The 70,731-nt window shown below is 40.1% G+C and overlaps 6 protein-coding genes and 1 pseudogene across 8 annotated transcripts; 5 read left to right on the top strand and 2 right to left on the bottom strand.

Moving 5' to 3' along the window:
* The first annotated feature begins 26,166 nt into the window (after positions 1–26,166).
* Positions 26,167–29,068, top strand: LOC115683534 (uncharacterized). Its single transcript, XM_030608070.2, has 2 exons — positions 26,167–27,819; positions 28,600–29,068. The coding sequence occupies exons 1-2, from the start codon at positions 26,167–26,169 to the stop codon at positions 28,762–28,764; spliced, it is 1,818 nt and encodes a 605-aa protein (XP_030463930.1). The 3' UTR covers positions 28,765–29,068.
* Positions 29,069–31,062: 1,994 nt separating this feature from the next.
* Positions 31,063–33,384, top strand: LOC115683535 (60S ribosomal protein L23). The gene is made up of 4 exons (XM_030608074.2): positions 31,063–31,189; positions 31,620–31,904; positions 32,794–32,835; positions 33,098–33,384. The coding sequence occupies exons 1-4, from the start codon at positions 31,177–31,179 to the stop codon at positions 33,178–33,180; spliced, it is 423 nt and encodes a 140-aa protein (XP_030463934.1). The 5' UTR covers positions 31,063–31,176; the 3' UTR covers positions 33,181–33,384.
* A 2,287-nt stretch (positions 33,385–35,671) lies between these two features.
* Positions 35,672–37,137, top strand: LOC115683519 (acid phosphatase 1-like). 2 transcript variants are annotated; one of them, XM_030608052.2, is made up of 3 exons: positions 35,672–36,124; positions 36,245–36,454; positions 36,633–37,137. In XM_030608052.2, exons 1-3 carry the CDS (start codon positions 35,745–35,747, stop codon positions 36,808–36,810), a joined length of 768 nt encoding a protein of 255 aa, XP_030463912.1. In that variant the 5' UTR covers positions 35,672–35,744; the 3' UTR covers positions 36,811–37,137. The 2 variants fall into 2 exon arrangements, with proteins under 2 accessions (XP_030463912.1, XP_030463911.1); XM_030608051.2 differs by having other exon boundaries at positions 35,678–36,130.
* LOC115683518 (peroxygenase) lies at positions 37,022–41,194 on the bottom strand. Of its 2 annotated transcripts, XM_056310859.1 has the most exons (8): positions 41,063–41,194; positions 39,662–39,739; positions 39,498–39,564; positions 39,192–39,341; positions 38,645–38,730; positions 38,064–38,158; positions 37,851–37,976; positions 37,022–37,347 (listed from the first exon to the last, which is right to left on the bottom strand). In XM_056310859.1, the coding sequence occupies exons 2-8, from the start codon at positions 39,716–39,718 to the stop codon at positions 37,197–37,199; spliced, it is 732 nt and encodes a 243-aa protein (XP_056166834.1). In that variant the 5' UTR covers positions 39,719–39,739; positions 41,063–41,194; the 3' UTR covers positions 37,022–37,196. The 2 variants fall into 2 exon arrangements, with proteins under 2 accessions (XP_056166834.1, XP_030463910.1); XM_030608050.2 differs by lacking the exons at positions 39,498–39,564; positions 39,662–39,739 and having other exon boundaries at positions 41,063–41,188.
* A 4,676-nt stretch (positions 41,195–45,870) lies between these two features.
* Positions 45,871–46,733, bottom strand: LOC115683520 (uncharacterized; annotated as a pseudogene).
* A 14,493-nt stretch (positions 46,734–61,226) lies between these two features.
* On the top strand, positions 61,227–64,722 carry LOC115683531 (uncharacterized). The gene is made up of 5 exons (XM_030608065.2): positions 61,227–61,908; positions 62,158–62,420; positions 63,031–63,168; positions 64,018–64,257; positions 64,356–64,722. The coding sequence occupies exons 1-5, from the start codon at positions 61,293–61,295 to the stop codon at positions 64,467–64,469; spliced, it is 1,371 nt and encodes a 456-aa protein (XP_030463925.1). The 5' UTR covers positions 61,227–61,292; the 3' UTR covers positions 64,470–64,722.
* Positions 64,723–66,223: 1,501 nt separating this feature from the next.
* On the top strand, positions 66,224–69,679 carry LOC115683532 (eukaryotic translation initiation factor). Its single transcript, XM_030608067.2, has 5 exons — positions 66,224–66,480; positions 67,516–67,684; positions 67,857–67,982; positions 69,165–69,230; positions 69,307–69,679. The coding sequence occupies exons 1-5, from the start codon at positions 66,302–66,304 to the stop codon at positions 69,352–69,354; spliced, it is 588 nt and encodes a 195-aa protein (XP_030463927.1). The 5' UTR covers positions 66,224–66,301; the 3' UTR covers positions 69,355–69,679.
* Positions 69,680–70,731: the final 1,052 nt, after the last annotated feature.

Genomic DNA, 70,731 nt, shown 5'->3' with positions numbered 1-70,731 from the left:
AAAGTTCTCCCCGCAATTCACTTATGAGTAGGTATAAGTGAAGCGGCCAAATCTTTGCAAACACCTATGGAGATGTATAGGTAATTGGTAAAGATCGGAACTGTTCTCACGAATCCAGATGATGATTGGATACGTCGAGCTTTCTTCGTGTGTTTTGACTTAACTGTAGATCACCGAAGTTCATCAACGTATATCAGGCAATACCTATGGAAATGAGCCCAGACATTTGCCAAACAACATACAAAGTCCGAGTCGTGCCTCGAATTGCGCTATCTCACTCCTGTCAGGTAAGTAATTCCAGGTATGTTTTCCACTCATGTTAGCATGCATCATTTCTTAATGCATTTTAAAATGGGACTCATAATCCCTACAAAAACAACATTCATTGCATTTGCATGGTTGAAATTTAGGTATCATTTAGTCTTTGAATGCAACCTCTACGAGCTCACCTTCAAAGAGGGGCAGCTGTTGACACCTAAATTTTAGCGACCATTTAGTCGTAATTTGTATAGAAAATTAGGGATTAAATTTTTAACCCCTAAACAAAAATATTTAGGTTGCATAACATATAGTTTAAATTCATTTTAGATTAATTGCATTTTGCATCGGACCGGCGGTGACGAACGAGCTTAAATTTCATCGAATGGGACTCGGCTCGCTTGGAATGCAAGGGCCGGGAATTACAAGTCAAACGGGCTCGGTTGTTTTAATTTGAGCTTAATTCAGCCCATTATCCTTAATTAATTGAGCCCATTTAAATTAAATTAAAATCTAAGCCTAAGTCTAAGCCCATTAGGACTAGGAAGCCCGGTTAATTAACCTAGGGTTGCGATATAAATATATCGTTATGCATCATAATCAAAGGGGGACTCTCATAATTTCCAGAACACAATTCCTGAGAGCACGAGAGAGATTGATGGCTGAAAAAGAAGAGAAGTTCTGTCCTCCCGCGGTGGTTCCTTCGGTGCTTGGCAACCATCCATCATCGCCGCACCAACGCTTCCGTCGTTCGAGAGATGCGGCCATTGAAGACCCACTGCCAAAGCAATAAAATCTAGTCAACACTAGACATGATCAAGCGGTGGTTTTTGTCTTGATTGGTCCAAGCTGAGAGTGACAAAGGAGGGGAGATATTCACGAAGAAAAGAAACGAAGTAGAGGCTGTGAATAAAAAAATCAAGTGAAGACAAAGGGGTGTTGCTGCTTTGCTGTTCGCTGGTCCAATTTCTCGTTGCAGCTCTCGCCGTGCCGGTCTCTGTTTCCTACAGCGTTCTCAACATTCCACGAGCGTCCTTGAAGCTTTTCGCTGGTCTGGTTCGTTGGTGATCGTCCCGGTGTGTCAAGTGATCTCACTCAAACGGCAAGCTGAGTTATCTAAAGCTCTCGCTGGCCGCGTTGTGAGCACCTCACCGATACCGCGACACCGAGAAGTCTCCATCGACGGTCCTTGTCGTGGCACCGTACCTCTAGCCAAGGCGCCATTGTCCTTGTCACCGCAGCCGGTTGAGCCCCTCATCGACGGTCCTAGCCGAACCGCCACCGCGAACCCGCCAAGTTGCTGTTCAGCCGGTCATCGCCCCCGTCGTCTTCGACGCCCGTGAGCCACCGTGTCGTCGCCACCACCGCCGTCTCGATCCGCAAAGCCCGATCCCGATCCACAATTCGAATTTGGAAGTTATTTGCAAATTAGGTAATTCAACATTATCCGATATTTTCAGAATATTTAATTTCCTAATATGGGTGTTTGAATATTTCGTGAATATCATGTGGATATTTAGATATCTTAGGATAATGTTCGATATATCCGCAATATTTTTAAATATTCAAAATTAGGAAAACTTCCTAATTTAGCAACGTATCTGGACGACTATCCGACCTTATCCCTAAGGTTCGATACGCGGTGATACGGAAAATTATTATCCTATCCATAACCACTTGGGTACGATAACGATTTTTATCCGCTTTCCAAATTTGAATAATCGGTTTTCCGTCGATATCTATAACCCTATAGATATGACCGATAGTTTGATTTTTGTGCCTAATCCGAGTTTGAAACAAATATGGCGGATCGCGTGGACGTTTTGAATGTGGTTGCTATCATTGTTTATTTAATTGCTTTCCTTTTTCAAATAAACAGAAAATTCAAAAAATATTAATTAGATTTGAATTAGAGTTTTCACATGTCTAGGAATCCTAAATATATCTAGAAGATAGAGTAGTTATTTAATTTAAATTAGGACTTGAGATGATTTATTTCCTAGTTTAAATTAAGTAATATTCTAATCTTAATAGATTATTCAGGTTATTTTATTATTTCGAATTTCCATGAAAATCCCAAGAAAAGAAGAATGAATTGTTTTAGGATAGATTAGGATAGATTGTATTCTTAATTTAAGTAATTCATTATTTCGAATTTTAACAAAAATCCTAAAATGAAATCATGCTAGGGTAGATTAAGTCATCATAGTTTGCATGTTAATTTAGGCATTTTTATTATTCCGAATTTAAATTGAGAAAATACCAAAAATAATCATTCGTCTTGTCATTAGAAATAGGTCACGTCGTCGCACGACATATAGTTTGCATGCTAGGTTGCATTAATCGCATGTCATTTTCGCATGTCATTGCATATAGGCTAAATTTCATTTAAATAAGTGAAAATCCAAAAAAAAAGAAATTGAGTGAATTGCTTGTTAATTAGAAATCATATTAGGGTGTCAATGTGATTTTCTAGCTAACAATGCAGATGCTTACGTTGCTTCCAGGTAAGTAATTCTTCCAAACTTGCAATTTATTTAATGTTTTGATTCTTGGGTGTTAAATTGGTGGTTTGCGCACCCGCATGATCACCTCACATGCTAGTGACTAAGTTAAAATGGATCTAAACTGCCTGCCAAAACATTTTGAAAAGAAAAGGTACCGAAAGGGCGTTAGATCAGATCTAGCGTAATCAAGTCCCCGGGCTTAGAATCTCTGGTTCGTAGGAATAAAACATATCTCCCTATGTTTTATTTAGGTTTCTAATCAACCTACCATAAATTGATTAGTGGCGACTCCGAGCATAAAAACTTTTGCATGTTAAAAACTTAAACCCTAAGTTGCGAATTGGTAGGACTTGGGAGGGCCCGAGTTAGGCTTAGTCTTAACAATCCATTAGCCTGAGAGAAATTTTAGGTCGCGACACTCACCCGGACCGGACCGGTAATATATGTATAATTTTTAAGAAAAATTTCCAATAAAAAAAATAAATAATTTTAAGAAAAATAAAAGCCTTAAAATCCCAAATCTGAAGCTCAATGCTCATCAACCGAGTGCTCGTCTTGTCTCACTTTCACCCTGTCTGAGCCGTCTCTCTATCTCTCACTCATGGTGTCGGCTCTCAAGCTCAACGCCTATCAACTCAAGGCCTCGACTCTCAACTCACAGCCGCGCCTTCGGCCGTTCATCACCTCCCTCTCTCGCTCTCGGTCACCTCCATTTGCGTGAAACTTGGTGGAACCAGTTCCATGGATGCACCTAGGAACCGCACCTTATTGGGCGGTTACCGGTTCTATTGTGAGAACCGCTCTTCCGGACCATGCTCACCTCTGATGATAATGACTGCATCATAATGGAAAAATAGGTATTTATGTCAGCAGTAGTTAACATAAAGTTTATGTTCTAGACAAATGACTAGAAGAGAGAAATAAAAGATAGAATATACAAGGATTTACGTGGTTCGTTCTATGTGACCTACATCCATGGAGAAAATAACGCAACAATAAAATTTTGCTATAATCGAATGGAGAATTACACACTCTGACATCTCAAGAGGTGATGCCCTATCCGCGATTACGTTGAACGATCACACCGTGTTTACCTCACATTCTCTAGTAGAAATCTCATCAAGAGAAATTATAGAGAGAACTTCTAAAGTACTCCTTCGATTTGCATAGTTCTTCGGAGTAATGTGTGAAGAGCCTCTAAAAGCTAGATAAAAACTCGAAACTACGAGTTTCATGCCAAAACCGCACGTGTTTACTATCGCATGCCCGTGGCTATTGGCCACTTGCCAAAGCGCGAGGCTTCGGGCTGTGTCCATGCAAAGAAAGTTAGACCGGCGTCCGAAAATGATCCTTCGGATGCCCGAACCCTTGCAAAAGCCTATTTTTCAACTTTTCCTTTCGGTGAAGCTTTGATTTGAATAAAACTTTCCTATACACTTAACAAGGAAAACATTCTAATTTCAAAGTAATGGCGTATCAGAATAGCAATCGATGTGTTGAATGAACCGTCAATACATTGAAAATTTTATATAATAATATTTAATGGTTACAAATATTGTGAAAGGTTCTTACCTGATTTTAAAGGAAAGTTGAAAATAGTTGAGGTGTGTTCTTTTTTTGAAAAAGAAAAAAACATTTTCCTGTTTATTTTCACACTTACGGCTTGTTTTCATTACCGAAATTACCTTTTTCACTGTTCAAAGCCTTGTTGTTCTCATATTCAATCGGTCACGCTATCGATTTTGTTATAAGCAGATTATAGTAATGGTTTGTTCGGCATTGGTTGGCAATCGATCACAAGTAGTCTCCGGACAGAATTGGTCCAGGTCCAATTATGGTTTTATCCTTGCGCAAAAGATTTACCCCGAAGAAAAGGTAGTTTATCTCAAAACTCGAATTTTGTCATTAGATTCGATTTTCAATTCACCTTTAGTCGAACTTCTTACCAACTAATCAACACTTAATTGGAAATTCTTGACCAGCAAAAAAAATAAAAATAAATAAAGAGCTCATTCCTGTAGATTAAAATCAGATTGAACCTTTCTAATCGGTGGAGATTACCCTTTAATCAAATGATAATCTTAACTAACTAGTTGAAGACCCGTGGTTCGTAGCCCAATACATTTTTCACAATTTTTTAAGATAAATATTCTATAATTTTATTGTTATCCTTATTTCATCCTGTCCGTTTCAAAATTTATGCTCTTACAATGATGTTGAGAAGAGCCACTGCTCTAGTCAAGTGATATCATGTTATATAACACGCAAATGTTTTTTTTTCCTAAAATGAGTCATGACTTCATTAGCATCCTTTACTATCTTTCTTGTTCAATTAAATGTTTATTTCTTTTGGTGTATGACCTTGAAGTACTTGTTTTATGATTATTTCATATATCACACCTTCATAGTGATTAACATTTCTCGTCAGTTTTACTGAGAAGAAAGGAAAAAAACCACCAAAAACCCCAAATTTTGCCATCTGTGACACATTTACCCTGAACTTTTTTTTGTGACACCAAAAACCCCGAACTTTGCTTTTTGTGACACATTTACCCCAGTGTATTTAGTCCATGGGCATTTTTCGTTTTTTTTGCTTTTTCTTTTTTTTTCATTTTTTTTCCTTTCCGGCGAGGGGGGCCCTCGCCGACGTCGGGTGAGGGTCGCCCTCGCATGGGCGAGCGAGGGCGGCCCTCGCCCGACGCCGGCGAGGGCGGCCCTCGCCAGACGGGCGAGGCGACCCTCGCCGGCGTCGGCGAGCGGCCCTCGCCGAGATCGGCGAGGGCGACCCTCGCCGGCGTCGAGCGAGGGTCGACCTCGCCCGATCTGGCGAGGTCGACCCTCGCCGGGCGAGCGAGGGCGGCCCTTGCCCGACTCCGCCGAGGGCGGCCCTCGCCGATTGGGAGAGGGCGACCCTCGCCGGCGTCGAGTGAGGCCCCCTCGCTCGCCCGGCGAGGGTCGCCCTCGCTGGGCGAGCGAGGGGACCCTCGCCGACGCCGGCGAGGGCGGCCCTCGCCGGCGGCGCGAGGGCGGCCCTCGCCCGACGCCGGCGAGGGCGGCCTCGCCCGACGCCGGCAAGGGCCCCCTCGCCGGAAACGAAAAAAAAAAGAAAAAAAAAAAGAAAAAGCAAAAAAGACGAAAATGCCCATGGACTAAATACATTGGGGTAAATGTGTCACAAAAAGCAAAGTTCGGGGTTTTTGGTGTCACAAAAAAAAGTTCGGGGTAAATGTGTCACAGATGGTAAAGTTTGGGGTTTTTGGTGGTTTTTTCTCGAGAAGAAAAGCATGGGGGCCTCTTTTGTCAATACTTGAGCATTGAAGTTTGGCGAAGAAAATAAATTAACTAAATTCTACTCCAAAAAGAATCCTTAAATAGAAAAAGATAGTTTAATCATTGTTGAGATTCATAAAAACTTAGCGAACAATTGGATTGACACTTGAAGGTGTAAACGCCGACAACAACAATCACAACTACAACAAATTTTGTTAGAAATCGTTAAGCAAATTTATGAAATTTCCTCAAAATAACTAAATTTATTGAGAATTGTGTAGCAAAATGAGCGTTGGGATAAATAAGTAAATTCAGAATTGTTTAACATAAATGAGCCATAATTAAAAAAAATTAGCTTTCTTGTGTGAAAAATGTTAACTCTTATCAAAAGAATAAGAAAATAAGAGAATACTATTTCACTAGATCACCTTACAAAATTGACAAGAATCTAGTCAACATGCCATGTCTTTAAAATCCCCCTTCATATTCTATACTAGAATATTAACACAGTGCGTTGGATGTGCGATAAAAAAATTTAACAAATACAACCCTATGATTTTTTTTCATTACCCTAAAAGTTTGCATTGTAGCCTGCTTATTCGTCTTATTAATTTTTCAACATTTGTAGTACTCTCTATAAATCATAATTTATATAAATACATTCTCGAAGTAAAGTTGAGACAACTTTATACACATATATCAAGATACTTGAGGACCCTTCTATCAACCGATGATAACTCTGTAATTGCCTTTATATGTAAAAATATGTGTAAAATTTAGAGTTGGGGGACTTATTAAATTGATCAATTCCGGGACCATCCATGTTTTGTGACAATAAAAGCAAAGAGATACTTTTTTAATGATAATTAAGAAACTCTAAATGTTTCGATGACTCGATTAGTAAAAAAAGATAATTAAGAAATTATGTCTCTTTTATAAATAGTGAATTTATGATCACATAGACATATATTCACATGCAATTATTATTGCTCAAATTTCAAAGGTGTTTGTCAAAGTGTGAACTTATTTTATGAAGGGACTTACATATAAATTTGGGCACGTATAAATTATTAACGTCAAAGTTCGCAGCTGCACTCTAACTTGCATGACCTCATCCTTTTGATCATGCAAATATTTGATGAAAGATCCTTATGATCATGCAATTTTTTTATGAAAGAAAGGAATTACATAATATAGCTTGAAATATAAAGTAAAACAAAAGGAGAAGGAACAAAGGACCAAATTGAAAATTAATATGAATTTAGTGAAATGAAAATTAAGACGCTGGTGAATGTTGTTCTAATCTCTGAATGGTGGATGCTTGCTTTTACCTTTTTATGTGAGCAATCTGAAACGTTTTTTCTTTGGGTACTTGTCGCTGTGCTAATATTTTATCCAAATGAATGTTTTTGAAGCTTACAGCAGTTAGCTTTGGTCATGGTGATTTTCAATGATGATGATCAAATGTTCGAGGGTTCTCTTTATGTGGTTCTTTCATTTGGAAGATGTTGTTGACTATCCACGCTGCTTTGTTTGTAAATTGGCTACAGTGAAGGGGAAGCAAAGAAGAAGATCTACAATGGCTGCTTTAAGAGATGCTCTGGTTTTGGGTGTGAGATTGAAGAGGAGACCACGCCCTACAAGCTCCAAGGTTGCTTCATTTGTTCCTTTTTATTTCTCTTTGTTAAAAAGTCTGACCCCAAAAACTTAAGCTTATAGATATGTATATAGAGAGCCTATAAGACCGATCATTAAGCAGTGGAGGAAATTTCAATTCCCTCTCTCATGTGCAAATCGGATTTGGAGTGATGTGTAGAATTTAATTAACGGGGGTGGACACACGCGCAAAAGGGATAGCACCTGACTTTGAAACCACGTTAGAAAGTCCAACCTAAAAACTCACTCTTAATGTCTATTCTAATTTGTGTAATATATTTTTTATCTCCTAAAAGCTATAAATAATTTCTGCCAACAGGGTTGCCTGGTGTTTTGTTAGTGATTTCAGACTCGTACGTTGATCCCGAATACAAGGATTATAGAGTTAAAGCTTCTAGCTTTTGGTGTTTGTTCTGCTTTCATGGATGAGGTGAAGAAGGTCCACTCATGGACGCAAATCTTCTTTCGCAATGCAAAACACCTAGATTCACTCCACGTACGCAGAATTAATTCTTGAGCGCACGAGTTAAGAATGCTTTGTTTACTTGGACTAAATCATTTTTTTAAGAAATAAAAAAAAATCCTAATCCCAAGAAAGTTTGTCGTACGACTAGATAAGTGCACCCACAAACACATCAACAACGTACACTACGGTAGTCACGAAGATGATATACATTCCGATAGTCATAAGGCTAAAAGGTTTCGTGAATTGCCCTTATTTTTTTTTCATGAACAGAGAACATATGGTTTGGCACTAGAAATAGAAAGGGCGATTCGGATATGAATTAAACGGAACGTATGTTCCACTTGCTTTATGTGGTGTGTGAAAAAAAAAATCATGTGAATGAGAAAATACATAAAATTTCCCTTTCCTTCCCTTCCACTTGGAATGAGGAAACGACAATTCCTTCATAGATAGGTATAAAAAAATTATATGTTAATTAGATATCTAATTATATGTAATAATGGCCCAGCCCCAGCCCAAATACTAAGCCCATTTTCAATTTCCTTCACCAGATGTGCATATGAGCGCAAAAAGAGAAGAAGCACGATCCGTGACACAGGAAAAGAAGAAGCTCGTCCGTGGAGAAAGGAAAGGGAGAAAAGAGAGGAGAGAGAAATTTTTAGCGTATAGTTTTGGACATCTCGACAAGCCGAATCAACTCTGAATTGCAAGGCCCGGTAAGTATTCAAGCCATTCGTTCGTATAATCGGAGTACTTTTCAGAGTTAAAGTCATATATTCGGTGTTATGTGAGTTTTGAACTGTAAAGTCCGATTTGGGAATTGATAAGCTATGGAATTATATGGAAATGATAGTTTAGGACGTTTTTGACCTATGGGGTTGACGAAAATCCCCAATGAAGTATGTTTTGACTGGAACAAATTTTTGAACTTTTACGCTCAAGCTCAGCGGTACAGATAGATTCAAATATTCACTTCGGACAGGAGTTTTGTTAACGCGTAACAGTCGTTTTATCAGCGAATAAGCTTGGCTTAGTTGATTCGTAGTTGAGGCAGTGCTTTGCTTAATTTTGATATCATTTCTCGCTCATTTTATAAGATTGTGAGTTCGTGGGATCAAGATAACTTTTGAGGTTTGGATTAGGCTATATCAGGTGAGTGGTGCTAATTCTTCTTTGAAATTTATAAACTCATATTTCAGAAGCGATATGGATGAGATATACTATGAGTTTTAAAATGTCTTATTGCATAAAATCAAGATCGAGCAGTTATTACCATTATATCTATTTGAAATGGAAAAATATCCGTTGAATACAATTTGAGTTGATTGCCTATAAATAGTTTGCCAAACCTTTTATGAAAGAATTACGAAAAGTTCGTGATTTATGAATATGGTTTATGAAAGGTACTTTAATATATATTAGGGAAAATTCCACTTGGGGTCTTTTTCTCAAAAGAGGACCCAAAGTGAACATGGTGTCAAATAAAGGCCTGAAGTGTCCAATCAGTCTCAAATAGGGGCCCTAAGTGCTCAATTCGTCTCAGGTAAGGGCCTGGGTTCGTCGGCCGGTCAAATCTAGCCGGCTGGCGAGCACAGTTACTGTTCCGGCAACCGGAACAGTACATTTCATCTTTGTTTCTTTTTTTTTTCCTTTTTCTATTTTTTTTTTCTTCTCTTCCCTCCGCCGGCCATAGCCAGGGCTGGCGGAGGTCGCCGGCCTCAGGCGGAGGCTGCCCTCACCCGACGTCGGCGAGGGTCACCCTCGCCCGCCCAGTCGAGGGCCGCCCACGCCGACGTTGGGTGGCCCTCGACTGGGCTGGGCGGGCGAGGGCGAGGGTTGCCCTCGCCGGATATGGCGAGGGTCGCCCTCACCCGCCCGACACCGGCGAGGGCGACCCTCGCCAGATCCAGCGAGGGCAACCCTCGCCCTCGCCCCACGCCGGTGAGGGCGGCCCTCGACTGGGCTGGGCGGGCGAGGCGAGGGTTGCCCTTACCAGACCGGAGAGGGCAACCCTCGCCTCGCCCGCCCAGCCTAGGCGAGGGTGGCCCTCGTTTGACGCCGGCGAGGGCGGCCTCCGCCGGCCTCGGCTATGGCCGGCGGAGGGAAGAGAAGAAAAAAAAACAGAAAAAGGAAAAAAAAAAAAAAAAGAAACAGAGATGAAATGTATTGTTCCGGTTGCCGAAACAGTAACTGTGCTCGCCGGCCCGCGAGATTTGACCGGTCGGCGAACCAAGGTCCTTACCTGAGACGAATTGAGCACTTCGGGCTCCTATTTGAGACTGATTGGGCACTTCAGGCCCTTATTTGACACCATATTCACTTTGGGTCCTCTTTTTAGAAAAGGACCTCACTTGGGGTCCTTAATTGAAATTTTCCCTATATTTTAAATCGTGAAAAGTTATATAATTTGGTCAGTAAACCTGAGTTTTGAAATTGGTCTGTGAATTTGGATTTGTGGGTTATTGGAGAATAATATTAATGAATTATGCTCATGTCCCTATGATTAGAATTCATTAAGGTGGTAGGTATGCATATTATTATCAGGATGTCCTTTTGGGCCAAACCACCGGCTGATATAGGTGGAGACTAGCCAAAGTTAAACTTGATCACCTTTGTCACGGGGGTTAATTATGACTATAGTTAGATGTTGAGTATTAGATTAGTTGATGGAATGGATCATTAACGTTTGACTTGATTATAAATTTATCAATGGAATAGACCGTTATGGTTGATTTGTTATTGTGAGTTGATATGGTTGATTAATCTTATACATAAAAACTTTTGTTGGGAAGATATCTTCCGTTTTTTATATTTTACGTATATCTTTTATTGGATTTGGGATGATATGATACGATTTATAGACATGCATAATGAATGTCCGATCAGCTTAGAAGAGATGTATTACTCACTATATTGTGGTTGCTCATTTCATTCATCTTAATTGCTTTTCAAGTTATTCCGTTAACCGCAACTAAGACGAGAGCGTTTACGTTATCAGGAGGACATTTTGAATGGTGAGATTTTTGGGTATGAGTTGATTAGATTTGAGATGAACTTTTGAATTTAATTGTTAAATGGAGATGTATATATTTGAATTATGGAAACTTTGATCCTCTAACCAAATGACTTTTTTATCAAACATATATAGATGTATATATTTCAATATCAGGTTGAATTATGGTTATGATGGAGGCGGCGTCATTTGGGTAAAAGAACGGTCGTGTCAGTGTCTAGTTCTTGTAGAGTTGGGGCTGTGACTAATACATGAGAAAAATACTAAAAGAGTGACACTTTAGGCATATCGATTCTGTTTTGTGCGTTTATTTCCCGTTCACGTTTTGTGCTACTAATAGGTTACTTGATTTGCTGCAACAAAGAATAGGACGTTACCTTTCACAGAATAGGATGGGGAGATTGTTCAAAGACCACCGCAGCGACAGAAGAGACCGGAGCCACAACCTCCGGGAGTCAAAGACAAAGACCAGCCAAAATCCAACGACAGAGCACGCGACGTTCTTTCACCGATTGGAGAAAATGGTCGGAGGTACTAATTGATGAACAAGTCCGTGTACTTATTTCTCGGGATAGAAAGAGGAGGTTCTTATGGGTTCCTGGAGAATGCAATTCCTTATCCAAGTTAACTGCAGCGCTCAAGTTTTTTTGAGTTAATCAGTAGATACAAATTTTTCAAATGTGCATCTAGTGTATATGTTAGTTCATTCATGCCATTGTTAATGTCAGTAAATGGGTATGCGGGCGGAGACCATTAACCTTTCGCTCGAGCTTCTCCGCCACCTAAAACCATCCGAATTCGATGACTCCAAGGAATATCATGGCCGACAGAAAGAGACAGTTCGAGATCCTAGAAGTAGGGTTGCTTCTTCACCTGCCAATCCCGTTAAAGAAATCGAACATGTTCAAGGTCTGTCTCAGAGAAATTATCCAAGCCGGTGAGAAAATGACCATGGACATTGGGGAAAACTCAGATACCATGCGAAGCCTCGGAAATTCCATGGTGTCATTATCATGGCAAAGTGCCAACGGGACTCCGACTGATGTTTGTCACAGGGCCGACGGATTCCCTCTGTGCATTCACCTGTATATGACTCTGCTAAAGTCGATATTTGACAACAGGGACGAGACTTTGGTCCTCGACGAGGTTGACGAACTCATGAAGAACACATAGTCGATACTTGGTATCAATCAGCCGATACACAATCTGTGCCTAACATGGGTGTTTTTCCAACAATACCTCAGCACGATGCAGTTGGAACTGGACCTTTTCGCTTCACATGCCATGTTGACAGAAGTAGCGAACGAGGCCAAGAAGCAGAACCAAGATGCTCTGTTCATTAAGGTTCTATCGCTAGTTTTAACCTGGATACGAGGTTGGTTGGAAAAGAGATTGGGTAATTAACATGACTACTTCAAGAACGGGAGAATGAACCGGATGAAAAATCTCCTGCCATTGGCAGTGAAGGCGGCAAACATCTTAGGAGATGATGTCATGCTTTCCATGGTAATAGAACAAGCGAAAGGTGATGCAGCGATGGACCCGACTGGATATTATAACGTGGATGGCTACATACGATCATCTGTGAAGAATGCATTCTTGAAGATGTGTAAGTTTTTTATTTCTCTGTTCATTTTGCGGTAACATTATGGAGTAACTAATTTATTTCCCTTGTTATTGCTTGCATCAGATAGCCGAAAGTTGATGTCAAGAACGTAGAATGGACACAAGACTAGATCGAGAGTGAACTACTCATTTGGTTGGCGAAAGAGACCAAAGATTTGGCCTAAAAGAGCGCGGAACCTTCAGTGCCATTCTTAAGAAGTGCCATCCCATCGCAACTGCAGTCGCGTCTATCACATTGCACAGCTGTTATGGACTAATTCTGAAACAACATTCAACTTCTGCTTCAATACTTGACGATGAAATCATGAAACTACCAGCGAGTGTAGGGAAGCCAGAAATTAGTTGTGGCACAAATGGTGGTCGAGGACATAGTAGAATGCGAAGATGGAGGCAAAATGATTCTGAGGGAAATGATTCCATATGAGGTTGAGTCAATCATCTCAAGGCTTCAAAACCAATGGATCGATGAGAGCTCAAGAAAGGCAAAGATCTGCAGAGAGCAATAGAATCAGAATTGAGTTCATGTGATAACGTATTCTACTTATTAAAGTTTACAACTAGTTATAACAATTACTCAAAACAAAAGATAATCACAAGGGTGGTTCGTAACAGGCATGGTATCCAAAATCGAAGGCAGAGCCAAATGTGGAATCAGCTGAAGACTTAATCGCGTTGGCTAAAGAACCATGGATGACTTCTTCGCCATTCAAATGGAAATTACTGAGGATATGGTTAATGATTTCGCTGATAGCAGGGAGTCTCTTTGAGGGCTATTCTACGTTTGTTGCATCATGTGGTGTCTGTCACTCTGTACCTATTCCATTCTTGTTGTTCATCTAAGTCAATGGTGTTGGCCGGCCCGTATGGCTCGGCCGAGCGCCCTAGGATCACCATAGTGAGATATAGACGGTACGGTAAAAGGATGGATAGAATTTGAGCACCCGATTTGGATTCCATCGTCCTAGATGCGGAAATGACGACGAACCAATGCCATAGGTCTTCTCCCCTGTCATCCCCAAAGTCCCGACGCTATGAGACCGCCTCAGCTGACTCACGGATTCCTTAGGTGAGTTTGAGAGCGTTTTGGGAGAGATTGGAGAGTTGGATGCATATGAGAGACCTCCAGCGCTATTTATAGAGTTTCCAACCAGACCCTTTCATAACAGGCCGAGCCGAACTCGGCCCACACAAGTCGGGCCCATATCCAACCAATTAAGAAACCTTATATCCAATCTCATTAGACCAAACCCGTAAACGGGTAATTACAATCTCAATTAACGTAACCCACATTAATAAAACATTACATTCTCCCACTTGGGCTATATTAATTAAAATCGTACCTTATGTGCACCTTTATTTGGTCTATGGATAATTCTTAATATAAATCCGATCCCATAAAGTTTCAAACACCGAATCATGACGGTAACTGCATGTAATCACGCAGAGCCTTTCATGGTCACAAGTGTCTTAGACTTTACTGATATGAATTCGATATGGTTGTGTGGCAAGCGGATGACACCTCATAGAGAGTAATACCTCATGTGTCATCCCCTTTGTCAGTCCTCATTCTCTTTCCTTTAAGTGTCACAGAAATCTGATGTGTCACTAGAGAATATCTTTATGGTTCTAATAAACCTCCTTATGGTTCCAATGAACCTATATATATCTTATCCTTATTATTAACATTACTTTATGTGTAATAAGACATATCCTTAAGGCTAACAACTATATGCCCATAGCCTTTACTTAAGGTTTACACAGTACCTTAAGATTTTTACCTTTTATGTGTACTCAACATCACAATCATGCATTCAGTCCCCATTCTCTTTCCTTTAAGTGTCACAGAAAACCTTATGTGTCACTAGAGAATATCTTTATGATTCTAATGAACTTCTTTATTGAATGCAAATGAGTTGATACACATGCAAAATATTACAGAAAGTAACAAAACACAGATGTCAACTTTTTTAGAGCATAGATAAAAGCAGCTCCCATTAAAGAACAGTATCCCATGATACTCCAAAGCCCATGCTAACGATATGTCATTCAAAAACACAAGGGCGAAGGCCTTTAGTTAGTGGATTTGCTACCATATCATCTGTGGAAATGTGCTCTACTGTAATGTCACAATCCCTGACTTTTTCCTTTATGGTCAAGTACTTAACCTCCATATGCTTAGACCCCTTGAGAACTCTGTTATTGTTAATAAACAACACTGCAGAGTTATTGTCACAATACAACTGTATGGGCCGATCCACAAAATCAAATACGGTCAACTCCCTTATGAGGTTCCGGAGCCAAATTGCCTGAGTAGCGGTCGAAAAGCATACTACAAACTCTGCTTGCATGGTAGAGGATGTCATTGATTTTTATTTCTCACTTTTCCATGATACTGCACCTCCTGCTAACTTGAAGATGTAACCCGTTGTCGACTTCCTTTTATTCTGACAGCCAGCAAAGTCTGAATCCGAATACCCTACCAGCTGTAGGTCCTGAACATGTCTGTAGATCAGCATATAGTCTTTTATCCTTTTTAGGTCCCGCATCACCTTCTTGGCAGCAACCCAGTGATCGTATCCTGGATTTGACTGATATCTACCTAGAAGTCCCGTTGCAAAAGCAATGTCTGGCCTAGTGCAAACTTGAGCATACATGATACTTCCAAGTATACTAGCATAAGGTACATCCTTCATTTGGGTTTTCTTAACATCCGTATGAGAACACTGTGGCAGACTCAGTTTATCACCCTTTATGATAGGAGCAATTCTTGGCTTGCAGTGCTGCATACTGAATCTTTCCAGAATACGATCAACATATGTTCTCTGAGACAAACCCAATATTCGGCGAAAACGATCCCTATGAATCTCAACGCCTAGGACAAAAGACGTCTTATCAAGGTCCTCCATGTCAAAATCCTTCGACAACATTCGCTTTATCTCATATAGTAATCCAATATCACTACTCACAAGCAAGATGTCATCTACATAGAGTATGAGAAAAATAAATTTCCTCCCACTGATCTTGCTGTATATACACTGATCCAACTTGTTCTCAGCAAAACCGAATGAAGTGACAACACTATGAAACTTGTCTGGAAGCTTGCTTGAGGCCATAAATAGACTTCTTCAATCTACACACAAGGTTACCTGAATCATCAGCTGCGAAACCTTCGGGTTGCATCATATAGACTTCCTCATCAAGGTCTCCATTTAGAAAGGCAGTCTTAACATCCATCTGGTGTAATTTCATATCAAAATGAGCTATCAATTCCATGATCACTCTGAAAGAATCCTTAGAAGATACCGGTGAAAAAATCGCCTCATAATCTACTCCTTCTCTATGAGTGAAACCCTTGGCTACCAGTCTGGCTTTGAACTTCTTAATCTTTCCTTTGGAGTCTCTTTTAGCCTTGTATACCCATTTGCACCCGATAGGCTTGTAACCTTTAGGCAATTCAACAAGCTCCCAAACACCATTATATTTCATAGACTGTATCTCGTCTTTCATTGCATCCACCTACATATCTAATTGAGGACAAGAAACAGCATATGAATGAGTTATTGGATCAACCACGCAACATATATCGTAGTCATGCTTTCCCAGATAAATCATATAATCTGGTGATATAGCCGATCGTCTCTGCCTGATAGATCTCTTGAGTGAAGCTATTACAACCTCATCTTGCACCTGAGGGGCTTGAAGTACTTCATCAGGAGCTGCCTAAACGACAAGATCCTGAACTTCAACAGGCTCAGTCTGTGGTGTAGGATGTTCCATAATTGTCTGTACATGTAGAGAAATCGACATTATAGTATCTACCATATTATTATCCTCAATGGTCTATGAGCAACTACCCTTCTCGGCCACATCAAATTCTAGAAACTTCGCTGTCTGTGATTCTACAATTTTTGTGCCACCATGGGGACTGTAAAACCGATACTCCTTTGAATGATCTGGGTATGATACAAAGTAACATCGAGTGGTCCTAGATTCCAACTTGCTCAATGTTGGATGATATAACCTTACTTCTGCGGGACACCCCCAAACTTTAAAATGATTTAGGCTAGGTTTACGTCCAGTCCATAATTCAAAAGGAGTCTTTGGAACAACCTTGGTAGGAACACGATTTAGAATGTAGAGAGTTGTTCTCAAAGCTTCATCCCACAAAAAAATCAGGTAAGTTCGTCCTGCTAATAATACTTCTCATCATGTCTATAAGGGTGCGATTCCGCCTTTCGGCCACACCGTTTTGTTCAGGACTCCCGGCCATAGTTAATTGAGCCACTATCCCAAAATCCTCCAAGTATTTGGCAAATGGTCTTTTCAGCTGTCCAGCATCGCCAAGCCTGCCACAATACTCACCACCTCGGTCAGATCTGACAACCTTTATGACTTTTCCCAGCTATTTCTCGACTTCAGTCCGAAAAATCTTGAACTTGTCAAGAGACTCAGACTTCTCCTTAATCAAGAACAGATAACCATATCGGGAATAGTCGTATGTAAATGTAATGAAATAGAAATTTCTACACAATGTTGCCGCATAGAATCCACTGATGTCACTGTGAATGACTTCCAACAAGTCAGAACTACGGACTGCGGTTTTCTTCTTTATCTTGGTCATCTTACCCCTACAACAGTCTACGCAAGTATCTAGATCACTTTCAAGAGTAGGCAGGATATTTGTCTTTATCAGCCTTTCCACTCTTTCCTTAAAAATGTGACCAAGTCGTTTATGCCACAATGCATAAGACTATTCCTTAGGTAGAGGCCTTTTGGAAACAACCCGTTCAGCTGTATAAGCGACGTATATATCATTGGGAGATAAACACAATATGTACAATCCATTCGATATATTGCAGCACCCAACCTTATTTGAATTAAAGAACATAGACACCACATTGTTCTTTATTTCAAAAGAGTAGCTACAAACATCCAAACTTGATACGAAAATTAAGTTCCGCCTGAAGGAAAGTACATAAAAGGTGTTTCTTAACATCATATTAAAACCAGAATCCAAAATTAATATGACATCTCCCACGAACTCAACGTCGACTCTCTTGTTATTTCCTACAGTGAGCTTTGATTCATCCTAATTTGGCTTCCTTCTATTTGTGAATCCGTATATGATATACGCAACATGATTGGTTGCACCACTATCTAGCCACCACGAATCGGATGGGGCTTTTGATAGGTTGGATTCACAAACAAGTGCCAAAGAATCAATACCTGAACGCTCACGCTTAGACAACCAAGCTTTGTATTTGTTGCAATCCTTCTTCATGTGACCCTTCCTCCTAAAAAAATAGCAGTGAACACCATCCTTCTTCAAGGATGCTTTCTCAGGACCCAAATGGTCCAAATGACCGGTGGTTTCAGGAATTCCTTTCTGAGTACGATTCTTAAACTTATTACTTTTCCTGCTACTGGAACTAGAGGCATAGAAAGCAAGATTCCCTTTATCTTTCTTTAGTTTTTCTTCCTCTGCCACCACCCTAACTATCAGGTCATTGACCGACCACTTTTCATCTTGAGAATTATAGTTGGTCTTTATAATTCCATACTCAGTAGGAAGGGTGTTCAGGGCTTGATGCACAATGTAAGTATCAGAAAGGATAATCTCATGAACCTTTAGTTTCGTCTACAGGTCTACCATCCTAAGGACATAATCCATAACCCCACTTGAACCATCATACCTCATATTACTGAGTATCTACATGTATGTCCCAGCCTCGGCATTAGACGAGTCACGATTCCTCGCTTGCAAGGTTTCCATCATTTCTTTAGCAGTGCAGTCAGCTGGCAAACTACTCTTCAAGTGGTCCTTAATGGATTGCTTCATCAGTAACAAGCAAATCCTATTGCTCTTTTCCCAGGCAGCACTCAGTGCCTTTTCTATGTCCGTGCTATCAGCAGTAACATCTGCTGGCTTATCCTCAGTAAGAGCAATATGAATATCTGCCAGCTCCATACCAAACAGAAAATCCTCTTTCCATTTCTTAAAGTTTGAACCAGTAAGAACCTCAATACTTATGGAGTTGCCGTTCAGGGAGAAGGTGACTGTTAAAAACAAGCAATGTCTATAATCAGCATCATGTGAGTACTTTCTTGAGAGTTACACACATCATCATATAATCACCTTCGGGCAGAATACACGACATGCAATTGTATACCCTCTACATGACAACGGCCATGAGAATATATTCCAATCTTTTATGAATTCACCACCTTTTGGTGTATGAACCACTAGGATCAGTTATTCCTCACGCATGCTGTACATGCATCCTTCTATGAACCAATATATAATCACCTCCTTTGGGAGTATGACAACACACTAGAACAGGAGACATCTTAACAATATGAGACTGATATTTCTCAAACTCAATCAAGTGTGCCACTTTGGCGATCACTACCAAATTGAATCATGGAAACTCTCTCATACTAAGGATATGAACTTTATGTCTCACATATACTATATAGATGTAATTCTAGAATTGAAGACATGGCCAATGTCTCTAAAATTACATATCATGCTAATTACATTGCTCTACACATTGATATATATAGAACCTTATACATACTATCAATGAAACATGCTCTACACATCCTTATGTGGTCATATACATGTAAGCTTTAATTTGTATCTTTGAAACCATAGAGAAATACAGGAAAATACGCAAAATATACCCTAAAAATACGCGTATATAAGGTTCCGTATGTATTTTCACATCCTTAAAAGTATCAAACATGTAAAATAAATACACCACAATGTAGAGAATCTTCATACGAGCACGCCGGTACCTTGCACGCTCCAATTGGAGGCCGGATGCGCCCTCACGCGCCTCCTGAAGGCGCGGCGCGTGGGCTTCATGCGCCAGCGCTTAAGCTAGCCAAAATGGCCGGTCCGACCTGTTGACCGGTTTGGTCAATGGGTCGGGTCAATTCTCGGGTCGGGTCCTTAGTCGGGTCGGGTCAATGGGTCCGATCCGCAAGTCAGGTCGAGTAACCGGATTGACTCGGCTCACGGCAAACCCTAGCACGTGCATTGCACGTGCTGGGGAACACCCGCGCATGGCCGCACGTGTGCCGCCGAGCCTCCGCGACGCCTTGGCGCGTGGCCGCGCGTGTGGTGGTTCCTGGCGGCCCACAACCACTCATTTTTCTCGTCTCACGACGATCTATCCATCTATGTGATTTATTCTAACATTCAATAGATGAAAATATCAAAATCACATACGCACAGTACCCGGCCCGTTTCTCGACTATGGCGACTCTGATACCACATGTTGGCCGGCCCGTATGGCTCGGCCGAACACCCTAGGATCGCCATAGTGAGATATAGATAGTACGGTAAAAGGATGGATAGAATTTGAGCACATGATTTGGATTCCATCATCCTGGATGTGGAAATGACGACGAACCGGTGCCGTAGGTCTTCTCCCCTATCACCCCCGAAGTCCCGGCGCTATGAGACCGCCTCAGCTGACTCACGGATTCCTTAGATGAGTTTGAGAGCGTTTTGAGAGAGATTGGAGAGTTGGGTGCAGAGGAGGGACCTCTAGCAATATTTATAGAGTTTCCAGCCAAGCCCTCTCATAACGGGCCGGGCTAAACTCGGCCCACATAAGCCGGGCCCATATCCGACCAATTAAGAAACCTTATATCCAACCTTATTAGACCAAACCCGTAAATGGGTAATTACAATCTCAATTAATGTAACCCACATTAAGAAAACGTTACAAATGGTTGATGTATGTTCGCGCATCAGTTTATGATTAAATAAGAAAAAATGACTATAGATTCTTCTTTTACAGCAAAAACATTGGATGTCTCTTGACCTATAATACATTAGATAATGAAGAGATAGTGTGGCAAATCTATCTAAAAAGTCATGAAACATTTGTTAGTTCCATAGAAATAGTCATCTTTAGGATATAATGTTCTGTTCATATTAACACGACTTGAGTTCATTATTTTCTTGAGAATTTTCAATGCAGGATCAAAGCAAAATTACGCACCTGCTCTTCCCCCTTTAACGGGATGTCGTCAAGATTCAAAGTTTGCCAAACACTGTAGAAGGGCGACCCCTTGCAAAGGTCGGCGTAGAAGACTCGCAAGAATGCGGGACAAGCGAAGCAGACCACCCTCACCCATCGACGAGCGGTAGGACGCAACACCTTTACATCCACCTCAACACTTTGCACGGTCTCCTTGAACCCTTCACTACGTTATCTCGTCCAAGTCTCTGCATTCACATTGCCCTGAGAATGAAAAGCACGCGGATAGACTGAGGAAGCAAATGCAAAGCGTGGAGAAGAAAACGAAAGTCAATCTCGTGCTGAGAATCTGTTTCTATTTGGCCAAATGTCTATACATATATAAATTCCTTTCTTTGAATAACCAGTTTGTTGTTGTGTAAAACAATTCTTTTATGAAATGATTAGGTTGCCGACATATTGACTCCGACCGTGAGCAAGAAATGATAATGACCGCATCATCATCGGAAAATAGGCTATCATATCAGTAGTGATTAGCATAAAGTACAAACTGAGGCAACAAAGGGTAGATATGAAAGAAGGCACCAGGATTTACATGGTTCGTTTCACGTTACCTACATTCCCGGAGAAAAGAATACAACAACAAAGACTTTACTATAGCCAAATGAAGAACTACATGCTATGATATCTCAAGTGGCGATGCCCTATCCGCAACTACACTTGACAATCACACAATGTTTATCTCACATTCTCTTGCGGAAATCTCATCAAGAAAATTTTTAGAAAGACTCCTAAAAACACTCTTTTCATTTGGATAGTTGTTGAGAGTAATGTGAAGAGCCTCTAAAAGGTAGAAAAAATTTGAAACGAGTTTTCGTGCCACGGGTTCACTGTCGCATGCCAGTGGCTACTGGCAACTTACCAGACACTCTGGTGTTTGAGCACTCGGCTTCAAGCTGAGTCCATGCAGAGGAAGTTAGACGACGTCCAAAAATGATTTTTGGGATACCCAAACCCTTGCAAAAGCCTACTTTTTCAACTTTTCCTTTTACTGGAGCTTTGATTTGAATAGGATTTTCCTTAAGGGGGAATATACACTTAACAAGGAAAATATTCCATTTTCAAAGTAATGACATATGAGGACAACAATCAAAGTGATAGGAAAACCGTCAATGCACTGGAAATTTTATGTAGTTGATTAGCACTTTAGGCGCATTCAACTCACTACAAAAGTACATCAATTGCGGAGAAATTGTGAAAAGTTTTTACATGTGAGTTGAAAAAAGTATAGGCTGTGTTTGTCTTTCTTTTTTAAAGGAGTCAAATTCAAAATGTCTTGTGATTTGTCAGCCAAACTTTTTGCGAGGTAATCTCTGTGTTAATTTATAGCTCTTGCTTTAGCTTGTACCCTTCAACTACGTTATCCCCCTCCAAGTCTCTGCATCCACATTGCCCTGAAAACGAAAACCACTCGGATTGTGCCGAAGCAAGCAAAAGTCAATATCGTGCTCGAAAAATATCATTATGTTTCTCCACTTGCATTGTGGAGTCGTGTATCTATCATGCGCACCAGCTCACCCTCTCTCTTTCTCTCTCTCTGAACATTTGAATTTGCTTTAACAATTTATTTGAAAGCCAAAGGAAAATGGGTCTGGGGAAATATTAGTTATTTGGAATCGTGGGGCCTTTCGCATGCATTAGGTTCAAACTGACGCGATGTTGAACAGGGAAGATCTTATACAAAAATAATATGTAAAGCAATGAAGTCTGTGGTGAAAGTATTTAATGTATATTGGCATAGCTTTCAATGAAGTTGTTCGATGTCAATTTGATTTGACATATATATGAATCGCTTTAATTAGGATATAAGATATGTACTATTTATTTACTTCTCTAATGACTCGAGCTTCTATTGAAACCGGCTATATACTTCAAGTTTTAGATATTTTATTTGAAGAAATGACCAAAAAAAAAATTATTATGTAACTAAAGGTTTTTTACCCTAAAAGTTTAGATCATTATAGAAAGATATGATTTGTGTTTAGAGTTTAGTGATTACGTAGGGAAAAAGAAAATGTCATTTCCTGCTCCATTTGTTTCGAAAAAATTAAATAATTTAGAAAATATTTTTCAAAAAATAAATTTGTATCGTTTGAAATAATTAGTCAATAAAAAATATTTTATTATCAATAATAAAAAAATTTCTAACATTTTCGTGGATAATTAAAAAAAGTTTCGTTTGTTCATTTTTTTTAGTAATCTAAGCTATCATTTTTGGGAAAAAAATTTTCAGATTATTCATTTTTTGCGAAACAAATTAAGCTTTCGAGTCACTTGAGGCTGTACTAATTGGACCACAATCTTCCATACCCGTTTCACAAGTTAGTTCATATGTAACCAAATCAACCGATGATGTCTTGATTTTCTGTGCATAATCCAAGACTAAGATTTTGTTGAGGGAAAAAAGAATGGAGATTTACCAATCAAACCCAATCACCGACAATTCAATCATTCATGCCTTTTCTTTTCTTCTTTTTTATCTGTCCTACTTTAACTCTCAACTCACTTTCAAACTTTTGTCCTGCCTCTTGCAGGGCGTAGGAGTCGAAACGCACATTGAAACTAAACGTCCCCACCCCTAGCCCCCCTAAGAACGTGGGGATTCGAACTCCCAACTTCCCCCTTCCCAAGTAGGAAGGGTGGCCACTAGGGCAAACCCCAGTGATTAATCATTCATGCCTTTTCATCTTGAGGTTTCTTACAACATTTATTCAAGGATTGCACATTTAAAATTCCTAAAAATGGTCTTAGGAATTTTAAATATATTTCTAAGGAGGAAAACACAATTTTTTTTCCCAAAAACGGTCCACCAACAATTTGGTTTCATTTAAATTTCAAAATTTGAAATTCATCCAATATCTGAGTCGTCCCACTTATATTTGGAATTATTATTCGTATCTTGAAGATCCAGCATACCATTATTTGTCTCCTTCTTGCTTTCCTTTGGACAAACTCCAGACAAAATTGTCGCTTTTGCTCAATATTTTACTCGTTAAAAAAAACGCAACCAGATAACTCAGACATCTGCTTTAAAGACACTTTACTTTTATATTAAATTTTTGGCATGAACAAATTTTTTTTCTATAAAGTAGGTTTGAACATTGCTTGCACGACAAAGTCTGAAGGAGAAATTACGCTTGTGATCTCTAGAATTCCAATTAGTAATAATAATACCTACATCTATTTTGACTTTTCATAGATAGTTTGGCACTGATCTGACAAATTTTGCATAGGAGTGATGAAAACAGAATATTTTGTAGACGAATCCTAAGATTTCACCTTAATTTCAAACTTAGGTCACATGTGTAACCTCCACATGGGTTAGTTAGGATCATTAAATTTTTCCACCAAAGCAATTACATGTGAGCACATTCTCCAAGGCCATGATTGACTGAGAGAACATTTGCTCCTAATAATAATATTGGCATGATAGACTGACCCAAAGAAGAATATAGGCTTGATAGAAATGGAATCTCTTAATCATAAGCTAGGTCATTAGTCTTACTTGCTTAATTCACAATTAATTCCACACTTTGCTACTTTGGCCATGTGCCATTGACATAGGTTCGATATTATTTCTGGAAAATTGTTTTCCGACTTTCCGATGTTTGGAATATAGAAAAATAATTCATTTACGAAAAGCGTTTTCCGTGAACTAAAAACAACAAACTTAAATTGAGGAAAAAAGAATTTCCCTTTCAGGAAGAAGCAAATCGCTTTTCCTAAATCATCTAACAAATGAAAAATAATTATTTTTCTTAAAAGTCATTTTTATGAAAGATATTTTCCTTTATCATTTAATGAACAAACAAGACATTGTCTTTTTCCAAGCATGTAGTTGTGCTACAAGCAAGAAGCCAAAGGACAAAAACAAGATGGTTGGATGGACGCCACAAATGACCCGCGATTTTGGGATTGCATTCAGCACAAGTTTCCTTCTTTCCAACTGAAAACGTGGCTTACAATTGCCAATTTTTATGCACCATTTACACCATATTACAGCTCTCTTACTTTTCAGTTAATGGTCACTTTTCTCTCCCTACCTTCCCCTGTTGAAACGCTGACGCCTTTTAAACTCTGCGGTCAATTAAAGATCGCTTCAGAGTGTGGAAAAAGGAAGAAACGATTCTTGCTTTTGCGGCCTCATGTTCAGGTTCAACAACTGTTGGAAGAACCTGGCATATTCTCGCTAGTGGTTTCTTTTCTCTTTCTCATTTCAAACTCCACCATTGACTTTTGCTTTCACTTCACAAGGGCAGTTTCTCTGTGCTTGGTGGGTGATCATAACAGTACCCTTTATTTTGCTCTCTTAGATAAGCTCAGAAAGCAATAGGATTGGATTCTCTCTCTCTCTCTCTCTCTCTCTCTCTCTCTCTGCTTTAGTAAAAAATCATATGCTTTTTTGGGGTTCAAAAAGGGTGGTTCTTGTTTTCTGGTGCAACACACACACAAGCCCAGCATTGGCGGTTCCTTTCTTGGATCCGTTTCTTCAGGTATAATTCAAAAGTCTTCATCCTTCTTCTTTTTTGAAGGATCGATTAGATTTTAACTTGGCTTTGGGAGTATCCAACTTTTTGTGGGTTTTTGTGTATGACTTGTATTTTTCTATGTCCTTTTCTGTGGATGGACGTGGGCCGGGGGGACCAAAGGCAAAGGGTGTGTATTGCTTTAAGCAATATTGAAAGTTAAATGCTTTTTTTGTGGAAGTGTGGAGCTCATGTAGTTGTTTCATTTCAAAGGAAATCTTCTTGCAGTGTTCCAAATTGTTCTTCTTTTTGTGGGATTAATCTCCTGTTGTTGTAGAGAAGCTGAGCTGGCTCTTGGGTAAAATTCAATCATTTGCTACTGAATTCTTTCGACAGATCATTCAAGGTTCTTGCTTCTGTTATTTTCCAAAATCAGGGTAAATAGTTACTTTCTGCCTGTTTAAGTGTCTTTTCCCCTTAGATATCAGTGAAGTGGAAGGTTATTATTTTTCTGCATCTAGTTTCGCAATTCAAGCTTTGTCTGAGCTTGACACTGTCATCTTTCTTTTGTTGATTTTTTTGATTGTATTTACGTATATACTTGCAACCATGATCTGCCAATCAATTCCTGTTTATCCGGGTTCTCTTTGAAGAAGCCAAGCTAACATATAAGAGACATATCTTTTTTTGTTTAAGTTTTAAAACATTTCAAATTATCTGATTTGGATATTTCTGGACCAGCGATTTCAGATGTTAGCTGAGAATATGGTTGTTCAGCGATGCGACGCCTCATTGTCCCAAGCAGTTCGATGCACACATTAGTGTTTGCTTTTGTAGCTGGAGGTTGAACATGGTGAACTCATTTGTAATTACTGAGAAAGATGTGCGAGAGGAAGATTCACGGAGCGGGGTGAGAAAGAAGGTGTGTTCGTCACACAGTGATTGTTCTGACTTCTCCAAAACCGCAGCAAAGCGGATGGATGATAACCTTGTACTAAATATCAGCCAATCACAAAGCCGTGAAAGATGTGCGAAGGACGCAACTGCCCAAAGACTTCTCGGCTTAGGTACTAAAATCCCAAAGCATCTGGTTGCTCTCGATGAGAACTATCTCCGGCACTGCCTGGAATTGGTTCACAGAAGTGCGTCAAAGGATGCGACATGCAACATACTGGTGAATTTGACCTCCTCGCCTAATTTCCAGTGTTCGTTACCAGCAATTGGAACTGGGAATGTCGTCCGGAGGCATGCTGGGCTGTGGATTATAGATTCGATACTGGGAAGCAAGACCATCATAGAAAAAGACATAGATCAGAGTCCTCAGTTTTGCCATTTTGGTGCACTCACGACTGATGCCAAATACATAAGATCAAACCCACATGATGCTAAGGACTCAGCAAGTTGCGATTTGACAGACTCTCCGAATCAGCAGAGTGTCAGCTCGCCGATAGAGATGGAAAATGAAGTGCCATTTCAGGAAATACCAAGCTCTGGTTGTGACTACAAAAACAGAAGACTTATTTCGATTGCAAGCATGAGTTCAAGGAGCTCCGATAGATCTTCTTCTTCTCCTGGTGCTGCTTTTTCTCAGGGTATGCTCCACTGCACATGGAAGGTTGGTATGCCGCATTTCGTTCTGTCCATAGATGACCAGACAGAGATACTCATAGCTGATCCCATGAAGGTCGGAGCATCGAGTCTTGTGGGTTCAGACTGGGTGTACTTGTTCTATTCAAAAAGGCAGGCTTCAACAGAACACGTGAGCCATGATAACGAGCCACATCCTATAGGAAAGATGGAGGTGGCCACGTCAACGTCTCTTTGCCAGGAGAATCTCAAAATCTTGCAGACCGAGTTTGTTCTGTTTGGTGGCTGGGAAACTTTTCCGGAAGAGGGGCAAGCTATGGGTGTCAACCGCAGGAAGAATAAGAAGTTGGCAAAGAAAGTGGCTAATGTGTTCTGGCCCGGTCATTCGTCTAAGCAGAGAAGTGTGTCTGGAAAAAGTGGGACTTTGGATGATTATTCTCTGGAATCGGGCCAAACTATGCACAGAAACCTGGATATGCCAGGCGGACTTAGCATTCCGGAGCATCTTCTTCCGCCCAATCTTGAATTAGCTGCCATTGTAGTGAAGAACCGTGTCAGGGACATTCAGAAGGAAGAAACCGGAGGCTGGGGCTTGAAGTTCCTCAAAAAGAATGGGGTAACTAGGAAAATCAACCATCCAGATGCATGCACTTCAGTGTGTGGTGATAGAGATTCTGGCGATTGTGTCATCAGTGTGGAAGTTGCAGTCCCTGCAGGACTTCACGGTGGACCAAGAACGCACCATGGTGGCCCCTCTAGGCTCATTGAAAGATGGAAATCTGGTGGACAGTGTGACTGCGGTGGATGGGACCTGGGCTGTCCGCTCACACTACTCGAAGCAAGATCAAGCGACGGACGTATTCTAAATACCGATTGCGATGAGCGGGACTGCATGTCATTCGATCTCTATATGCAGGTTCTTTTCTTTGCACTCATTGCTTCATTTCATTTGATATATGAGATTTTATCAGCATTCCTGGTTTGCATCATTAAGCCGTGTGGACATGAGTAGCTTGCTTTTGCAGAAGCAGGTTACTATTGCAAGTCGAAATGTTCTATAAGATTTACAGCAATCAAATATTCATCTTATTTTGAGACTCTTGGCGTCCAACATGATAAAGAGTAAATGCATCGAACAACATAAATTGCAAGTCTTGTTTAGTATTCGGGTAAAACACCTATATTTTTTGGGGTGTAACAGTCAGAAATTCTCAAGGAGGCAGGAGACCTTGCTTTACGCAGGACATTTATCCTGTAAAGCTAAAGAAAGGCAACAGTTTTCTTGATTTTCAAGGAAAATGAGATGAAAAGTGAAATTTCATGAAGGAATTTCCATGCTTTATCAATTTTCATTTGAATTAGAACAAAATGTATGGAGAAAGATGCAAAGTGATTTGACATCTATATAATGAAAATGATGGAAAGCTTCTCCAGCATCAAACACACTGTTTGTTTCCGAGTTCCTACACTTTGTCTAGACAAATCGATCTGAAATGGTCTTCTTAGACGAGATATTGATAGGTTTAACACTTAACTGCTTAAAGACAAGGGATTTTGATTATATAGTATTAGACAGTGTCGCTGATACTCAATATCTTTTAAGGGGTTGCCGCTTTATTTTGAGACTCTTATGTTAGATTTTCATTTCTCCGAGTCTCAGCAATTATGGTGAACTCACTTAAAAATGCTATTTCAGGGTTCAGAGCATTGTCTTCCTACATTAAGGATGACGGACGTCCGCGATGGCCTTTATCTTATTCATTTCAACTCAGCATTATCACCTCTGCAGTCTTTCTCGATTGCTATTGCGCGTATATATTCTCAGAGTCGTGTTCTCCAATCGAAACTGTACAGGAGTTGAACAATAATGCAGTAATAGGATTTTGGTGCTTTTTTCCGAAGTATCGCGCTTTTTTTTTTCAATTTACTTTGGTTAGAAGGAAATTGGTAATGATTTATACAACATGTACGATCTCTTCAACGAGTCTCTGAGGTGGTCAGTGTCTTCGTTTTAGAATGCTTTCTTGTACGACAATACATGGCATGGATTGAGTCTAGATTTCCAGGATTTTTTAAAATGTAAAAATCTTGCAATTTGCTTCCTTTTAGATTGGAATGTTGTAATTATTAAATCATCAATGTCCACCTGATGCGATTAACTGGCATCTGCTGTTCTATGAGTAGTTTCACTTCGGATAAAGTTTCAGAAGCAGTCCATGTTATTGATTTGCTGCTTTTGAGATTCTTCTGTGAGTACTTATTTTGCTTTCAGGAGTTCTCTGATGATTTCAGACTGTCAGATGCTGAGATCCTAGTCAGGATGTTTTGAGTGTCGGGTTATTCGCCATGGTTCAATCTCGGTACAAAGTCGCGTCAACAAGGGATACTTGCGGAATTGTTGTGGCAGTTCTGCACAACAAAGAACCCGATTTAAAAAGAGGGAACACAAAGATCAATTAATGCACATCTTTATGCAAACGGTTTGAGCTTACACATATTTAGATTACCAGAGGCTTGTAGATTGATTCGGCTCAACAAGGCTTTTTAAGTTACAGCAACTGTCTAACAAATTAAATTATGCCGCACAGTTTCTAACATGATTCATGCTTCTCATATGACCTGTTGCAACACCCGGCTCCACTGCAGCTTCTGATCTTTGGTCGTAGCTTCCAGAGTTTGGCTCCCAAAATACTTATCGCGGTTCTTATTTCAATCTTCACACATGAAGGGCGCTTCTTCGTTGGTGAACAGCCAATCTTTTCCCCTAAACCCATCGGCTGATCCGCGTCACCTCGTGTAACGTTGTTCGAAAAGCGAAAAATCAGGAGGACTCAACTTTGATCTTTTTAACTTGTGATATCTGCTGTTTTACTTTGTCTAAGAGGAACATGAATTTGCCTCAGGCAGAATTCATGAAGCCAAGTTTTCAGACACTCCTCCTAGAATTTGTCAACCTTTTAACAGTACTATGAATTTGTGGTTTTTCTCTTGAAATCTGATATGTTTGATTGGGAGGAATGCTTGTTCCCTATTCATCGTGTGTTTGGCTTGTGCCATTGCAATAGAATGAGGAGGAATGCTGGTTCCTTATTCGAAATGGAGGAGCCACACCACTCCTTCCCAATTTTAACTAAAAAAACTAATCAATAAAAGTATATAACTAATAAAATTAAAGACAATTAACCATTAATTAGTATGATTAAAATATAAATTATAAAACATAATTGGTTACTTCTTTTAAATATTATACTGTATGATATAAATAGGTTTTAATGAAACAATTATTTTTCATATCTCATTTTCTTATTAACTATGAATTATGGTTAACAAAGTATAAGTAATGAATAATATGGTTACTATTAAACTAATTGATAATTTTCCCTACATCTACATTGTCAGTGGCACAGACAAGGAACAAGCTAAAAAGAAAAAAATGGAAAATACATCACGGCAGTTTATTCATTAGATTGCGAATGGAATGACCTAATTTAAAGCGAAGTCAAAGTTTAAGGACCCGATTGAAAAAAAAATTGAAAATTATGAGCTCTAAATAATAAAAGTAAAGACGGAATCGGGTGACTAAGGATACAATCCCTGTCAATATTCTTTATACGTTTCTTCTCCTTAGATCATGCGGGTTTTCGAGTCGGGGCAAAAACAAATTAGCATAAGCCGAGTGACAAAAAAAAAAAAAAGGGAAGAGCGGGTTTGAAGACTCCGTGCGCCCAATTCACATGCATCTAAACTTCTAATACTTGCTCCTAGGTGAGCTTGTTTTGGAAGCATTAAGGACTTTAGTAGAGCGGTCGATCGGCAAGCTTTGATAGCCAAAAAAAAAAAAAAGAGTGGAAATGTAAAATAATTAGAAAAAAAAATTATTTGCAATAAGCAACGCATCAAAGCTTTCTGGACAGATATAATTCAAATATTTATATATATACCATATCTATAGTCAAAATAAATACTAAAGTACAAGAGCATGACACATAATAACTCCCGAAGGACCATGGGAGTTGATGGGCTTTTGGGCCGAGACAAATCGGCCCAATCTGTGGTTAGAAACGGAATATTGGGCCCGATTACAGCGAAGCCCAAAACCATCGACGATGGGCTTTGGAAAGCCCACGAAAAACCCTAGCTCAGTCTCCTCCTCTGCCTTCTTCGGTCTTCCCCGACTTCTCGCCGCTATATATTGGAAGGCCGTGCGGCCTCCCCAAAACCCTAGTCTCATCTCTGCTGGTGGTGGTGGTGGTTGGTTCTCCTGCCGACGAAAATGTCGAAGCGAGGTCATCCCACTCTCCCTCTCTCTTTCTTCTTCGTGCCGTTTCGCTTTCCTCGAAAGACGCAGCGGTTGCTGTGTGTTCGCAGTGTTTTTGGTTTCGTTTGCCTCTTTGCTAGTTAGCTGTGTGTCGCTGGAGATCTTGCTTTTGGACCCGCTATTGGAATTAACTTCAAAAAAAAAAAAAAATGATGCATTGTTCGTGGTAGCTCATGGTTTTATGGGGTGGTTTGGGGCTTTGTGTTGATCAGGCGTTGTGGTTGTTTTTTTGGCTGACTATGAGTGTAGCATGAGAGGAATTTGGATGGTTTTTTGGGGGTCTAACTTTGTTTGCCATTTGGTGTGATGCGTGGGAAATTTGGTTTGAGTAGTCGGGATGGTGGATCGGGCAATTTGGGTATTCGTGTTTTTTTGATGATGTCTCTTGGCTTTTTTAGGACGTGGAGGTTCTGCGGGTAACAAGTTCAGGATGTCGCTGGGTCTGCCGGTGGCGGCCACGGTGAATTGCGCGGACAACACCGGGGCCAAGAATCTTTACATCATCTCGGTGAAGGGAATCAAGGGTCGCTTGAACAGGTTGCCCTCCGCTTGCGTCGGGGACATGGTGATGGCCACCGTCAAGAAGGGGAAGCCCGATCTCAGGAAGAAGGTTATGCCCGCGGTCATTGTCAGGCAACGCAAGCCGTGGCGCAGAAAGGACGGCGTCTACATGTACTTCGAAGGTTGTTATTGCTTTTGTCTTTTGGTTAATTGGATTGTATGCTTTGGTTGTCCGCTTGCATCTTGCTTGGGTTGTTGTGGTTGCATTCAGTGGTAGCAACATGCATCTGAACTTTTAGCAAGTTCCCCTTCATGTTTCTGTGGTCATACTTAATTAGGTGACAATTTTTCTATGACTGTTCGAGTACTTTTAGGTTTTATCTCTCCAATGGTCATACGTGTTAACAAGAAAATTTCTGTTTTCATCATGAAATCGCTTTCTGTTTTACAATTGCTGGTGATGTGGTGCTGAGGATTCGTTTAGGTTCCTCTTCACCTCCCATAACCAGCTAGAGTAAATATTACCAGCCTTACCCCTATACCAGATGTTAAAATTGTTTTATCATCCCTGTCAAGGTTGGGATACTGTCTTAGTCTCTGAGATTGGCCTGTGTTTTGTTCAGCTCTCCCATGTCAAAGATGACACAGTCCGCATACATTGTTATACATGGAAGTCCATGATGATTATCGTTAAATGACTTTCCTTAATGGTATAAGGTGGCAGCTCTATTGTCTTAGTGAGCAAAACATTACGTATAATTTACCAGACATAAGTCAGGTATCCACCATACATCTGTGGTTGATACAGTTACGAGTCTGGAAAAGTAAGAGTGTCCTTCGTTACAGATGTCGCGTCTCTCCTATTGTAACATCTGCTCCATTTGGGCTCGACAAACTCTACCGATGACCTCTTTGCGCTTGTTTTTATTTTCGTTTGGTGGACCACTCTATTAAGTGATTGCACATCATATTTATTGTTATGTTGCATCAGTAGATGTACCATATTGATAGATTTCTTGCATATTGGCATTATATTTTGTTTTCTGACTCTGTAATTGACTATATTTGCAGATAATGCCGGTGTCATTGTGAATCCGAAAGGAGAAATGAAAGGTATAGTTCTCTTCACGACACGCAAATGTTACATAAGTTCAAACGCTTTGATTCAATAACTGAAATGAAGAGTTGTAGAGCGGTATTTACAAATCAATAGAATAGGACTAGGCTTTCGGATACAAATAGTGTGGTTTTAGGTCGGAAGGCAAGACTAGTTTGATTGATGAAAGGTTTTGGCCCAACTTTGAAATCAGAGTTGCAGTTGTGAATGGTGTTTCTCGATGATCCTTGTATCTCATCCTCTTCTAATAATTTTCAGGTTCTGCCATCACCGGTCCAATTGGGAAAGAGTGTGCAGACCTGTGGCCGAGAATTGCCAGCGCAGCCAATGCGATCGTCTGAACGTTGCAGTTTATCTTTTGTTCATGTTATTTGTTTTCATATCGTGGTTTGATGTTACCGGTGGAAGTAAACCTCAGATTGCTTAGTTCGCAGATAAATTTTTACATGTTGGAGGCTCACCTATCCCCTTTTTTTTTGTTTTGAAGTGTTGTCATGGTTTAGAAGATTTAAAGTATATGCTTTCTAGACGTGGGTTCTTTTCTCGAGTCTTTCCGCCTGTGGCCCTCTTTATTTTCCTCATGGCTTTAGATTGATTGGTTTCGGGTCAAGTACAAGAGGGCATGTTATGATCGTGATTTTCGGAAAATTAATTCACGGAAAGCTCTTTTCATTGAAACAAATACAGTTGTAACTTGAATACAATCTTCACTCTGAAACAAAACCTCCCTGGATGCTGGAAGTGGACCAGTTTTTTGATACAGGATGTATCATTTTGTCTCTCGATGATGTGGTAGTTGTTCCATCTTCCTGCATTTGTCATGCTTGAAGAGACATGTATTTGATCATGCCGTTGAATCGGCTTGTTAACAATGTTGTTTGTCAATGTTTCAATGTGAAGCTACGCTGCTCTTGACTTTCAATGCTTGCGGAGCACTTGCCTGTTGTGCTAGATAGTTAAGATGCAATGAGACATGGATGTATCCCTAACGAGAGTTTTTCGGCGTCCGCCAATGCAATTCCTGTTTGTATTGATCTATTATCTGGTTGATTGGCCAAGTTTTCAAACGTACCTTTGTAGATAATAATGAAATGGGCAAAAAAAACAACTCTGAAATTGTCTATTTGGCGACTGACATCACTTCCTAGGATCCTCGCTTCCTCGAGAACCGTTTTTCCTAACAAAATTTTCAAATAGGAATTTGAAATGGAGTCGTTTTTTTCGAAATGGTCTTTGATCATGAAACGTGTCTCAAATAAAGTCGAACAAGTACCAACTACAGAGCCTTATTCGCTATGCTTTCTGAAAACTCTTTTGTAAAAGACAAATGTACTTTAGTGGTGTGTTTATTTTACCGAATATTTCACGATAAGGAAAAATATTTTCCATGAATGGAAAATAGTTAATTTTTATTTGTTTGGTGATTTAAAGAAAGTGATTTCTTTTTTGTTAGAAAGGAAAGTTGTTTTCTCTTATTTTAAGCTTGTTGATTCAGTCCCTGAAAAATGTTTTTTTGTACATCAATAGTTTTCCATCATCTAATCACCGAAAATGGGAAAGTAATTTATTTGAAATTTTCTTTTTTTTATTTTCTAGGTTGTCAATTTATTTATTTTTTTGGTAGAATCTAGGTTGTCAATTGAATGGAGGAAATTACGCATGTAATCACGGTTGCGCGTGAAAAGCGGCTGCCATTTCGTCAAAAGCCAATTTTGTCTTTTTGACATGTTGCAATGACAAGTATGTACTACTAAAAAGCTAAAAACAATAATTGACCAGCTCATGTGCTGATACTTTCCCCCCCAAAAAAAAAAAGAAGAATCGAAATATAAAAAGATGGGAAATATTAGCAAACGCATGGCCCAGTAATGATTAATGGCTGTTTATTAAGGTGCAGACAAGCAATCTGTAGGTAACATTATGAGGAAAAAGATAAAAACCCTAATTAAAGAACCCCTCCAAACACCCTTTTTCCAAATTAACGATTTTAAGGCCATGAGCAATACCTACGATGCCGTTCAATTATTAAACAACCAAACATGGAATTGTACTAATTTTCTCATATTACAAATACTTTATTGATTGTCTTAGAAGCACTTATAAGTCGTAATGTATATATATAATTTATGTTGAGGCATTGTCATGTTCTCCTTTTTCATTACTACATCGGCGATTAAAAAAGTGAATTTCATTCGAAGCCATTGATTACGTGATTTTGTCTAAGTCCCCAGTGTATACTCTGGATACTATAGTTGCAAATAGGGAAAATGGCATTAATGGTCTCAATGTACAATGTGACTTCTAAACTTTTAATTTGTTAAATGCGTCCTTAAACTTTAGTCTAATATGGTCCTTAAACTTTTAATTTGTTCAATATGGTCCATAAACTTTTGGTATATCTTCAATTTAGTCCCTAAATTATATAAAAATATTCAATGTTGTCTCTAAACTTGAACTAATGGAAGGATAACATTAGACATTTTCATATAGTCTTGGAATTACAGTGAACATTTACCGAAAGTTTAGGGACCACATTACATGTTGGGTTAAAGTTCATGGACCGCATTAAATAAATTGAAAATTCAGTGAACGAATTGCACAGTTCATAAAATCATTTGTGTAATTTTACCGCTGGAAATACATCCTTTGCCATTCTCTACTTCCTCTTTCCTCTGTCTAACGCATCGTGAAAGCTCGAGAAATAATTAGTGGGCCAATCAATTCCCCTGTTGCGGTACTCAAGAAATGCTCAATCTAAGCACCATGTCATTCTTGGAACAAAAGCCATCCTGTCCCCATGTGACATGCGCTCCGGTCGGGGCCCAACATGTTCATCATCACTCCAATCTTAAGTATCAGCGCCTGATCTACGCACCTCCTCACTCTCTCACATCCTGAACCGAACATGGCCGCCAGAGCCCTCTTCTCTTTGTCCCTTTCACTGGGCATCCTCATCTCCCTCTGCTCGGCAGATTGGAACATCTTGAACAGTCAGAGAACAAGAAATGGGATCAAGATCAGCTTGAAGAACTACTGCGAGGGCTGGAGGATGAACGTGGAGCTCCACAACATCCGGGAGTTCGAGGTGGTGCCCGAGGAATGCGTCGACTACGTCGGCAAGTACATGAAGTCGACCCAGTACGAGGTCGACTCGGAGCGGGCGATCGAGGAGTGCATGGTGTATCTCAGCACCAGCTGCAGCTTGAAGAGGGATGGCAGAGATGCATGGATCTTTGACATTGATGACACTTTGCTGTCTACCGTGCCTTACTATAAGAAACATCAGTATGGGTATCGATTATTCTTTCCATATCTTTTGTATCAAGAAAATCACGGGTCAGGCTAAATCAATGTGATAAAGTTTGGTTCACTCATGCCATTTTGTTTCAAATTGCTGATGAACAGGGGAGAGAAGTTGAATGTGACTTCTTTAGAAGAGTGGATGAGCAAGGCAAAGGCACCAGCTTTGGAGCACTCGCTCAGTCTTTTCAATGAGATCAAGGCCAAGGGCATTCAGATCATCTTGGTCTCTTCGAGGAGGGAACACCTTAGATCTGCCACCATTGACAACCTTGTCAATGTGGGTTTCCATGGCTGGAGTAGCCTTGTCCTGAGGTCTCTTTCTCTCTCTCCCAAATTCTTCACGGGGTATCATCCCGTCATATATGTTCAAAAGTTGACAGCAGGTGTTGCACCTAGTGGCGACCGAGTTGGTCGGCATAAGGCCTAGTCACATTGTAGAGACTAAAGCCTTCGGTTTATGTGAATCTAACTATTGTTTTGTTTGGTGAAGGGGACCTGAGGATGAGCTGAAAGGAGTGCAAAGCTACAAGGCTGAGGTGAGGGAGAAATTAGTCAGTGGAGGGTATCGCATATGGGGCATTCTTGGAGACCAATACAGCAGCATCCAGGGACTTCCGAGTGCCAAGATGACGTTCAAGCTTCCAAATTCTCTCTACTACATTTCCTGAAAACATCATCTCTTGCAAACATGTAATGAACAAAAACCCATTTTCCATGTTCCACCAGGCACTCGTCTTGCTTTGTTGTTTCTTTCTCCCATTGTCAATGAAACTCCCCCTTACCAAAAACTACAACCTTTCATCTTTGGATTGGGATCTATCTTGATGATCTACATCACCAAGCAAAGCAGTGGTGGTCCTCAAGCAGAAAATTAGTTGCTCACAAACTAGGGCAGTCTTTCATTATTTAAGCAAACAAAAGTATGTTCAACTCATATTTAACAAGGGGGCACTCCAGACTATGAATGTGAAACTAACGAGGTTTTTTTGTCTGTACACTGGTCATTTTCACTACTCATTACACAAGAAGCGACAGACTACACACTGCTTCTAGTTTAGCCCTTTCCTTCAGCTCCCATTTGCATCTTGGCACAATAGTCGAATAAACTCCCATCGAAGCAGCGTCTCACGGCTTCTTTCGACAGCATGCCGTCCTCGTCCCTCGCCAGGATGTTCAGAACTCCCCATTCAAGCTTGCTCACAACCCTGCGTCCCCCACCCAGCCGGTCACCAGAGGAATTTTGAGATCTCAAATAAGAACAGTGGCATAGTAACATGAGAACAATGTAGGAAACTTATGCATCCCAGCACCGATGTTTAGAAGACATGAATATGGCATCTATCGTGTATGTAGGATTAGCTTCGAGGACTAAACATATAAATGACCAAAATCTCAGACCTGTGTTAACAATAAATGACCAAAATATCAGACTTGTGTTAACAAATAAATGTCCAAAATCTCAAGACTTTTGTTAACTCATAATCTAAGTAATGTAGTTCGGGTATAGTTATTCCTGGAATTTTGCCAGTTTTACCATCGGCAACAAAAGTCTTATCTTGATGATCGCATTAAAGCAGAGACCCAAAAAAGTAGATGCTTTTCCCTGCCTCCATAGTATGCTGCATCTCATTTACATGAGACAGAGTATCATAGCCTCAATTAAGTATAAGAGTAAAAAGAAAAAACTGAGAGAAATAAAAAAGCTAACCAGCCAAAGACATCGAATGCATGTCGATTCCCTTCAGTCATGTCCCAAAGTTCTCCAAGGGTAATCTTGTCAGGAACAGTACGAGCATATTTGCTGAACATGTTCTCGAGATGTGCTGGTATATACCTGATATTCCACTTCATGGTATCAATATGTATATGAGAGAGCAAAGACCATATATATACAGGTTTCAGCCTCATGAATGATAAGTACCTTCCTTCTGTGTCATATGTTCCAGTGTCACTTCCGTGCTTGTCTTTGTGAATGTTGTCTATGTAAATGGGGAAGAAGGGAGAAGGAAACCAACCCTTCACATGTAAAATGTAAAGTAGTTACCAATCATAATGCATAAAATGTGCCATTCATGTTAATGTGCTATGCCATGCCAATTCCAAATACTTATCGAGGAGTTGGAAAACAGTGCATGTACCAGTTCAAAACTTTTATGAGATTGATTCTATCAAATTGGAACCTCCCAAGGCAACAGTCAAACCTCTATGCTTGGTGACCTTTGCTTGCCCACGATGATCATCTTCGTTCCTAGTCTTACCCTTCTCTCTTATCACACTACCTGATGGCCTTTTAACATATTTTGTCCAAATTATCATCGTGCAGAATGCCAAATGGACCAAGCTGCCTTTAGACTCATTTTAGCCACTGAAAAATATTCATGGTGAACTACTGACTGTATCTGCCGGTCAGCAGGATTTCGTAATAAAGGATTTATGCCCGACTCAAATACCAGCTCCAGAAGTAAATTAGCATGCTGCAGGAACAGTGTCAAAATAACTTACAGGTTGGGTTGGATAACTTAGTGCCAAGTTAATTCCAATTGTCATGATCAGAGAGGCTATTGTGTTGAAACCTATTGCACGTAACCCTGTGAAGGTGTGAAAGAACTTAAGGGCTGAAGGCGAGAAAGCACACAGAGTAATAAGACAAGCCATCATGTTAAACACGTTAGCAATAGATGTCAACACAAGATTAAATAAGGATTTATGAAGAGAACAAGCAAATTTCACATATACCTCTTTCTCAATCTTGTTAAGTCTATTTTCATTCCTGATCTAACAGTTTACAGTTCAAATTTTGCCAGTGCATCATTCCTTAATGTCCATCACAAGTTCGGCAAAACAGGTCTCAAATTTTAATGTCATTGCCTTAGAGGCAGTCTAAAACTCCATTCACTTTTACAACTGTAAAAAACAACACTAGATCATACAGGGACTAGTCATGTCCTTTTAGTGACAGCTTGTTCTAGAAGTCCCAAAAGAGAACATATCACCATAAGAAGCAGCAACCAAGATAAATCGCTTGTTTCCTAGCAATGTGTGAATTTACCAATGTAAGTCTCCCAAGGGTAGATAATCCCATCACCATCCTGGTCGAAGAAGGCACAGTGCTGCTGAAGAACACTGAGATTATTACTCCTATGCCCTGGTGTTCCATAAGGATGATCAGTATCAGGAGCTTTCAATGCCCTGGGCAGATCTGTCATAGGACAAGACAACTCACCAAATAAGATTGATGGAGGAAAATGGTTCACGACAAACGTTAAAGTATTTAAATATTAAATCACGCATTCATCTTAACAACTCAATCATTTAGAATATTTGATAATGATCCCACAACATTTTCACATGATACCAGCGCATGAGGTCTTGAAAGGACATCTACTTGCCTCTCCAATTATATATATTCCATATGTCCAGCCCTACGCGTGAGAGGTGTGATCAAGTATTTATATATTTTAGAATAATTGATAGTAGTACCGCAACATTACCAGCTCTAGAAATAATCACATAGATAACCTCAATGATCCTGATCTCAGCAAATATATTTTCCCAGGAAACTCTGATTGCTTCCATGAGAAGGAAAGACAAATGTCCCTATAAGTAGCACATGACTTTTCAATATATTATGGCAATTCTGGTGCCGTTAGAGCCATGAAATTTTAAAGTCAAGACCAGGAAAAGGCTTGAAATCATATGTTTGAGTAACTTTGCTTTCCTATTAATATCACTGAAATAAAAATGTTCGCAAGATATGCCTGAGGAAACCAATTTTGACGAAACCAATTTTTGACGACATTGTTAACAGACTCTGAATCATCTTCTTATGAAAGATCTCTCCTCTGGGCACCAGAAACAATAAGCTTTTCTATGTAATGTCCAAATAGTCCATCACCCTTAAGCTCGATGAGCGAGCATGGCTTCCCCATTACCTTAAATATCATGCTTCAGCATCCACTTGCCCTGAGACGACAATTAGCACATGTCCCAGTACAACACAGATATGTCCATGCCATAGCCAGAGAAAAGTAATGCCATGCATACACCATCTCAAATGCATTACATGGCATTAGAGTCATGCAGGTAAACATCTTCGATCCATCAATTACTTAACGTGGATCTTCATTCATGATGTTCGAATCACTTTCTCTTCTAGAAACTATATCATACTCCAACACGTAGTCTCGCCTTTTGCATTTGGATCGCATGCGAAATGGTCATGACACCATTGTCTTTGACAACTAGATGGTAGCAGATTTCCATGCACACAAGACTATTTGGGTGAGTAAATCCCACCTGTAGCAGTCCCTAGAGTTTGGTGCATTTTTTGAGTCCTTAAGTTTTTTAACCAAAACAATTTAGCACCTACAGGTTGGATTTTGAAATCATTTGCTCATTGGGATTGGGTTTCGCAAAATGTTTAGATGGTGTCAGGTCAATGACCAGGCCTGAGTCAAAATCATGTAATTAGGTTACAAGTATATGTTTTTCCTCATGCATAGCTTGACAGCAAGCAAACTGACCCGTCCATATGGATTGGAGTAAGGCTTGATCCAAGAAAACGGATGATAATCATTTGAGATCATACAAAAAAGGACTTGATGTAGAGTGATCGGAGTCATAATATACAAGGTCATTATTCAAACTATTTAAGTTTATCATAATGGTGCAGAATCGAACTATTGAAGTCATCATCTATCCTACTTCTTTCCGTAACTGCATGTCAACGACACTTGCAAGTCTCATGTCTGAAGTTATCATCTCTCTCTATCGATTAGCATGCACTTCAAACCCACCAAGAATTACGACGAACGTCCCCCTCCGAGATGCATTATAACTCGTGATGGACAAGACAAACATGCAGTCGCATCCCGTCACGCAAATGAGTAATCACGAGAAAAAAGAAATGAACAAGCTCACAGGGCTTCGGAAGCGTCCTCTCCAAGTCAGCACGGACCCTCCTCTCGTAGGTCACCGGCGCGTAAGGCGCCTCCGTGGCCAGCGCCTCGTTCTCCGACGGGATCACCGCGGTCGTCGCAGCCATCTCTCTCCTGTCTCTCTCTCTATCTCTCTGGTGATGAAAACCGAGCAAGCGGAACTGCCCCACCACCCACGAAGGACTTATCAAGCGACATGGGGAGAGAGAGAGAGGGGCGCCCCGAGTTGAGCCGAATGTGGCGTGGCGGGCATGCAAGGAAGGTGACCGTGGCGGTGCTGCGTCCATGTGTTGAGACTTGCATGCATCGCGTGGAGCTTTTAATGGCGGTCCTCTTTAAAAATTGGTTGGACTCTCTCTCTCTCTCTCTCTCTTCTGTGTCGGACTCTCGGACACGATCGTTTTGTTTCGCCACGTCCGCAGCTTTCGTGTTTTCCTCCGGTCATCCGGGCGGAGAACATGAACGTACCAAATTGAACGGGATCGTCTTACGATGGAATCTAAGTAGACCTCTATCGCCGGAAATGATCGGAATTCAATTTAGTCTCCGTACTATATTCACTTAATATTCGGGTGCATTGTACCCGCGACTTTCCATCTCAAGTGATTCAGAAGTGCATGGGGGAGGTTGTGTGGAACGCTGCATCCTTGGCTCGCCCTAGATCGATTCATATGAGAGAGAACACTTTGTGATCCTCGCGTACTAGAGACGAGCATTGGTACCGGAGTAAACCGGGAACCAAACTGAACCGATCGATTTTGCACGGTTCACAGTTCCTAAATTTTGGAATCAGTGATTGTCAATCTGTTTCCCGGTCCCAGTTATGGAACCAAACTTCCTAGACCAAACTGTTTTTTTTTTTTAGGGATATATTCGCTAGACGTCCTAAAACTTATAATGAAAATGTAATTGAGTCCCAAAACTTGCAAAAAGTACAATCAAGTCTTAAAATTTATCAAATTGGTTCAATCGAGTCCTAAAGTTAACACCGTCTAATTTACCAATGAAAAACGCTGACGTGGCATTGACGTAACTTATTTTAATATTTTATCTCTTTTACTTGACAATGACGTGGCTAAATTATGAAACATGAGACTAAAACGACGTCTTCTTGGTGGGAGACGGCCGGTTGGGGTCACGGGCCCCACCCATCCCTCAGATCGAGCGAGGGTCGCCGGCCCTTGCCCAGACCTGATCGAGGGTCGCCACCGGGTCAATTGCAAGTGGCATGCATTTTTTTTTGTTGAAATCCAATCACAAATTACCACATATAAATGACATGGACATAAGTAAAGAAAAAAAGTAAAACTCTCAATATGTCTCTATATAGGTCTAAATCTAGGCGCTGCTCCAAATCTATTCGACAACTCTTTTTATGATTAGATGGCACCAACGAGGGACACGAGACTTGTCCATGACGATAGTTAGTGTCGTTCGGCCAGATCTGGAAATCTGGGTGCTCGGAAAATCTGAAAATCCGAGGTCCATGGTTGTCGAAGGACAAATATGTAAATATTGAAATCTGAGGATCCATGGTCGTGGGCGAGAATCGTCGGAGCTCCAGAAATCTGGAAATCCGAGGTCCGTGGCCACCGGTGAATTGGATTTTAACAAAAAAAATTCATGCCACGTCAGCTTATGAGGTGAAACATTGTAATCACCGAATACTTTCTCCTTAATAAGAGAGCGTTTACCGTAGGCGTTGCTTCAAGCTTTTGAGATTTCTTCTATAACTTTTACTGCCAGGAATTAGGCTTTTTTTTTAATTTTATTTTGAGCATCTTAAATCTGTAAATATTTAAATTGTTAAAGTTGTATACCGGGACATTATTTATACAAGTATATGTATTATCTTATTTTTAAGTTAATTTTTGCTGTTACGGAACTCAAAAGGGAATTCTTTTCCTACCAAAAATCCAAACTCATTGAATCCATTTTTTGGACAAAAAAAGGGAAAATACCACCGAAAACCCCAAATTATATCAATTGTGATAAATTTACTCTGAACTTTTTTTTGTGATACGAAAAATCCCAAACTATACCACTTGTGACTAATTTACCCTGAACTTTTTTTTGTAACATGAAAAACTCTAAATTATGCCACTTGTGACACATTTATCCTTACAATACTTTGGCCATGGACATTTTCGTTTTTTTCTTTTATTTTTCTTTTCTTCTCTCTTCTCTCCGCCGGCCATGCCGGAGGAGATCTGGTTAGTCCCATTCTAGCCACTGAGATACACATTGTAACAAGTTTTGACTATATGCACCAAGCAATCGCCTCAGATCAAAATGCAAAGGCGACCGTATCGTCGCCAGCGCGACCCTGAGCACGCCGAGCTCGATGGCCTCCTCCCCGATGATCCCGCCCGACTTGCACACGCCCTGCAACAGCCTCAAAATCGAGCCCGGACCTCCTCCTCCTCCTACTCTGTCGCCCCCCGGCGCTCGCCTGATCGCCAGAGCCAGAGCCGGCGCCGACGCCGATCTCCGCGTGGACGAGGTTGTGCGAGAAGAGCTTGAAGGCGCACTCGAGCGTGGACGGGCTCCACGATCTTGCCGTAGGCGGAGTTGAGGGCGAGGATCAGGGGCTGGAGGACGAAATTGGCGTCGGCAAGGGAAGGAGAGGTTGAGCCAGTGGAGAGGGAGGATCGGCCGGGGCGGCGGTCTCGAGCCTGTCGAGGGCGGATTTGTAGGCGGAGACAGATGTGGGAGTGCTTCCTCCCACGCGGCGTTCCTGATGATCTTGTCGAGGGAGGGGCCGATCACGCGGCCGGAGCGGGACTGACCGCCGAGGGATTGGGAGGCAGAGGCCGACATTGGTGCAGCGGAGGGCGGTGGTGGCGGTCGGTGAGGCGGCGGCGCATTTGCAGATCTGGGGCAACGAAATGGCATGGCGGAACCAGTCGTCCTTCTCGTGTCCTCCACTGCAAAATACGATTTGGGTAACGCTTGCAATTTTACGAAATTTCATTTGTTATTTATGGCTCAACATGTAATGTTACCATGAATAAAAACAACTTACAAAATTAAATAGACATCTTTCACAAAAATTAAAATTTATTTCACGAACTCCGTTTATCATTCACGATATATAGCAGTACAATCGGAATTAATTAGGAACGAAAAGGAGTAAATTTAAGCGCTCTAAAGGTACTCTACAGACCCAAAAGGGTAACTCAAGAAATTTAATTTAAATTCGCGGTGAAATATAGTAAATTAATATGATCTATCTAAAAGAAAAAGGGCTGTTTACGATAATTTGATGTTAAATTCACTGAGTAATTGCTAACTATAGATACTGTCGATATTGGGAGAAGAATTCCGATAAGTCACAATGCATCAAGGTAAGTTACTGCCCAATTAAGAAGTAAACAACATCCGATCGAGGTAAGTTACGACCCCTGGGCCATGAGATACCTTACGAAAATTGCACATCATTCAAGTTGCGACTAATTCAAGCTAGATTACGCTACCATCATGGTAAAATGCCCGAATGGACTAGACAAAAGTACTATTCGCAGCAACAATTGACCAAAATATGCCTGTTTTGCTAGAATGATGCTCGTCAATTCATGTATATTCTATTCAAGGCCATATTCAATCAGAGTTAATGCAAAAAAAACCAATTTTTTTTTATTACGAAAGTCCATTGTACCAAGGGATGAATACTCATAAAATCATACAAAACGAATCAAATTGTAGCGTCTACAAATAACTGCAAAATCATGAACATTTAATACCTGCAAGATCGATACTACAAATAACTATATAAATCGCTAACCAAATTAATGTAAAAACAGCTCACAACCCATAGATTCACGAAGAGAATCATAATTTATTGTAAAGCGACCAATTCAATCATAAAACCTTTAAATTGTGTTAATTTAATCATAAACCTTTAAATTGTGACAATTTAGTTCTAGACCTTTTAGCAATTTGGCAAATTAGTCATTCCAGCTAATTTTTACTAAAAATCATTGACGTGAACGTCAGTTGGCCTACGTGGTATGACCGGTCGTGGGCCGGCTAACACTAACATTAATGATTTTTGAAAATTTTTAGAAAAATATATAAATTTTTCTAAAAATCATTGCAATGAGTCTAGGCCTTGCCAGCCATTGACAAAAAGAAAAGGGAAAAAAAAAGGAAAAAATCAGAATAACTCTAAAAATCATTTACATTAATGCCAGACGATCATGTCACATAAGTCGCCCAGCGTCCACATTCAAAATTGGCCAAATGACTACATTGGCAAATCGACAAAAAGTTTAAAACTAAATTGGCATAATTTAAAGACTCAAGATTGAATTGACCATTGTGCATAAGTTTATGACTTTTTAGACAATTATCCCATGATTCATACATTAGTGACAATTAGAAGTACGATAGGATGAACAAGGATATCATCATCGATGATACCTACCACCCTAGCAACAATCCACTCATCTATCTTCTTACTAGCTCTATCTTCATCGATGATATATGGGAATTATGTATATATATATCATCATCATCATCATTTTCAGAGTAAACCGATATGTCATAAATTATAAAGGAATTTGATTAGACGATATCTAGCTCTTTAACAAATATTGTTACTTTCGTTAACATTAGCGACCTGCCTCTACTATAGTTCTCCTACAAACAAACGGAGCCTTTCCGATATTTTTCACCAAAAACTAGCCATGTACCTCGCAGAAAAGAAAAGACAACAGACAATAAACAAAAGAGCGATTTCATTCGCTTTCCTACACTCATAAAAACTCCGGATCGCCGCCGCCGCCGTCGTCAAAATATAATGTCCTTCAGAGGGACGAGACAGCTGACTGGCGCACTGTTGCCCTTGTTGCGAATAACCAAAGAGCCATTCCTATCGCTCCCATAATACATTTTTGCGTCGATGTAATTGCCGTCGTTGCCGTTGCCGCGGTTGCCGCCGCTGCCGCTGCGACGGTGGAGATGGTAGAGATTGTAAGTGGCCTGATCCAGAGTCCCTTCTCTGTAGACGAAGACGCTCTCGTCCTCCTGTCCTGCATGCGTCGCCATTTCTTGTACAGATCAAGCCCCGTGCAGCGGCATGCCCCTGCCCAAAATCCGATTATATTAAATTATATTAAATCAAATTAAATTATTTCCGCCATTTTTCACATAAATATCGGAAGATGTTAAAAAACAAAAAAATTTAACATATTCTTTTGTTAATCATGTGAAAGATTAGCTGGAAAGTCTAATTCTTTTCTCGCGTCAAACAATCCACTATTCTAAGCACAAATAATTTCCCAACAAAACTATCAAACCTTGTGAAAACTGATAACGCATCTCGAGGTAGGAGCTGACACCGTCGACGAAGGCCTGATACGTGTAGCTGTGCAGGCGGTCGATCCTCGGGTAGGGCAGCCGCGGCCTCGCCCTGCCGGCGGAGGAGACGGAGGAGTAGGCGTAGTACTCCTTCCAGGCGAGGGAGCCGCCGGGGGAGGCGGAGGGGGGGGGGGGCAGGCCGAGGAAGCCGAGGGTGGCCATGATGGGGCTCGAGCTCGTCGCTGGTCATGAAGGGCTTGAGGGTGCGGGTGTGCCAGAGGGCCAGCTTCCTCATGCACTCTCTCATCGATTCCTCCATCTTCATCTTCTTCTTCTTCTTCTTCCACCCCGCCCGCTTCCTCTCTCGGCGGTGGCGTTTGACTTGCTGTTCAAACTCTCTGCTCTCTCTCTCTCTTCTGTGTGTTGAAGAGATGGGTTTAAGGGGGTGGCTGGGAGGAGGCGTTTGTGGGTTTTAGAGTGGGTGTGTGGGGATTTGTAAACTTTTCTTTCTTCCCCTTTTCCTTTTTCTTTTATTATTAATTTCGTGAGAGATTTTCGGGAGAGGGAGATATGCGAGAATCAATGAAATATATATATATATATATTATCTTTTTTAAATATGGAAGGCCGAAGGGTGCACGGTCGACGTGACAGTCGAGGCTGCGACAGCGAGGGGCGAAATGGGCACGGCAGAGCAAAGAGAAATTAGTGCGTAAAACGGTCCAAGACGCCACATATGGTGGGATCTTGTTCTATGAAAATCGTTTGAAATCTATGTCCATCTGTACCAGATTGATATGTAAGTTATAACGTAATCCTTTTTATGCGAAAAATTTATGATCTAGGATCTTAGATCTTTATGATTTTCACAATAAAAAGGATGAAGACATACATTGTTTCCCCCGAAGATAATTGTTGCAGAAAACGAAAGAAACGAAGAAATTTGATTTTTCTCCCTTAACCCACTTTTCGCATAATGTATCTTATCGATGGAGGATAAAAATACAGCGTTCTTTTCGTACGTTATTCGTAGATGGAGAGAGGACCAGACTCTTTTAATATATATCTCTTCAAGTTGTGCCTTCTATCAAAGCATATCCCATTTTATAAGAGTTGTACCTCTTCGGAGGAACTTTAACTTCTCAATAGAATTACACATTTTCATCTATTTTTCATAGCCAATATGTTTTAGCACTTCAATATTTATTAAATCATTAATTCATAAATTCATGTGGGCCACATTATTCTTACATTCTTCCGCTTGGCCCATATGACCTTCCTTTCATGGTTTAATAAAAACCATAATGTGCACAATAACATTATGCTAAAACTTTTCTTAAATTGCCTATCACTTAATGATCACAGTTAAATAAAGAAACTAATGCGAGTCATAGCGGTTGTATGCCATTAATCGACGTAGTCCCTTCCATGTACTACAACTATAGCTCTCTACTTAATATGATCCATAAATGAGAAGTATAGTAATGGTCCAACTATAATGTCTCTGTTAGAGACTGTCATGTTACACATTCATCTATTTCATCATGTATACCAAATAGAAACATGAAATATCAAAAACACATAATTGAGCTCAAAGTGTCAAATAAATAAACTTAATGCACTCATAATACAATCATTAATGACATCCAATAATACCCATCCTTTCAACACATTCTTTAAATATTTTGGGCGGCAGTCCTTTTGTTAAGGGATCTGCAATCATAAGATTGGTGCTAATGTGCTCAATTGACACTCTTTGTTTCTGAACTTCTTCTTTAATTGACTAGTATTTAATCTCCATATGTTTAGCACCCTTGGAGTACTTGTCGTTCTTAGAGAAGAAAACTGCTGCAGAGTTATCACAATAAATTTTCAGCGGCCTGGCAATACTGTAGACAATCACAAGCCCTGAAATAAAGTTCCGCAGCCATATCCCATGAATAGTGGCCTCAAAGCATGCCACAAACTCAGCCTCCATAGTAGATGTAGCAATAAGGGTGCGAATGGTAACCATTCTGCTCTAGAAATCAAATTCTTGCCAGAAATTGATTTCTGGAGGAGAAATCTGTTTGATAAAACGGGACTAATTCTGCTCCAGAAATTAATTTCTGGAAGAGAAATATGTTTGATAAAATAAGAGGAAATTTCTACTTCTGGATAAGAAATACATTTGATAACGGCGCGTTAGTTCTATTTCCGCAACAAAGGTAGTTCGAACTCAATTGCAAAATATTATTTATCTTAACCTACAATGCATGATATTCGAGGCAAAATCTAGTACATTTGTTTAAATCCTCAAATAAAAAGAACAAAAATTCCAAAATAACATGTCATTACAAGAAGACCTGGTACCAAATCCTCAATTACACATAATACGAATCCTACAATACAACATTACATTACAGAAGGCAAAAAAAGCAAATAATCCTCGAATAATAATAATGGAAGTATAATACAATAGTGGAAAACAGTCAGATTTCGGGAAAATAGGAAATTTATTGAATTTTTCCGAAAAAAAATTCAACAAATCAAAAAATAAAATTTTTTAAAACTTCACATAATGGTTTAGAATACCTGTGATCATCCACGTTTAGTGAAATTTAATTTTTTTAGGTGCCCAAAAAAAATCAAAAAATCAAAAAATTCAAAATTTCACAGAATGGCTTAGAATAGATGTGGCCACCCATTTTTTAGTGAAATTTAATTATTTTAGGTGCCCAAAAAAAATCAAAAAATAAAAAATTTCAAAACTTCGTAGAATGGCTTAGAATACCTATGGCCACCCATTTTGAGTGAAAATTTAAATTTTTGGAGGTGCCCACAAATTTAAATTTCACTCAAAGTGGGTGGCCACAGGTATTCTAAGCCATTCTGCGAAGTTTTGAAATTTTTTATTTTTTTATTTTTTTTGGGCACCTAAAAAAATTTAAATTTCACTCAAAGTAAGCCAAAAATACATTTGATAACGGCACGTCAATTCTATTTCCGCAACAAAGATAGTCCGAACTCAATTGCAAAATATTATTTATCTTAACCTACAATGCATGATATTCGAGGCAAAATCTAGTACATTTTTTTAAATCCTCAAATAAAAAGAACATAAATTCCAAAATAACATGTCATTACAAGAAGACTTGGTACCAAATCCTCAATTACACATAATATGAATCCTACAATACAACATTACATCACAAAAGGCAAAAAAAGCAAATAATCCTCGAATAATAATAATGGAAGTACAATACAATAGTGGAAAACCGAATTTCATGGAATCTCCGGCATATGATTATCCCTAGCCATTTTATTGGCAATACGTTTCCTAATAATGTTCATCTCGATTTCCTCTTCAGTCGTTACTACATCGTCTGTACCCTGTTCAGTAGGTTCACACATATAATCCGGATCTCCATATATAGACAAACACTTATCCATCCTATCTTGCTCAATGATGTAGTTATGGATCACACAGCATGCAATTACAATCTGCGTTTGTTTTTCAAATTTAAATGGAGGCATCTGTCTCAAAACAAAAAAACGATTCTTTAAAGCCGCAAAGGATCTCTCAATGATATTCCTTAATGAAGAATGCCTGTGGTTGAACAATTCCTTTGCTGTTGTTGGTCCCCCACTTCGTCGAAATTCTGGTATATGATACCGTTCGCCTTTAAATGGTGTTAAAAATCTTGGACTTGAAGCATAACGAGAATCGACGGCGTAGTACTTGCCTACAACAAAGTATTCATGAATTGATCATGAAATGCAATCCTAGCAAAATCATAAACACAAATACTCATTATATATCAAAATAGCACTTGCGAGTGGTCAAGGAAACTGTAGGTGAGGTGTGTCAAGTGCAGCCGACAACACCCGACAATCGTTGGCTGATCCTTCCCAACCAGCATACACAAAAGTAAATCGCATATCAAAGGAACACACACAGCACGTTCTGAGTGGTTGTGCATTTTCTACCTCTAAATCGTGGTTGCATATGTTCAGGTACGGTAGCATGAATATGGGTGCCATCAATAGCACCTACACACCCCTGTCATTTAATTAAATACATACATTAGACAAGATTGTGAGCAAAACTAATCAAATGGTGCAAGGAAATGTACGAAAAACGTACCTTGAAGTAACGATTAAACTTTAGCTCAATCCGAATTTCTTCTGGGACAACATCAAACGAAGGAGGTACGATAATCTCCTTCGCCAATTCCAAAACAGCTTTCAACACCGCTGCAAAGTACTTGCTAACAGTCTATCCTGAACGTTGGAATCTCTCACATAAAGCTCTGTTGGAGTTCTTGTGACAAATCATTAATAAAAACATGGCAACCTATTCATCTACCCTAACATATCGACTGTCTGCCAACCAACCTCTTGACTTGAGCAAACCACAAAGGTTAAGAAAAACATGTCTCTCCATTCTAAATGCTTCGTATACTCTATCTGAATGTCCATGAAGAAGCTCGCTAACCCATTGGTGTCCTGTCAATACGCTGTCCCTAATACGTTCTGTCCTGTACATGGACCTATGCAACCAAGCAGTACACAACCATGCCAACAATATTTTCAACTCATCCTCATCAAAGTCTTGTTCACCTAATACAATTGTTTCACTTGATGCTACTTGATCATTAGACCAGCTACTTTGACCCCCTTCCATATTACCTAGGCCATCATGCGAAAGAAGAAGACAAACTCAACATGTCAGTTGGGAAGCCAATACATTTGAACTGATATGTTGGGAATTTAATACCGCTCAACAGATAATTATGGAATTCAATCACATTAAAGCAAAGTCTCAACATCATCACAAACACATAGTCATAAAAGACAAGTCAATGTCTGAAATAAATAAGTGAAAAGCCGAAATGAACTCAAACATAAAACGGCATACTATAGCCCAACAATTATTCAACAGCCTCCAACTACTCATCCATAGTCTCAATAAAGGCAACTCTCATTTCGGAAAGACATGTCAGGAAGCCCTCTCTCCAAGTGGCATTAATGACGGCATGTTTCATAGCTTTGATGTAAAGAACCTTGTCCAAGTCATGCATGGCATTTAGGACAGCACCCACGGTTGCTATAGAGTAAGGGTCCACAGGTATTAAGGACTGTGAGGTGACAGAGGCACTTGGTGTTTGAACTGTCTTAGCTTTGATCATCTCTTGAATGGCTTTGCAGGTCGCGTCAATGAATGTGAACTACTCTTTCTCCTCCTCTTGGCATTTGGAGTTCTATCCAACATGTGACTTTTTGGAGGTGGGCTCGCTGACACGTTAAATTGTTCCACATCAGCTTGGGTTTCGAAAAACAGTTCAGGTTCGCTTAGGTTGACATGAACACCATTGTCACCACCACCACCACTATCACCTGTACCCTCCGACGGTGCCACGCCTTGCGTATTTCGTATTGCAAACTCCCCATTGGCGTATGTATCCCCAAATACAACACAAAACTGTGAATACAAAGGAAATCCGTCCTTCCTAAACTTGGCCCATTCAGTATTAGCCTGCGCCATTTTCAAAATAATGTCAGGCAGTACTCAACATTTTATAAATCTGAAATTTGAGGTTACAATAATAAGATGACCCAAGTAAGTAACATCACCTTAATGTGATTTGCCCAAACAGTTTCATCGTTCACAACAACCCTCTTGCTGTCATCGTCCCATCCAAATCCCGTTGTTGAAAGCAGCTTCTTAAAACTACCATATTGTCTTTTCAGTTTTTGTGCCTTGTTCTTGAACTGTGGTAGACTAAAGTGACGTCATGTTTGTTCATTGAATTATTTTTCAATTTTAATCCACCCTACTCTATTGTAGGTACATGATGTACGATTTCCCTTTTTTACCTCATCTACCATCAGACTTACAAACAATTCGGTCAACGGCTCAGTCAACTTTGCCATGTACGTGCATTTGGAGGATTCCATTTATGCAAAATCGATTAAATTTCTGGGGCAAATGCTGGTAATGGCGATTCAACAAACAAACAAGAATTAAATAGAGGAGCACATCTACAAAAGAGAACATAAATTGTACCTGAGCAGAGAATTTCACACCCTAATGTCATTAGTTTCAAGCTATTGAGAAAGGAAGTACACCACCAGCCAAACTTGATAATCACTATTCAATCAAAGCAAACATAAAAGATGCATAGTCCATATATCAAATTATGTAAGGGGCTTGCCTACTGGTGGAAACATGCAAAATAAGGAGCTAAACTCAGGTTAAAAAAAATTATGCTAAAATTTGAATCAAGTCCCAAGCTGAACTGCACCATCAACCAGAGAGTAATGATGGTTGACAAGAACAACATAATGTACTATGTACTAGAATTGTAGAGGGGACAATCCCCAAGCCTTCAAAAGTTTTTCAAGTGAACACCTTTTTCACAAGATTATTGCAAGCAGCTACAAGACTCAAGCCTTTAACTGAATATCATTGAGAAAATATAGATATTGCACCTGAGAGCTAATGAAGAGAGGAAAATCGTGAAGATTAAAATACTGATATTCAAAGGGAAAATACAAATAAAAAGGATAAATGGGCCAACTTCATTCTCGAGATTATTGGAATTTGAAATGGTTCAAATAAACCATAAGATGGGAGGCAATAATTAATTGATACAGGCAATTCAAGTGAACCCTAAAATCAGACACATCGAACAGTCAAAGCAATGCATGCCTCAAGATTGAGCACACACAAGTCTTTCGATGCAGAAAACTGAAGCTCCAGTCACACTTAAAGCTCGTGATTTCACACACTCTTTATTTGATTTACAAGATTTATAACCATCTTCAAGCCCTGAAAATGGAGAAACTCTACCAAAGAGCTAACAAATAGTATAGCATAGGAAAACAGAAAGATTATAGTATGAGTCGAGAATAGCCTTCGAAAGAGATAAATTGAATGAAATGCCATGGTTTCCCCTCACTATCTCAGGTCGATAAGCTATCTTTCACTTGTAGGTTGTCCTCCCAATCCATAAAATTTAACCTTCCTGGGGTAAACCCATCATCTAGTGCCTGTGCTAAAACCAAAGTCAGTGCTCGAGATGCCGCCCAGAAATGATAACTTATATAAAAACGAGACAAAAGCGCCAACTACTTGCGGCGATTCGCCACGAACCGCAGAGCCAGACACGAATGACGAAACAAACCGACTTAGTCACACAACCCACACATCAAAGCCCTTTCGAAACTGAAATCCCGCGGCTCAACTTCAACCTCAACCTCAATCCGCAACATGCTAATCAAGTTCTCGCCATACCACTCCGCGGCGTCTCGTTCCCTCTTTCCGACTCGATCGAGCGAGATTCGCCCGGGCCGCATGCCCTAAATGGGTGGCCGCGTCGCGCACCGCAGATTGCACCGAAGGAAAAAGCTAACGAGATGAGGTGAAATAGTTGGAGGAATCGAAGGCTCACCAGCTACGCATGAAAAAACGGAAGCAGCGGAGATATAGGGAGAGCCAAATCGATCGCCGCCGTGTGAGGTGGCGGTTCCGGTGCAGTCGCGAGGAGGGATGGAGGGCACGAAACTGAAGAGGCGGAGATATAGGGAGGCCCAAATCGATCGCCGCCACGTGCAGTGGCGGTTCCGGTGCAATCGAGAGGAGGGAAGGGGAGGGCACGAAACTGAAGAGTTGAACGAGATGGAAGAGAAAGAAAGAAATTAGGGCCAGAATGAATTCCGAAAGAGAGAACGAGATGGAAGAGAACGAAAAAGAAATTAGGGCCAAAATGAGTTCCGGAAAGAGAGAAGCTACAAAAAGTAGCTTCTCTTTTTTGGTGGAAAACTCATTCTGGAATCAAAATTTGATTTTGGAACCAAAAAAAGAATGTGTTTTTACCAAACGCATTTTTATTTCAGAATGCAAAAATTGCTCCAGAATGCATTCCGAAAATTTTTTAACAAACGCCTTTCTGTTCCAGAATGCATTCTGGAGCAGAAATTCTGCTTCAGAATGGATTCCATGCGCGCCCTAACTGACTGCTTTGCACTTTTCCATGAAATTGCACCTCTTGCCAAAAGATACAAGTAGCCAAAAGTTGATTTTCTTGTATCATCTGGCTAAATCTGAATCTGAATATCCAATTACCTCAAGATGATCAGATCTTTTATAAGTGAGCATGTGATTCTTCGTTCCTTGCAAGTATCTACAAACTTTCTTTGCAGCTTTCCAATGATCTAATCTTGGGTTACTTTGATACCTGCCCAGCATTCCGACAGCAAAACTAATGTCTGGTCTGTGCAAGTTTGAGCATACATTAAGCTTCCGACAACAGATGCATAAGGAATACTTTTCATTCGTTCTTGTTCCAATTCACTTTTCGGACATTGCATAAGACTATATTTGTCACCTTTCTGAATTGGAATTGCTCCTACTGAACATTTATCCATATTAAATCTCTCTAAAATTTTATCAATATAGGATTTCTAAGACAACCCTAACAATCCTTGTGATCTATCACAGAATATTTCTATTCCTATTACATACGTTGCCTCTCCCATATCTTTCATTTCAAAATTTTTAGAGAGAAATTTCTTGGTTTCATGCAACAAACCAAGATCATTAGTAACAAGCAAAAGGTCATCAACATACAGAACTAGAAAAATAAACTTGCCCCCACTGACCTTCATGTATATACACCGATCAACACTGTTTTCCTTAAATCCAAAAGAGGTTATGGTATTATTAAACTTAAGATACCATTGTCGGGAAGCTTGTTTAAGTTCATATATTGATTTATTTAACTTACACACAATGTGTTCCTTTCCTTTAATTGAAAAGCTCTCAGGTTGGTCCATATAAACTTCTTCCTCTAAATTCCCATTAAGAAAGGCAGTTTTAACATCCATTTGGTGTAACTCTAAATCGTAATGAGCCACCAAAGCCATAATGATTCTAAGTGAGTCTTTCTTGGAGACTGGTGAAAATGTCTCCTTATAATCAATGTCTTCTTTCTGAGTAAAACCTTTAGCAACAAGTCTGGCCTTATATCGTTCGATATTACCTTTTGAGTCGCGCTTGGTCTTAAAGACCCATTTACACCCGACCTTTTTGCATCCTTCAGACAATTCAACGAGATTCCAAATTTGATTTTGATCCATAGATTTTAACTCTTCTTCCATGGCATTGAACCATTTAGTAGAATCATCACATTCCATGGCTTGTGAAAATGAACCTGGATCATCACCAATTCCTGAGTCAATTTCTGACTCTTGTAGATAAATCACGTAGTCATTAGAAATAGCCGACCTCATTTCTCTTTGAGATCTTCTTAATGCTATTTCTTGTGGCTTAACTACAGTAGGTTCAATATTGACATTTTCATTATGGAGTGTTTGATAATTAATTTGTCGTTCTTGATTATTATTGGGTTGAACTATAATATCATGAACAACAACTTTAAAAGTTTTGGGTAGAGGAACTTCCACCCTAACTTCTTGAATGCAAACATCACACATTCCTTCACTTCCACTAATGTCAATATTTTCAATGAACCTAGCATTTCCAGATTCAACAATTCTTGTACTATGATTAGGACAATAAAATCTATACCATTTGGATTTCTCTGCATAACTAATGAAGTAACCACTGGTTGTTCTTAAATCCAATTTCTTTTCATGTGGATTGTAAATTCTTACTTCTGCTGGACAACCCTAAACATGCAGGTGTCATAAACTAGGTTTCCTTCCCGTTCATAGTTCAAAGGGAGTCTTTGGAACTGCCTTACTAGGAACCCTGTTTAATAAATACATAGAAATCTTTAAAGCATACATCCACAATGATAAGGGTAGAGATGAATAACTCATCATACTCCTAACCATTTTCATTAAGGTACGATTATGCCTTCCTGCTACATCATTTTGTTGTGGTGTACCTGACATTGTGTATTGAGCACAAATACCATGTCTTTCAAGGAATTTAGCAAACGGACTCGGACATTGTCCCGATTCATCATACTTTCCATAATATTCACCACCTCTATCTGACCGTACTATTTTCACATTTTTATCTAATTGCCTTTCAACCTCTTACTATACACCTCAAGTGCATTCACTGATTGAGATTTATCATGCAATAGATAAATAAAACCGTAATGTGAAAAATTATCAATAAAGGTGATAAAATAACTTTCTTTACCAAAAGATGAAACATCAAAAGGACCACATAAAAATAACTTTCTTTACCAAAAGATGGAACATCAAAAGGATCACGTATATCAATATATATAATTTCAAGAAGCTTTGTGCTTCTTGTGGCACCTTTCTCAATGTGTTTTGTTTGTTTACCCTTAATACAATCAATACACACTCCAAGATCAGTAAAATCCAAATTTGGAAGAATTTCATTCTTCACTAATCTTTGCATTCTTTCTTTGGATATATGACCCAAACGTTTATGCCACAAGTAAGCAGAATTCTCATCCACTAAACTGCGTTTAGTGCCAACATTATGATGCAAGGTCATTAAGGTCTCAGCAAAAGCATTATCAAGTTTAAACTTGTAGAGACCATCACATAAAATTCCAGTTCCAATAAGATTATTATTCTTATATAAACTGAAAGATCCACAACCCAACTTAAAAAAGAATCCCGCTACATCAAGTTTTGGCAAAGAAATTAAATTGCGGAAAAAAGTAGGTACATAAAGGGTTCGAAACAAATCCAAATAATGCCCAGTATCTAAGATCAAACGATAAGTGCCAATGCCTTCAACTGGAGCTTTGTTTTTATTCCCCATAAGCACATAATTCTCATTTGGCTTTATGGTTTGGATAGAAAGAAATCCCTGCATCGTATTAAAAACATGAGTGGTGGCACCAGAATCAATCCACCAAGTATTATGAGGAACTTTAGTAAAATTTGATTCAAAACATACTAAAGCACAAGGCTTACATTTCTTTTCGAACCAAGCTTTATACTTCAGACAATCTTTCTTCAAGTGTCCAATTTTAGTGCAAAAGTGACACTTAATAAGATTATGTTCCTTCTTGTGGATTTGAGAAGCCTTAGAAGAGTCATTCAGGTTGTGTAAATCTTTCTTCTTACTCCTTCCACCTTTCCTCTTGGAATTCTTCTCAGCTTCTTGATGACTTAAGAGATGAACAGAATGAGCCTTTTGATTCTTTATCCTTATTTTCTCTTGAACAAGCATACTGGCCAATTCATTTACATTCCACTCATCCTTTATAGTGTTGTAATTCATTTGAAATGGCCCATATTGTTCATGAGGCAAGGAATTAAGTATGAACTGTACTAAAAAGTACTCATCCACGTTCATTCCCAAAGTCCTTAATTTTGCCGCTAAGTTTGTCGTCTCTAGTACATGTTCATGCATGGTACGTGAACTATCATATTTCATGGTGGTCAAAGTACTCATCAATATACGAACTAGTGACTTATCAGCAGTTTGAGAACGCTCTTTCACAAATTTCATAAATTCCTTAGCATTGTCAGTTTTGGGAAGAGTTGTCTTTAAGTTGTTTGCAACTGTCATTCGCATAAACATTAAGCTTAATCTATTCGATCTTTCCCAAGTTTTATGGAAAGACTTTTCATTATCGCTGCTCTCATTAGTAATAGCAGCCAGTTTCTCAATTTGAAATGCTAAATCAAGATCCAAGACACCTAGGTGAAATTGGACTTGTTCACTCCAATCAGGGAAATTCATTCCATTGAATAAAAGAACAGACGAAGCATGCAAATGAAGAGAAACAGGTACAAATACTACAAATATACAAGAATATACTCATACATTAATGCTTTGAGAATATCACATTATCATATTCAAATGAAACATTACATGTATATCATAGTTCTCCTTTGGGTGATCCTATAATATATAAACATACAATAAACCAAAATGATGCTAATAACTTTTATTTGGTTATTATAAATACACCCCATTAAAATTTATTTGATATCTTTGGATATTCAAACAAATTCAACAAGACATATTAATTACCAACTATTATGTTCATGAATTATAAGAAATTGATTAACCTTTTGGTCAATCCCTAAGTCCTTATAATAAATAAACTTCAATATACCCATGACACCAATAAGGATATGTAATATATCAATTCCAATCATAGCATCAATTAATCATGGGTAATTGAAAGAAATATTATACAATTTAAAAAATTCAAGACATTATGGTTCGGCCGCTTTGGTGACTAACAAACCACTCATAATTGAATTCTTGAAATTGTAAAACACTATAATTGTTTCATTCACAAATATTTACCAAATTGCATGCTGAGGGTAAAACCATAAATTAATGCATAAAGGCAAAACTGTAAAATCAGAATCGATAGGGAGCAGAACCGTAGATTCAGCAGCCAGTGGCAAAATGGTAAATAATTCGATCAATGGCAAAACAGTAAATAAAACGGTCAAGGGCAGAACCGTAAAATCATGCTGAGAAGGGCAGAACCGTAAATAACCAGCGGAGAGGGTAGCAGGCGCGTGTTGTGCACGTGCCTCAACTGCAGTGTAGGTGCGTGGGGCCCACGCGCCTATGATGCACGGGTGCGTGCGTCACACGCGCATGTTCCTTCACCGTGTGCGTCACGTGCTTGGCGTGTGGATCCACGCGCCTACAACCGCAGCGCGCACGTGGCTTCCACGCGCCTTCTTCATCGCGTCCATTCGGTTTTTTTTTTTGTGCCCCGTTCCATTGCGCCTTCCGTCATCGGGGTCTCTTCCAATAGCCCATCTTCGACCAAATTAACGAGTGTGTTTTGGAGATCACGTCGGCGCCATCACACAAGTCCAAGATTCAACGAAATGAATCGGAACAAGAAATCATTTCAATCACTTTGGCAAATAACAAAAAAACAACATCGTTTGGCAAATCCAAACCCAGAAACCATAATCGGAAAATCATGAGATCCTAAGTCTCGCTCTGATACCGACTGTAAGTTATAACGTAATCATTTTATGCGGAAAATTTATGATCTAGGATCTTAGATCTTTATGATTTTCACAATAAAAGGGATGAAGACATACCTTTATCCATAGCGTTTCCCTTGAAGATAATTGTTGCAGAAAACGGAAAAAATAAAGAAATATGATTTCTCTCCCTTAACCCACTTTTCGCATAATGTATCTTATCGATGGAGGATAAAAATACAACGTTCTTTTCGTACGTTATCGTGGGTGGAGAAAGGACCAGACTCTTTTAATATATATCTCTTCAAGTGGTGCCTTCCATCAAAGTATATCCCACTTCATAAGAGTTGCACCTCTTCGAAGGAACTTTAACTTTTCAATAGAATTATACATTTTCATCTATTTTTTATAGTCAATATATTTTAGCACTTAAATATTTATTAAACTATTAATTCATAACATCATGTGGGCCACGTTATTCTCACATGATACGGTCTATAGAGCTCATAATCCGTTCGTGGGACGTTGCTGGCATCATTCGAAATCTTCGGTGCACGCCACGGTCGGATCGATTGAATAGTCAGGTGCATACGCACGGATATCATTACATAAGGTAGAATGGGGCATCGCTTATGTATTCTGTCACGTAATCCTCACTTTCGTCGCAAGTTGTATTAGCGGCTTCATTCGAGGCCCTAGCTTGATCTTGGGATCGATACATAAGGCGACAAGTGTTCTGAGATGTTTTTTCTTTTTGGGGGTGTGAGTGGCGTCAATATTGAACTTGTGGCAAGGATACGATGTAACAAGATAAATGGAAAGTCCACTTTACTAGAAGAAAACTTTGAAAGTAGATTTGTTGTGTAATTCCTACGTGCCCCCGCCGCATGGGATCACATTCTAGCGTAGGTAATTACCATTATAAACCATAATTTCGAAAGAGGATCGTATTTTCCTACATCCCTTGCTAATGATGTCTGCCTCGACCTCATATCAAGGTTGATTTGAGGTCGCCGGATAGAAGTGCACGGAGAGAAATAAGGACAGAGGGGTAGGTGGCGACGAGATTGAGCATGGAAGATGGCGAGAGGAGGGCAATGGCATGATGGCGAAAGACGAGGCTTAATTTTCCCTTTTTCTTGTGATAAGCATGATTATTTTGCCAGGTGCGCGATATATCGTTCAAAAAAATTGAAACCTTTTGTCAAGTGATTATTCGGATGGAAGGACCTATTTTGTATGACAGATACATTGCACGATAACAACGTATAACCTGATAGATCAATCGAAAAGGAGATACGTACGCGCATGACCTCAAAATGATAGGATCCCAAACCACTTGAACAATCTCGATCGATCGATTACATCGCATCATCTTTACGGCCGGCAGAAATTCTAAATAAGGGTTTGAAGTGGACTTTATTTCAAATAAGGACATGAAATGTCATTATTTTCTCAAATAAGATTTCGAAATGGATCTTGTTTTAAGTAAGAGTCTGAAATGGCCATGTTAGTTTCAAAGGAGAGCCTGATTTCCAAGCGATGATTGGCCATCGGCAATGCTCGGAGAGGGTCAGGCGAGGGTCAAGCGAGGGCCGCCCACAAAAGCCACAAACGAGGGCTACTTCAGCCTTTTATTTGAGATCGACAAGGACACTTCAAATTCTTTTTTCTTTTAATGTGAAGTCCATTTCGAGCCTTTATTTGAGAAGATGAGTACATTTCATATCTTTTATCTGAAATTTTTTCTTTACGATCATGCGTGGTAGATCCGTGGCGTAAAAGACTTTCTAATCGCGGAAGCATCGGGAGGCCGAGGTAGGCTCCTCGTCTCGCTCGCACGATAACCTACGGTTCACCCTCTATGCAGCGGATCGCACCTCTCCCACTCTCTCTCCGTCACACGCTCTCTCTCTCTCTCGCGCATCGGGAATCAATGGGCCTGCAGCTCATCGCACACTCTCCACCTTCGGCGCCGCCGCCTCTTCCCGTCGTCGGCCATGGAGCTCGATCGCAGAAGCCTCCGCGTCCTCTATCTCCTCGCGCTCATAATACTCGTCTCGCCCTCTAGCTCCGGCGGCGGCGGCGGCGGCGACGGCGACGGCGGCGACGGCGACGACTCGATCGTCGCCAGATTCCAACGCTACCTCCGAATCAACACCGCCCAGCCGAACCCCGACTACTCCGAATCCACCGGTTTCCTCCTCTCCCAGGCCGAGTCCCTGTCGCTCGAGGGGCGGGCCATCGAGTTCGTCCCCGGGAAGCCCGTGGTCCTCCTCAAGTGGCCCGGCTCCGACCCCTCCCTCCCCTCCGTGCTGCTCAACTCGCACACCGACGTCATGCCGGCCGAGGACGACAAGTGGTCCCACCCCCCCTTCGCCGCCCGCGCCGACGCCGAGGGCCGGATTTACGCCCGCGGCTCGCAGGACATGAAGTGCGTGGGGATGCAGTACCTGGAGGCGATCCGGAGGCTCAAGCGCTCGGGGTTCGCGCCGCTCCGCGACGTCTATCTCTCGTTCGTGCCCGACGAGGAGATCGGCGGGCACGTCGGCGCCGCCAAGCTCGCGGAGTCCGATGAGTTCAGGGACATGAACGTCGGCATTGTTCTCGACGAAGGTAGATTGATTCTCTCTGTTCGAGCTTATCAAGGTTGTGATTTTTTCGTCGGGGCGAAAGTCGTGTCATTTGAAATCAAATAGGGGATGTCATTTGACATCCGCAAATGAAACCTTTGCGAGAGTTTTATAAATTACTCAGTGCATACATGGAGTAGATGGAAAAATAGTGTACACTTTAGTGCATATCGAGTTCTTGCCTATGTTGGGGTGTTAAAATGAGAAGCGGTTGTCGATTCTTCGAATGTAGGGTTGGCGTCGCCAACGGAATATTATCGGGCATTTTATGGACAGAGAGGCCGGTGGTGGCTGGTGATCAAGGCAACTGGAGCACCTGGACATGGTGCAAAGCTGTCCGATAATACCGCAATGGAGAACTTGCTGAAAAGCATCGAGAGTGTGAGGAGATTCAGGGCTTCGCAGTTCGATATGGTGAAAGCAGGTTTGAAGGCTGAAGGAGAGGTTATTTCAGTTAATTTGGTGTTCCTCAAGGCTGGCACTCCTTCTCCCACTGTAAGTTCTTTTCTCTATCATGAGCAGCAGAGCTTATGCTTCGATGCGTCGGTGTCATTAGTCGGTTTGGCTCTCGAATGAATTTGGAGAGATCACTTGATGCTGCATTTACACTCGCAAATGCAAGTTTAAGTCCAATGCCTGATAATTAGTTATAAGCTTCACATTTTTTGGCTGTATTTATTACCTTTAGTTTCTTTATTTATTAAAGAATTGCCATGTCCTATCCCTTCGTTTTTATGGAAAAGACCATGAAAATTACTCCTGGTCCCATAGAAAGTGCGTGGACATCTCATTGTCTGTGTGCTGCTATTTGTTCTTCTATGGTGTCATCTAAGATCCTGCAAAACTTTTTCCATGACCGTGTTCGATTGTACTTGTTGGCTTGCTGCTATTGCCCATAGATAGGATCACAGAGAAAAGATTAATGCCCGATAGGACAATAAGTTGTCTGAGTGACATTCTCGCTAGCGACTTTGGTAACAATTGGACATTCAACAATATGTACTTTTTATAGAAGGTGTTGCTTGGTTGGACATATCCTCCACTTGAGGGTTTTGCTTGAAGACAAGCTGATGCATCCTTTTGTTTGATTTCTGTTTTCTCCCAGGGTTTTGTCATGAACTTACAGCCATCGGAAGCTGAAGCGGGTTTTGATGTCAGGATCCCACCAACTGCTGATCCTAAAGCTTTAATGAGAAGGTTAGCAGAAGAATGGGCACCTATCACACGCAATATGACATTTGAGGTAGGGGTCGCTTAACAGTTTTTCTCTTAATAACATCTCTGTGCTCAAGGAAGCTCAAAAATCCTTGTTTGTCAGTATTGTATCTACTGTAATAACTTTCTGATTGGATTTTATGTGTGCAGCAAGCTTTACAGATTTTTCTTTTTCCCAATTGCAAAATCGATATGACATGAAAAGAAAAAAACAAACTCTTTTATGACTTCTAAAGGAAGAAATTGGTCCCCTTTTCCTCGTAGCGACGTTGATCAGCGTGCGCGAATGAAAATATGGTTGCAAATAGTTTACGATGTTAAGGATGGAAAGAGTGCATGCTATTACTGTGCATACCTTGTGGCTTAGATAACGAGAGGAACAGTTATTGGGTCCTAGAATCGCTTGAAATGTTAATGTCCTTTATTTTACTGCACAAAGATCTAGATATCCCTTGAAGTACATGCAAACCTCTTTGCAAGCTATGACTTTTAATTTTGGTGTTACCATACAATAATTCCACACTGGGAGGATGGTTTCATTTCTCGATATGAGGATTGCTATGGCCCTAAATGGAGATTTCTGCATAAAGTCGTTTAATTTTGGCCAGTTACTGCTCTTTCATTTTGTCAGGCACGAGCTCCTGAGAGGTAAGATACAAATGAGGCCTGCTCAACCGTTGTGTTGGTCACGACCAAAAATAAAAAACCGACATGTTGGTGGTAGAGCTGTAGAACAACAGCATGGTCCTGCTTTGAAGCACTCTTTATCGTGGATATACTAATGCGTTAATCTGTAGTCGATCTACTTATGCATATTGGCTTGATGGGACTGAATATTGCAAGTGTAGAGTCTGACCAATTTCTGAGTTTTGGGCAGTTCAAGGATAAGATTTCTCCGCACGACAAATTTGGAAATCCAATCCTCACCGCCACAGACAGCTCTAATCCCTGGTGGGCATTGCTGGAAGAGGCTGTCAAAAAGGCTAATGGAAAGCTCGGGAATCCCGAGATATTTCCTGCTTCAAATGATGCTCGCCACTTCCGGAATCTGGGTTTGCCGGCAATTGGCTTCTCGCCCATGGCTAATACTCCTGTCCTGCTTCACGTCCATAATGAGGTGAAGTGCAGCATCGGGCTTGTTCTCAAGTCCCTTTGTCTTTTTACCTTGCTCATGGTTACCTTTACAATGCTTATCAATTTCCCTTCCGTTTGCAGTTCCTCAGCAAAACCGAGTATCTGAAAGGAATTGAAATCTACGAGTCCATAATTAAGGCCTACGCATCATATGCCGGACCACCGGGAGATGGAGGCTCCAAAGACGAGTTATGACGACCCAGCTGCGAACCTCTGACATTCGGATGAATTGCCGGGGCCCTGATCTCCATCTCTCTCTCGTGCTTGTAATGTAATAGCCGAATAAAGTCGAGAGAGAATATGTCGACAACCGGCCCCATCAGTTGACTGAGAACATAGGGCCGGACCTCCGCCGTCGCGCCAAGCACATGTTGTAGAATAAACTTCCAACAGACCTTCTTGTGGCAGTGCTTTCCTATGAGTAGTTTATGACATCTCTCTGGTTATATATCCTCATTCCCTGGAATCGCTTCTCAGTATTCACGAAACCAGGACAATTGTGAAATCATTAGTCCGACTCGGACACAACACGAACCCGCTCGCCGTCCATTTCGGATCACGATCGATTGTACCTTTACTTTTATTTCATTCTTCATTCTTTATTTTCATTATATTTTTTTAGCCGCGAGGCATTTAAATGGTGGAAACTATACATATAATCTTTCATAATTCTTAAAAGAAAAAAATGTACGTTTTTTTTTTATGTGGAGGTTTTACGGATGGATGGCACGTACGCTAGCCAAAAAGAAAGAAAGGAAAAAAGAACGAACCGAATTGGGAGGGGCTTTGAAGGAGAGGAGCCAACCTAAACCACACATACTCGAATTGGCAGCCCTCACCCAGTGCCGGCGAGGGCTCGCCGGCTTCCCTCTGCCATGGCCGGCAGAGGGAAGAGAGAAGAAAACGAAAAAAAAAAGGAAAAAAACAGAAAAAGGAAAAAGACGAAAATGTCCATGGGTCAAAGTACTGTGGGGTAAATGTGTCACAAGTGGCATAGTTTGGGATAAATTTATCACAAGTGGCATAGTTTGGGATTTTTCGTGTCACATAAAAAAGTTCAGAGTAAATTTGTCACAAGTGGCATAGTTTGGGATTTTTGATGGTATTTTCCCTAAAAAAAAAATTATGTGTTGAGTTTGTGGTCAACATTTAAAAAAAAATACAATTCAAAGTCTAAAAATTCATATGCTACTTCATATTTTCAACTTAAAATGATTTCTGGTGTTACATTAAATATAAATTAGAGCCAATTCGGCTGCTAGGCGTGTAAATGTTGTTCGGTGATTACGTATGAAAAGAAAATGGCAATTATTTTAAGGAAGCGCGTGCCCAAACTATAAGAGATATGTCAATGCAATCGTAGTTTAAGCGGAAGTAGCTGCCCATTAAAAATTGTCAAGAACATAAAATTTCTGACAAAAAAAAAATACATAAAATTGCCATGCTAGATTTTGTTGTTGTAAGAATCACGTAAGCCTTGAGGATATTATAATGAATTCGGAGTTGGACAGGAAATTTGAAAGTTCTCTTTTCATAACGGTATATACAAAATTACGTGAACCGTCGAATTTACACAAAAAGTCAAAAAGTGAAGATGAGATGGATAATTATCATGTCTACATAAAGATTCTTACATATTTCTTTGGATGAGCGCCGCATACGTTTGAAGTCCAGCCGTTCGTTCGATGAAAAATGAATGATTTTTAGAAAAATTTCGTCCGTATCTCTTTAAATAATTAGTCAATAAGAGATTATTTCCATTATTAAGAACAATTTACATGTTGATACTTTTGTGACGATGAAAATATTTTTTGAAAATTATTTTTGTAAATAGTATAAGGAACAATTATAAATATTTTTTTTTCCCGATTGAAAAGTTCACTCAAGAAAAACCTAGGAGGTTTGCCGTAAAAGCTGAAAAATCTTAGGACATCTCTCTTTCTCTCTCTCTCTCTTTCTTTCTTTCCAGTTCCGTAGAAGAAAACGCAGAGCAGCCGCACAAGCTGGGCGGAGGAGTTGGTGGGATTATGGCGACCGAGATCGAAGGAGCTCCGCCGGCGGCGGCGGCGGCGGCGAAGCAGCCGCACAAGCTGGAGCGGAAGTGGACGTTCTGGTTCGACAACCAATCGAAGCCCAAGCAGGGCGCCGCCTGGGGGACCTCTCTCCGCAAGGCCTACACCTTCGACACCGTCGAGGATTTCTGGTGGTACGCCTCCGTCGGTCTCGATCCCCATGTCCCGTCCCTTCCTTCGCTCCTCTGTCATGTTGGCTTGTCGTGCCGTCGCTTCCGGCTGAATTTTTTTGCGTGTTCGTGCCGCTGTTCTTAGGGCTTGTTAGGATGTGATGTGGGGGGTATCTGGCCTGATGGGGTGGTGGATTGGAACGTCTCGGTTTTTTGGGTTCCTGTGGGATAGAAGGGGTGCTTTTGGATCTGCTGATATATGAGTTGTGCTGCTGGTATGTAGTTAGTAGTTGGGTGCCTTCGCAATTCGTGATCCGGTCGTGCTTCCTGATGATTGTGAACATGCGGTGGTTGTGAGGCTGAAAGGGCGAAAGATTATTTCAGGAGAAGTTCTGGGTTGAGATGATGATCTAAAAGGGTTACTCCTGGGCTTCCTTTGGAGTTAGGACTAATGGTTCCAAGTGTGTAAATGAAAAGGAAGGATAAGAGAAGGAGATCGGTAGGAAATCCGAATCCTGCGGGCTCAGTTTGTTTTACTTCTGTCAATGCTGTTAAGGTTTATGATATCCAAAATGACAGGAAAACTGCAGGGTGGACTTCTGACTTGAATTGTCAACTCAAGGAGATTTGTTGAAAGATAAAGAGTCGTATTTTCGACTTGCAAGAGTAGAATGATACTTACTCAACCTTGAGCTCAGCTTAAATAATGTGCCCGCTGGAGATTGGCCTTGTATTTGTTCAAATATATTTTGCGTGACTGACTATTTGTTGAAATTGCTCTCTTCAGTAACTGAATACAATTGCTTTTTTCTGTGACCGTTGCTTTGCCATTGTCCGATACTGTTGTATGATGCCTTTCAGCAGCAATGTGCCCTTCTGTTTTGTTTGCATTGTTATTCAGTTTTTTCTTTAAAAGCCCAAAGTAATTTCTTATAATCAAGGTGTCTGCCTTACAAGAGCTTGTCTTTCACACTTCTACCAATATTGACATTTCCCAAAGTTCATACAAATTTTCATCTATTGAATGGTTATTTAAGTGAGTTAACTATTTTCTTGTAGTTTGTACGATCAAATCTTTAAGCCAAGCAAGTTGCTCGCGAACGCTGATTTTCACTTATTTAAAGCCGGCATTGAACCCAAATGGGAAGATCCTGAGTGTGCTAATGGAGGAAAGTGGACTGTTACCAGCAGCAGAAAGGCTACCCTTGATACAATGTGGCTTGAAACAGTGAGAAGCTTTTGAGTGACTTTCCTATTAATTCATTCTCTTTACCTTCTACAAAACCTATTGAATAATTCAGTGAACTGGGAAAAGGAACAACATATATGGGTTTTCACATGTTCAATAATCTTGAATAGTAGACTTATAGTAAACCTGGTTAATCTGTATATCTTTGCAGTTGATGGCTTTAATTGGAGAGCAATTCGACGAGGCAGATGAAATCTGCGGGGTTGTTGCTAGTGTGCGCCAAAGAGGGGACAAACTCGCTCTGTGGACAAAGACAGCTTCAAATGAGGCTGTACAGGTACATATTCTATCTAAAATAAACTCAAGTAATCAGTTCCACCTCTCTGGGGCCTGTTCATTGATCAACATGTTTTGTTGTGATTCTCTCTTACCATATTATGAAAACTATGAAGTGAAGATCTCTCTTTGATCTTTCCTTCCTGTCAATATGTACAGATTTTTGTAAATGTTCATGTTGTCATGTATCTGATTGATTGTGTAGCTCATAAGTTATTTCCAAAGAGGTCAGCATCTCCTTGGCTCTGCCAATATTATCCTTTCTGATCCTCAGAAGAAAAAGAAAATTACAAGCTCTTTCTTTGTTAGAAATTGATGGCTTTACCGATTAGTTCATGTCACCATCTCCTTGGCTCTGCCAATATTATCCTTTCTCATCCTTAGAAGAAAAAGAAAATTACGCTCTTTTCTGTATCAGAACTTGATGTCTCTACAGATTAGTTCATGTTTTATAAGGCTAAAGATCTGTTTAGACAGTTTGAGAGTCCCACTGCTGTTCTTTCCTGTAACTTTTCCACCTACCTCATAAAAGAAACCTAGAACGGGAAAAGATACTGGGATTTGAAGCTTCATGATAGTGGTCATTCTATTTGGGGGCTTAGCAAATGAACACCTATGTTCTACCAGATGATCACTTGTGCTTCTCGCCGAGACAACTTTCTTTAACAGTGATTATGGTCGTTCAATGAGCATTAGATTCGAAATATCAAGTCTCTTTGATAAGTGCAGTCGAGCCATAGTGATGTCTTTCCTTACATGAATTGATGTGCTGGCTTTCCTCCATCTAAGTCAACATCATATGGTACAAATGTGGTCGGTGAGGTGTAGATTTTTAAAACTAGTCCTTTATAAGCAGCCAATGTGTACCTGCTGTCCTTCTATGAGTTAAATCTCGTCAAGCCCCTGCACCAATAATGTTGTCTGATTCACAGTGATTATGCTATGGCAATGCAATTTAAGTTATTTTTTCTTCCATGGACTTGTAACTTGGATCTGGTTTCAATTGCCAAACCTGGGACCTGAAGCTGGTAAATGTAGTTAGATCCACACTTCATAGCCTATTTTCTGGGGATTTGTGAAGTACCTTTGCATTATATTACCTATTACCAAATCATCATTCAAGGTTGCGGATGAATCAATCGCTCAACATAAAATACTAATTGCATTGATCTTTCTTATGTAGACGGGTATTGGCAGGAAGTGGAAGGAAATCATGGATGTCACTGATAAGATCACTTACAGCTTCCATGTAAGTCTTACCATAGCGTGTTTGGTGGTGTTGTACATCGTGTATCCACCCTTCTTGACTGTCTTGTTTATTGCAGGATGACTCTAGAAGGGAAAAATCAGTCAGGGGACGCTACACTGCCTGAATCTCTGCTGCCAATTCTGTTGGTGTTCCTTTAAGTGGCAGCTTCAGGACTTGGTGATAGTAATTGAATGTTATATTTATCGCATGGATGGTTTAGCAAGCACGGCATGTTTTGGAGTCTGGAGCACGCAAAACAAAAAGAAAAGGCTGGATATGCTTTAGAGATGTTTTTCCCCCATCTGGGTTTGCAATTTTGTTTTGCCTCATGAAGCTGTTTCTTCTTCATGTTGTGCTCAAGCTTATTGAAAAACAGTAGAAATGCATGTTGTTGTGAAGATTACCACATGACAAGCAATATGAATTGACTTTCCTCTTTTTGCACTTAATTATGTATTGTTCCAGCTTACCTTTCAGATCTATTGAAGTTCGTGGTTATACTGTGGTGTTTATGGGAACTCCTGCTTTTGCATGCTGTTTAACTCTAAAAACCTGAGTTACACAAACTTGAAGCATTGATCGTGTTTCTCTCTTGTTTTCTGGTACTCTCCTGGAAAAAATGTGATGCAGTTCGCGGTATTATAATTTCTAATGTTTATCTTTTTCCCCTTGTTGAGCTTAAAGAGATTTAAGATGAAATAACCTGAAATTTGATGTGAGCAAAAAGAGGGTGCATTTGGAATTCAGTGAGACAATTGAAAAACATACAGTGGTGTTCAAGCCTGAAGGTTTATCAATGAAGTAAGTAGCAAGGAGGAGATTGGGATGTTATGTAGCAAGGTCTGTCTTGAATTCATGATCGTCCGACCTTAAGATCTCTCACTAGATTGTTAAGCCAGAAGGAAAAAAAAAACTGCATTCAGTGGACTTTTTGTTCTCAATTTTAATTTGAACTTTGTAAATTTTTAGCACACTTTAGGATTTCAGCGTCAGTTTAAACAGTGTGTGATTAGTCCTGTCCACTGGCTTCTTGATATAGATTGTGTTTGGTCTCAGTTTACACGACATGGTAAAGAAAGATTAGCATTCTATTAGCTACGCAAGGAGATAAAATAGTGAGTCTCTGACTACCTGCTAGTTGTCTAGTTATTGGCCAGCAAAAATAGATTTTGATATATTTATCCACGACCCAATGAGTTTGTCTAATAATGTCGTGTCTACAACATAGAGTCTTAGCAAAACTCACTTCTAATTCTAAAGGTTCTACAAGAGCAAGGGAGCCTGAGATCTGTCAATATGCTCGGTAGAGATGAGCATATGGTCGATACAACTTGGAAATCGGCCTGGATTGTCCAGTTCCAGACTGGTTACCAAGAGAAGCGATTTGGTTCTTGGGTCTAATGTTCGACAACCGGCCTGCATCGAGTGGGGTATCGGTTCGAGCTCCAGAGCTGCTGTTTGTATATGAGAAATAAGCGACAGGCTATAGGCTGCTGTTTTG

This window comes from Syzygium oleosum, unplaced genomic scaffold, assembly GCF_021117445.2.
Source record: "Syzygium oleosum isolate NSW1041296 unplaced genomic scaffold, Sole_v2.1 Sole_v2.01, whole genome shotgun sequence".
Classification (NCBI taxonomy): Eukaryota; Viridiplantae; Streptophyta; class Magnoliopsida; order Myrtales; family Myrtaceae; genus Syzygium; species Syzygium oleosum.
This window is presented reverse-complemented; position numbering and strand designations above follow the sequence as displayed.

Excerpts from the sequence above, each read along its gene's own strand:
- LOC115683534 (XM_030608070.2), top strand. The coding sequence starts at position 26,167 with ATGGTGAACTCATTTGTAATTACTGAGAAAGATGTGCGAGAGGAAGAT. Across the intron at positions 27,820-28,599 it reads CATTCGATCTCTATATGCAG|GGTTCAGAGCATTGTCTTCC; the intron begins GTTCTTTTCTTT and ends ATGCTATTTCAG.
- LOC115683535 (XM_030608074.2), top strand. Across the intron at positions 31,905-32,793 it reads CGTCTACATGTACTTCGAAG|ATAATGCCGGTGTCATTGTG; the intron begins GTTGTTATTGCT and ends CTATATTTGCAG. Across the intron at positions 32,836-33,097 it reads TCCGAAAGGAGAAATGAAAG|GTTCTGCCATCACCGGTCCA; the intron begins GTATAGTTCTCT and ends AATAATTTTCAG.
- LOC115683519 (XM_030608051.2), top strand. The coding sequence starts at position 35,745 with ATGGCCGCCAGAGCCCTCTTCTCTTTGTCCCTTTCACTGGGCATCCTC. Across the intron at positions 36,131-36,244 it reads TATAAGAAACATCAGTATGG|GGGAGAGAAGTTGAATGTGA; the intron begins GTATCGATTATT and ends GCTGATGAACAG. Across the intron at positions 36,455-36,632 it reads TGGAGTAGCCTTGTCCTGAG|GGGACCTGAGGATGAGCTGA; the intron begins GTCTCTTTCTCT and ends TGTTTGGTGAAG.
- LOC115683518 (XM_056310859.1), bottom strand. The coding sequence starts at position 39,718 with ATGGAAGCAATCAGAGTTTCCTGGGAAAATATATTTGCTGAGATCAGG. Across the intron at positions 37,977-38,063 it reads ACATATGACACAGAAGGAAG|GTATATACCAGCACATCTCG; the intron begins GTACTTATCATT and ends GTGGAATATCAG. Across the intron at positions 37,348-37,850 it reads GCATTCGATGTCTTTGGCTG|GGTTGTGAGCAAGCTTGAAT; the intron begins GTTAGCTTTTTT and ends TGGGGGACGCAG.
- LOC115683531 (XM_030608065.2), top strand. The coding sequence starts at position 61,293 with ATGGAGCTCGATCGCAGAAGCCTCCGCGTCCTCTATCTCCTCGCGCTC. Across the intron at positions 61,909-62,157 it reads CGGCATTGTTCTCGACGAAG|GGTTGGCGTCGCCAACGGAA; the intron begins GTAGATTGATTC and ends CTTCGAATGTAG. Across the intron at positions 63,169-64,017 it reads CACGCAATATGACATTTGAG|TTCAAGGATAAGATTTCTCC; the intron begins GTAGGGGTCGCT and ends AGTTTTGGGCAG.
- LOC115683532 (XM_030608067.2), top strand. The coding sequence starts at position 66,302 with ATGGCGACCGAGATCGAAGGAGCTCCGCCGGCGGCGGCGGCGGCGGCG. Across the intron at positions 67,685-67,856 it reads ATACAATGTGGCTTGAAACA|TTGATGGCTTTAATTGGAGA; the intron begins GTGAGAAGCTTT and ends ATATCTTTGCAG. Across the intron at positions 67,983-69,164 it reads CTTCAAATGAGGCTGTACAG|ACGGGTATTGGCAGGAAGTG; the intron begins GTACATATTCTA and ends TTTCTTATGTAG.